Genomic DNA, 72,089 nt, shown 5'->3' with positions numbered 1-72,089 from the left:
AACTACACACTTTAACTATGACTGTGCAACAGAAAGAACTAGTTTTATTTCTGATAATGTATCACCGAACACAATGAGAAGCATGTATGGTTCTAACATTATTAGCAGTACTAGTAAAAAAGCACCGTGTTCTGTATCATAAACATAACAGCCAGAACATAGCATCTAAACAAAAAAACAAGGAAAAATGACATAAAATACTAGTGAAAAAAAATTACTTGTTCGTGCGGAACGTAGGATCAAATGAAACAATGTCGCCGAAAATCTCATAATTAGCTTGGCCTATTGCATCCGTCCAAAACAATCCTGTCAAATGCCCTTCTCGATCCGTCTTGTAGTCATAATAAAATTTATCTTTGGATAACTTCCTTCTTAGTTTAAATTTGTCGATAATCAAACTAGCATCATTTTCTCCAATTCCTAGTTTTACATCTCGTGCAAAATTTTTGAAGTCCGAAACTGTAGCACCAACGTTCTCGTATGAGCCAACCATCTCCTTGGCTAAATTATAAGCTCGTGTTGCACCAATCTTCGCTCGAGAACAATCCATAATAAAATTTTGCTGACTCTTGGATACTTTACGATTACATCTCAAAAACATATTTTCAGCTCCAACTGCTAAAGGATGATTATGATCTTCCACAAAACTCATAATAACAAAACCCCTTAATCCTGCAGCTTTCAAAACGATGTGAGCTTCGCATTCACATCTACGGGACGTGGTTCTTCTAACTTGCGAACTCTCTGCAGCCATGTCATCTTTAAGTTTTGATTTGCCAGGATCAGGAGAACCACCGCAGTTACACATAATTTTCTTGGACACCACATTACCACTTCTATTGGATTTTTGTCCGGACTTACGAACATCAAATCCACCTTGCCGCCCATATTCCCGATAAAATATAAAGGCATCTTCTAGTGTTTGAAAGTGCTGGTTTGTGCGTGGTTTATATACATCGTCGCAAGATGGAATCCAGACTTTATCACCACTAGGAGTGACAACTACTCTAGGGGCGGGAACTTTGGGGTATAGAGATTCCCCTGCAGTACCAAATTCATGTAGGCTGTCCTCATCAGTTTCACCACATTCATCATCAGAATCTATAAATGAATGTTCGGAATCGGAACTCTCAATATGAGGGGCATCCGAATCACCTAGAAACAATACAAATTCAAAATTATTTCCCAAACCAGTGAATGGAACACATGTCTGTTCTTGGTAAACAACAAAAAACGGAATTGAAGTACAAAAAAGTGCAGAACATACGGTTACTCATAGAACAAAACACAAACACCTACAACACGCTGTTGCTAAAGAATACAAAAATTTAGGAACTGAATCCATGTAAGTGAAACACCAAATTATATGCAGTACTTACCGGTTTCCGGATTCTGATTAGACATTATACACTCGTCCTGCAGATGAATTATTTGATCGTAGCATCCAACAACATGGACAACAGGGTGATAATAGATTAGAACGGGATACAACAAATACAGTACACGGTTGCAGTTTGCACTCCAGAAAATGCTCATCTTGTTGTAACTGAAACATGTTTCACGCTGCCATGTCTGTCCACAGAGATCATGTTTTTTTAAAATTTTTATTACAAAAACAAATCAGTTAAAATCCCACCCGTTGGATCCTTTTAAAATGAATGGCCTGGATTTGGACTCCAAGACTCCAAAATATTATGGGATCCCAAATAACTTTTGTCTATATATATATATATATATATATATATATATATATATATATATAGGGTGGTGCTCAAATGAGAACCCCAAATAATTTGAGAGATGAGATCTAATCTCATCCATCCATTTTATATAATAACTTTTAATCTAAGCCACTTATTTCTCCATAATCCCCATCTTCTCTCCCGTGTCTTCATCCCTGCCCCATTTCATTTTTTCATCTCTCTCCCATCCACCTCCATCACCAACCACCATTGCCTACTCTTTCCCCCTCTTTCTCCCCCATTCCCATGGCTGTGATGGCGTCGTCGCCGCCTCGCTCTCCTCAACCAGCGGCTCCATATTTTCGCCGAAAACGCGGCTGCTGCCTCCCTCGATGCAAGCGCGGTTTTAGCCGCTTGTTATTTTCTGGTCGACGACAACGTGGATGCTTGCCTCCCTCCAACAGCCCCGTCCATGTTCCTCCATTTCTCTACCTCTGTTTCTCCACCTCCACCTCCGTTTTCGATACTCTTCATTTGAATCGATCGTAGTTCGTCAACAACAGATCTGGAGATGGTGTTGGTGGTGGTTTGGTGGTAGTATCACTGTGGCGGTGGTGGTATTGGTTTAATACACTGATTTGTAGGTGGCTGAGAAAGTCATGATCGAAAAATATGTGGTGATTATTTTTTTTGCGATGGTGATTTTTGTTTTTTTGGCGTTGATTTTCCTTTGTAGTTGGTGATTTTTCTGGGTTGGGGAGTCTGTAGATGGTGGTGGTGGTCTGTAGATGGTGGTGATGTGGTGATTTTCGTTTTCTGACAGTGATTTTCATTTTCTCATTGGTGATTTTTAGTTTTCCGGTGGTGATTTTCGGTTTGACGGTGGTGATTTTATGTTTGCCGGTGGTGATTTTCCAGTGGTCGCCGGAGGTAGTGGTGGCCGGAACCGGTGGTCGGTGGTGGTTGGAGGTGGCAGGTGGTGGAATTAGAATGAAGATGGTGATAAAATATTTTAATCTTAAAAATTAATGTGTGGTGAGAGATTGATATAATGTATAAAATGTGTGGCTGAGATTAGATCTCATATCTCACACAAAGAGTGGTTCTCATTTGAGCAAGACCCTATATATATATATATATATATATATATATAAGAGGATGCAGGTGTTTCTAGAATTGTTCGATTCAGTCTTCTAATTTTTCTTAAATTTCGGATAAAAAATCTAATTATAATTCAAAAAATTCAAGTTTAGTACAATTCTAAAGATAATACGATTCTTTTTCTTATTGGATTCTAAAGATAATACAATTCTTTTCTTATTTAGAAATCTTAAGAAAAATACAATTTATATTTGAGATTTATAAAATAATACAATTCTTATTTTTGATTTAGAGGGGTGTATTGGATTGGGATTTTAAAGCATTTTTTTGCATTCATGAAATCCGAGGGTATTCGATTGAGATTGTTTGAAATCCATTAAAATCTTAAGGTATTCAATTGGGATTTTAAACTATGCTACAAAATCTAGTGGTATTCAATTGGGATTTTAAATTATGCTTTAAAATCCGATGGTATTCAATTGGGATTGTTTAAAATCCATTAAAATCTGATGGTATTCAAATGCTGATGGATTTTTTTTCATTTCATAAAATGATGGATTTTGTGGCATTCTTCAGTGTATTTTAAGTTTTTTGAAATCCCACCAAATTCAATGGGATTTTGAAGCATTGTACCTAAATCCTATCAACTCTGCGACATTTCATCAAGAATCCGCAAAAAATCAAAATCTCATACAATCTATTAAAATCCATAGACTAAAAACAATGCATTAAAATCCCAATCGAATACACCCCCGTTAGTCTTTATAATTTTCTTAAATTTATTCGGAAACTCATCGGAAGAGATTTATCCAGAAACTTATTAGAAGAGTGCAGGACATGCTCTATGGATTACCTAACAGAATTTCAAGATGTTTAGTTGCAGGTGATTTTTCTTTTAGTTTTATCTTTGATTGTTTTGGCGCACTGTTTTTTCCAGAATTTCTACAAATTCCTGATTTCGACACCGCATGAATCCTACTAAACTGAATCTGCAAATGTCAGCAGCTTAGTGTGTTTGCGTTTATCTGTTCAGTGATTTTTCATAACCCCTCGCCGACTGGCCAAAAGGTTATCAAGATGCTCCTTTTAAAGAAAAAGAAATTACAACTTAGATTTGTCCTGTTAATCAAACAGCTTGCGACCACTATTGTCAATAAATAATCTCAAATCATGGGGTTGATGTGATTTCATTGATCATCAAAGTTCAAACCATGTCTTGAGTTCTTTAACATGTTTTCTTTTTGCAATTAAAAGAATACGTTCATGTCAGGTTCGGTCTTTTTTATATTATTATTTTGGTGAATTTATTGTAAGGAATTATATACTTATATATAATAAGCGTAAAGGAGATAATTTGGTCGCATGGTCATGTGGTCCAAAAACTTATCACCCGTTGGATCGTATATTAAACAAATAAGCACCGTTAGATTGGAACAAAATTAAATTCTGTTCAATAAAGCAACTGATATCTACTTGTATGTTTATAATTCCTTTTCTGAATCCAAAACAAATTCTGTTTTTCACGTGTTTATGATTTTTTTAATCCAAAATAAATATTTCCTACTAGTTTTATTTGTAGAATCATATAAATCACACTGTCACAAATTTTTTTATAATATATTTTAAAATTAATAAGCCGGATTTATGTGAGGAACTAATACAAAAACTTTTTCTTAATCCAGAATAGATTCTACCTTCTTATTGCATGTTTATGATTCTTTTTCTTTATTCAAAACAAATTATGTTTATCAATTTTAATCTAAAATCATATAATTTTTTTGAAAAATATTTAAATCACATTATAATAATTCTAATATAAAATATTTTTATAAATATAATTTAATAGGAGTTGGCGTAACGTATTCTACAAAATATATTAAAATTTGATAGATAGAATTTAATATTTTGACACAATACATACGAGAAAAGAAATGACTTGATTACAATGGTTTATTTGAAGTCATTAACGGCTGTGATGGTGTATTTACAACAGTTCTAATTTACAAACAAATCATAATTTCAAATTTTATTTTATTGAAAATTTTAATTTATTATTTATAAATTAAATTTTTTCACACCATTTAAAATATATTTAAAAAATTTGTAAATAATTAAAAAGCTCCCGTGCCTTGCACGGGCTATAAGCTAGTATAAAGAAGGATGAGAAGGGCGCCTCCTAAATTTGTGAAATTCTAGGTAGTTAACAAATAGGAATCTTATAAGTAAAGATTATAAGTAAAGAAAGATAATTCAAAAAAATTAAAAAATAAAATCTATAAAAATGGATATATTTATCCAATTATAATTTTATCTTAATGTAAATGATTCTTGATAAGATACGCGGGAATTCTGTTAAATTTTTCTAATTTTTTGAGAGAAAATAGGTAAGGTAGCTAAAAAATAGTAATCGTAAGAGAGATATAATTCTAAGTAGATAAGAAATAGGAATTTTAACAAAAATATAATAGCTAAAATCTATGGAAATTCTAAGTAGTTAATAAATAGGAATCTTAAAAGAAAAGAGAGATAATTCTAAACAATTAAAAAATTATGAATCTTAAAGAAAAATATAATAGCTAAAATCTATAAAATTGGATATATTTATCTAATTATAATTATAGTTTTATCATAATGTAAATGATTCTTAATTAGTATTGTGCTTGAGGGGAGGGCGGCCCAAATTAATTTTTATATAAATAATAATAAATTTTCTATTAGTATTAATGTTTGACGGTAAAGCGGCTAAAACAATATTTATCTAAGTTATAATGTATTTTTTATTTAAACGGTACCACGACTTAAAATAATTTTTATCCGAATATAATCTTTAACTTTATCATAATTATAATATTTTTTATTAGTATTGTGTTCGACAGTAGGATGACTCAAACTAATGTCTATATTATAATATTTTGTTATTAGTATTGTGCTTGACAAAAGAGTAGCTCAAACTAATTTTTATCTATATTATTATATTTAATTTTATCATAATTATTGATTAATATTGTCTTTGATGGGAGAGCGGGTCAAACAATTTTTTTTATTAGTATTGTGTTTGACATGAGAGCCACTTAAACAAATTTTTATATTAATTATAATATTTTTTCTTAATGATATGTTTAACAGGAACATGACTTAAAATAATTTTTATGTAAGTTTAATATTAATTCGTATCAAAATTTCCAAAATAATTCTTGATTAGTATTGTGTTTGAGGGGAGGGCGGCCCAAATTGTTGGGTTTCGGATTGAGAAAGCGGACAATCGACGTAAAATCAAAAAATTTCCGAAACCCTAACCCGAGGATCCATCTATAAAGTATGGCTGATCATGGAGATACGAAGTAATACCTTGTTGAAGCTTTACGTTAGCGAAAGATGGAGGTCCGAAACAAGCAATCACCACGCAGCCCTCGGTCTAAGGATCGCGTCTCTAAGCAGTCCACACGAACGTCTGATCGCCAAAGATCACCGGAGCCGGTACTAGCCGAATGCAGCCTCTCTCTCTCTCCCTCTAGCCTCTCTCTGATGTAGAGCTGCTAGGGTTTTAGTAAAAACGAATTTTATATATCTTAACCCTAAAACAACACATCATTATGTATTTATAGGGAAGAGAGAGATAGATGGGCCAAACCCTAATCGGATTTGGGCTTCTCCAAACCTAATCCGATTTTGATTTTAATATTAAATTCGAAATTAATTACTTAATTAAGACCGGCTCAATTAAATAATTTATTTCGAACTTAATCATTTAATTTAAATTCAGAATTTAAATTAAAACTCCTTTAAACGTTCAAAGTGTGTGACCCTTTAGGTTATTATTACGTTGGCAATAATTTTAATATGCAATAATAAAATTATAAACAATGAGCGGCATCTAGTAATACATCATTGCTACCCAAGTAATAATAATAATTGGTGATTCAATTAAACCTTTTGTGAATAATGTACAATGTAATATAATCCCTTTAACCTTATATTATAGATCAGACTAAAGGCATGTATTGTGTCATCCTCTTCATCGTCTAATCTGAATTTCCTTGATCAATGAGTAGACTATTAAACAAATCAATATTTGAGCACGGCCATGCATTTTATAGTCTCACTCAATCAAGAGGCCAATAATATCACTCCTAAAATAGGAGGGTTAAATCCTTTCTAGATCATTCATATTTCTCATACGATTCATAATATACCCAATGTACATTTCATCATCACTCGGTCAAAGGTAACTTTTAGTGCAACCAAAGTATATTAATTCTCATATAGAAATATAATGATATCAAGTCAGAGGATCATTACATCATTATCACAGTGAGAATTTCCAATGACACTTATTAACATGTAAAATCTCATGGTGGGTCATTCCAGTGCCATGTGTCGATACATGCACTTATGTTCTTGACTTTAGCATCACTATACCTATGATCAATGAGATGTGATCATCAGTCAACAAACATACTAGTCTCAATGCATCATTATTGTCCCTTAACAATAATACTCGACTAGGGACATTTAGGAATATTGATATTATTCTCATAATCTCATTTCTAAGTCACGTACTTAGAGATATAGAATTACATATAATATTCCAAGGACATTTATTATGCTTTCAATTTATTACGCAGTAAATAAAGACATAATAAATATTTATTCAATAATCAATATAACATAATCCATAAATGTCTACAATAGAACACAATAGTATTGTCTCTAGGACACCAATACTAACAATCTCCCACTTGTACTAGAGCCAATCTCTGATGTATCTAATACCCATGGAACTAGTATGACCTTCGTGCTTCTGCTGCGACAAAGCCTTGGTTAGTAGATCTGCAATGTTATCATCTGTATGCACTTTACATATATGTATATCCCCTCGAGTATTAATCTCTCGGAGCAGGTGGTATCGTCTGAGTATATGCTTAGTGCGGGAATGAGACCGGGGTTCCTTAGCCTGTGAAATGGCTCCATTATTGTCACAGTACAAATCTATCGGATCTGATACTGAAGGAACCACATCAAGTCCTGCAAGAAATTTCCTGATCCAAACAGCTTCCTTGGCTGCTTCACAAGCAGTTATATACTCAGCCTCCATTGTAGAATCGGCAACCGTCTCTTGCTTTGAACTTTTCCAACTAACAGCACCTCCATTTAGACAAAATACAAAGCCAGACTGAGAGATCGAATCATCTTTGTCTGTTTGGAAACTAGCATCTGTGTAACCTTTTACAACTAGTTTCTCTTCTCCTCCATATACCAAGAATTGATCTTTAGTCCTCTTTAGGTACTTAAGAATATTCTTGACTGCCGTCCAGTGACCTTCACCTGGATTAGACTGGTATCTACTCGTCATGCTCAAGGCATACGAGACATCAGGACGAGTACATATCATTGCATACATTATGGAACCAATTGCCGAAGCATATGGAACTTTGCTCATACGGTCCTTATCATCCAATGATTTCGGACTGTTTTCTTTCGAGATCAATATCCCGTGAGACATTGGGACATATCCTCTTTTTGCCTCTTGCATCCCAAATCGATGCAATACCTTATCAATGTATGTACTCTGACTTAGGCCGATTAGTCTTCTTGGTCTATCTCTATAGATCCTGATCCCTAATATATAGGTCGCATCGCCCAAGTCTTTCATCGAGAAATTTTTGCTCAACCAAGTCTTAACAGCCTGTAAAGAAGGTATGTCATTCCCCATTAGTAATATGTCATCCACATATAGCACTAGGAATGCCACATGGCTCCCACTCACTTTCTTGTAAACACAAGGCTCATCTTCATTTTGAATGAAGCCAAACTCTTTGACTGTTTCATCAAAACGAATATTCCATCTCCTTGAGGCTTGCTTCAATCCGTATATAGATCGTCGCAACTTACAAACCATTTTGGGAAATCTCGGATCGACAAAACCTTCAGGTTGTGTCATATACACATCCTCTTCTAGGCTTCCATTCAAGAAGGCGGTTTTGACATCCATCTGCCAGATTTCGTAGTCATAGTAAGCAGCTATTGCAAGCAAAATCCTGATGGATTTGACCATAGCAACTGGTGAGAAGGTTTCATCATAGTCAATACCATGAATCTATCTGAAACCTTTTGCAACTAGTCGTGCCTTATAGGTCTGAACATTTCCATCCATGTCGGTTTTCTTTTTGAAAACCCATTTACACTCAATAGGTTTAACTCCCTCGGGTAAATCAACCAAAGTCCATACTTGGTTTTCATACATGGAATCCATCTCAGATTTCATGGCATCAAGCCATCTCTTGGAATCTGGAGTGTTCTTAGCATCTTTGTAGGTTAGAGGCTCATCATTATCCATAAGCATCACATCACCAGTTTGAGTCAAGAGAAAACCATAATATCTCTCTGGCTCATGGCAAACCCTACTAGATCTACGAACAACCTGTGTTTCCGGAACATGATTACTCTCAGTATTTTGATGTACATCCTGCTCAGGTTCCTGCTCTGGTTCAATGTTATCATGTGGTTCTCGAACTTCATCGAGATCTATTATCCTCCCACTATTTTTCTTAGAAAGCATCTCTCTTTCAAGGAACACAGCGGTTCGAGCAACAAACACTTTGTTCTCAGAAGGATTATAGAATGAATAACCTCTTGTTTCAATTGGGTATCCCACAAAATTACATTTATCAGACTTAGGTCCTAGCTTGTCAGAATTTTGACGTTTCACAAACGCCTCACATCCCCAAATTTTCATAAATGACATGCTATGACGTTTCTCAGTCCATATCTCATATGGAGTGTTCTGGACCGTTTTAGTAGGAACTCGGTTAAGTGTATAGGCAGCCGTCTCTAGGGCATAGCCCCAAAAACTAATTGGAAGATCTGCATGACTCATCATTGATCGCACCATGTCCAACAAGGTACGATTCCTCCTCTCGGAAACTCCATTCCATTGTGGTGTTCCAGGAGGAGTAAGTTGTGATACAATACCACACTCTTTTAAGAAATTCTTAAATTCTTGGCTTAAGTATTCACCTCCACGATCTGATCGTAGAGTCTTAATACTTTTGGTAGTTTGCTTTTCTACTTCAGCTTTGTACTCTTTGAACTTTTCAAAAGAATCGGATTTATTCTTCATAAGATACACATATCCATATCTACTGAAATCATCAGTAAATGTTATGAAGTAGTAAAAGCCACCTCTTGCCATAGTTCGCATTGGACCACATACATCACTATGTATTAGTTCCAATCTCTCAGTGGCCCTCTCACCTTGTCCTGTGAAAGGTGCTTTAGTCATTTTTCCAATGAGACATGGTTCGCATGCTTCGTATGATTCAAAATCAAACTTATCCAAGTATCCATCCTTATGTAACTTGGAAATGCGCTTCTCATTTATATGGCCTAAACGACAGTGCCAGAGGTATGTTTTATTTGAGTCATCAGTTTTAAGTCGTTTATTATTCACATTATAGATGGGAGCATCCAAGTCAAGAACATATAAACCGTTAAATAAACGTGCAACCCCATAGGTAACATTATTCAAAGAAAAGGAACAACTATTGTTCTGAATTGAAAAAGCAAAACCTTTCTTGTCCAAACAAGAAACTGAAATAATGTTTCTGCAAATTGCAGGCACGTAAAAACAATTCTCAAGTTCTAAAATAAGCCCAGTGGGCAACGATAAATGATAAGTCCCTACAGCTATAGCAGCAACCTTTGCCCATTGCCAAATCGCAGGTCGACTTCTCCCTTTGCCAACGTCCTACTTCCCTGTAGCTCCTGCACATTCATACAAATATGAGAACCACATCCAGTATCTAATACCCAAGATGTTGAAGTAGACAAATTGACTTCTATAACATAAATACCTGAATCAGAAGCGGCAGCAGCCTTCTTCTTCTTCAGATCCTCTAAATAAGCATGACAGTTCCTCTTCCAATGACCTGGTTTCTTGCAATAGTGACAATCACCATCCTTCTGAACACCACCTTTCGGCTTCAAGGCCTTAGTTGGACCAGGTTTCGGATTGGCATTAGAATTAGATCCCATCTTCTTCTTGCCTTTCCATTTACCCTTTCCTTTGGCCTTCCCCTTATTCACCATCAATATGGGAGTAGGGGACGCCTTCTGAATGTTGGTTTCAGCAGTTTTCAACATTGCCAACAATTCGGCGGGGTTCTTGTTTATCTCATTCATATTGTAATTCATTACAAACTGAGAATAGTTATTGTTTAGAGATTGCAAGATTAGATCAATTTGGTGCTCAGGACCAATCGGGGCACCCAATTTTTCAAGATAATCAATATACCCTATCATCTTAAGAACATGCGGTCCTACCGGATCACGTTCACCCTGCTTACAAGCATTCAAAGATTTGAAAGTATCAAACCTCTCCTGACGAGCCTGTCTCTCAAACATACGCTTAAGGTGCTCAATCATATCATAAGAATCCATATTCTCATGTTGTTTCTGAAGTTCAGCACTCATGGTCGCTAACATGAGACATTGAACATCCGTGTCATCATCGATATGCTTCTGATAAGCAGTATGCTGAGCACGGGTTGATCCTTCAGCGAGAGGTGTAGGGCGAGGAATATCTATGACATAGAGCTTGCGCTCTTGTTTGAGGACAATCCTCAAATTCCTTTGCCAGTCAAGGAAGTTGGTTCCTGTCAGCTTGTCCTTCTCAAGGACTGATCGTACAGAGAAGTTGTTTGAATTATTTGCCATTGGATATCTACAATATTTCAAATGAATAAGATAAATTAGTCTACAGATGTTTATTAAATTATGTTCAAGTGATTATAAATATATATTCAAAATATATATCTCCCACTATTTTGTTCAAATCAATAGCCCTAACTATTAATTCGGAAAGCATTTCTGTAAATCTTTCTAGTGAGCCAAGATCCATATTTCATCCATGCTTTAAGTTAGCGTGGGCTAATACTCTCAAAACATGACTATTTAGGTAGACAACATTTGTCAATTATATCAAATATAACTCTTGGATAGTTTGGTGGAGCAACTCTTTGCACATATTTATGTAATAAATCTCTCCAAACTCCATGCCTCTAAACCCACAATCCTATTGTGATGGTTTAGTTAAGTTAAACCCAATAATTCAATAACTAAGTACATTTACTTATCACGTCTTCCCATGATTGATTAAAGCACTCTGCTTTGGCAAACCTACTTCTTTCAATCTAGATCTTGACGAGTATTAATCATTGGAAGGCATCTGATTAACTTAATGTTTTAATTAGGGATTTTATTAAAACGACCATGATCCTGTCATAAAGAGATCCTCAATTTTTCCTTGAATTAAATATTTCAAATCAATACTCTTTGATTGGTTGAAAACCCGACCTGAGGTGTTGGCACAACGGCTATACTTAAAAACCCCAAATCCGACGGAATCTTCCTCTCATTGAATATCGAAAATCCATAATTAATTCCGTGTTTCATAAACACGAGAATCTCATGATCGTTGTATTCCTTTTTAAAATCTTGAGTCGTTACAGATTTTATCTTGTTTAAACAAGCATGGCATGGGTGTCGTATCGAATACATACATCTTAATCTAATTAAGCATGCATCTCTATAACTACGCATACATATCATTATCTCATGCATCATATATGTAAAGTGCAGTATGTAAACGTGCATGGTTATGGCCTTTATCCTATATGATTCTTTCAAGCTAATGAAAGAATCTAGGTCAATCTATGGTGAAGATGTATAACTATTACAAGTCTTCATGCTCCTTGATTGCCCCTCCTTGTGGATCATCCTTCAATCTTCAAGTACATTACAATGAATAATTGAATACAACCTATTCTAATGTACTTACATGAGAAAACTCGAGTTACATTCGAGATTAAAATTACAAGAATAAATATCACGACATGCAAGTCGTATTTATACAACCAAAACCAAAAAACATTAAACTAGGGGTCCTTAAGGCCATAACCAGCACCATGCTCAAGTAAACAAACAAGAACACATAACCATACAAAGCGGGGGTCCGGGGGCGGCAGCCACCGGGCGGGGGTCCGGGGGCGGCAGCCACCGGGCGGGGTCCGGGGGCGGCAGCCCCAGGCTGGGGTCGAGTGCTATACAAAAATCATCAATTTCGGAACAACAGATCATATCTGTTACCTTCTGCCACTACTGCATCATATGCAGTTTCAGAAGCATGTATCATATACATGCTGATCATTCCCCAGTGACCAGATCATGTCCATACACCATCTTGTTGAACAGTTTATATCATTATATAAACAACACATCATATGCAGAACATACAAATCGCATACTAATCAGTCATGGCAAATCATAATCATGCTAGTATCATCATATCACTATATTTAACATAACAGAATCATATATGATCAATGTAGCATGTTACAATCAACATATCTCAAAACCATATCAAGGCAAATTCATAAAACATGCATACATGCATCGAATACTGTAAACACGTAACCAAATCAGCCCCTTATAGACGTAGCTCTGATACCACTGTTGGGTTTCGGATTGACAAACACAGCGGATAATCGACGTAAAATCAAAAATTTCCGAAACCCTAACCCGAGGATCCATCTATAAAGTATGGCTGATCATGGAGATACGAAGTAATACCTTGTTGAAGCTTTACGTTAGCGAAAGATGGAGGTCCGAAACAAGCAATCACCACGCAGCCCTCGGTCTAAGGATCGCGTCTCTAAGCAGTCCACACGATCGTCTGATCGCCAAAGATCACCGGAGCCGGTACTAGCCGAATGCAGCCTCTCTCTCTCTCTCCCCCTCTAGCCTCTCTCTGATGTAGAGCTGCTAGGGTTTTAGTAAAAACGAATTTTATATATCTTAACCCTAAAACAATACATCATTATGTATTTATAGGGAAGAGAGAGATAGATGGGCCAAACCCTAATCGGATTTGGGCTTCTCCAAACCTAATCCGATTTTGATTTTAATATTAAATTCGAAATTCTAATTACTTAATTAAGACCGGCTCAATTAAATAATTTATTTCGAACTTAATCATTTAATTTAAATTCAGAATTTAAATTAAAACTCCTTTAAACGTTCAAAGTGTGTGACCCTTTAGGTTATTATTACGTTGGCAATAATTTTTATCCAAATATAATCTTTAACTTCAGCATATCTTTGATGGGAGGGTGGGTCAAATAATTTTTTTTATTAGTATTGTGCTTGACATGAGGATCACTTAAACAAATTTTTATATTAATTATAATATTTTTTATTAATGATATGTATAACAGGAACATGACTCAAAATAACTTTTATGCAATTATAATATTAATTCGTATCAAAATTTATAAAAAATTATGCAATTATAAGAAATTCATAACGCCGCCGCGAAGCGCGGCTTTATTCACTAGTATACTTATATAAAGGAGAAGCGAGGGGCGTGTAGGTGGCGCCTCTCAGATAGCTCCGTTCTATTTTTTCAATTTTCTGAAATTTTTGGATGAAAAATATCAAAAATAAAAATTACCTTTTTTTAGATTAATTGATATGGTATATATCTTGGCATAAATTAATCTGATTTTGTTTCAGATTATTTATGGAATATAATAGTCTGCAAGTTTTTTTAATCTGATATTGTTTCAGATTATTTAATTATGGAAAAAAGTAGCACACAAGTCTCTCTAGATCTATATATACCCCTATAAGTTGTAGGGTTTTGGATAATATAAACACAACCTACTCTCTTTCTCAATACCACAACCCTACGAGGCGCCACACTATGATAGATGTTTTGAATGACGATATAGATGATTGATTGACAAAGGTAAGAGTTTGTCGGATGTGGGAGTAGACTGTTGTCTCATGAATATAAATTGATGTTTTTGCGGACAACCTGATCGATAGAGATGATTGATTGACAAAAGTAAAAGTTTGTCGGATGTGGGAGTAGACTGCTTTCTCATGAATTTAAATTGATATTTTTGCGGACAACCAATCAAAGAAATTGGAGGAAGGAGTCACTAATATACACCTGCATGGATTGGAATTCATACGTCCCGACATGATTAATGTTCGTATAATTAGAATATAATGTTTATCCCAATTAAAATTAGGGACGGTTTCGGAGTTGCATCTCAATATCCTTTTGACTTTTACGCACTTATGTTCTTGCAAGTTTACTGTCTGTTTTATTGGTCAATCAATTTATATGGTTAGATATCATCAATCAGTTTTGTTAAAGAGCCGTATGCTTTTTACATGTAGGACTTGGTGTATATGTATAAGAAGTAGTGTTTGGAAATTAATGACAATGTCAGTGAAAAACATGATCACTTTAAAAAAAACCATAACTAAAATTAAGATTCGTAATGTTTTAAATCGTTAATTTTATGTAGAAATTTATTTTCATATTTTCACTCATGAATTATAGTCCAATTTTTTAATTTTATATATTCATATTTGTATTGCATCGAGGTATTTATAATATTAAATTTATTTCATTCTACAATTATTAGTTTTGAATCATTAATATATTTTTTATAGACTACTACACATTTATTTTATCTTACAAACATTAATTTTGAATCATTAATATAATTTTTATAGCCCGCCGCAACGCGCGGATTATCAGCTAATTTTATAAGTGAGTCAAGTTTTATAAAGTTCCCACATTTATTCAAGTCTCGGGGTCTAAATTCTGAGATTTTTTATCATCATCTAATCTAATGATTTACAAGTACTTAAATTTTTTATTCATTAATATATATTTATTTAATGCATATGATGTGAAAATATATACATATAATTCTGAACTTTCGATTATTGACTTTTATCAATATATCAAAATCATCAATCATTTACGTTGTTCTAACTTGTTCTGCATATTTGTATATGATTTTAAAATATCGCACTTGTTTAACATCAAATTGTTCTCCAAACAGTTCACTTAAAAGCACAGCACAAACTTCGACGACAAAAATTTCATTCAGTACTTTACTCGTCTTGGGTATGCTTCTATAAAATTTTGAACATAGTAGAATAATTTATATCTTCTTTTTTACTATATAATTTTATATTAAATTACTATAAAACAATCATTATATAGTGTATGGTTTTACCGTAACGACGATCGGAAAAAAAAAAGGCATCAACAAATTGGCGCTAGAAGGAAGGGCAATCAAAATCATCGTCTAAAGAGAAAAGATGTATGATCACGGCGACGCTAACCCAATTCGAACCAGACAAGACAAGACAACAACAACGACAACACCAACAATACCAATACTAGCAATAACACTGAAGCCTGATAGAGATAGGAGACGACGACAATGTTAGACTCCGGCAACCCATAGAGCAACAACCATCAATTATGGTCAGGAAAGAAGACTTATTGGGGAGTTACATGAGATGAGAAGATAGGTTCGGATCCTACGAGATCTTCATGATCAAGTCACGGCGGTCGAGTCGATAATACCAAGAACACATCATTTTGGGACATGGTCCATGGAAGAAGGAAACCCTTCGGGCAATAGAGATCATGGGAGAGGGCACTTGGTCACCATGTAATTTGTTCGGGTCTAGCGAACAACCGCCGTGGGAGGGAATTCAAGATGTTTGGAAAACGTTCGAAACAACGAATGGAATCATCAAGATGAGGAAAATCAACCATTACTTTTGATAGGGAGATCCACAAGAATGATCGACACTCTAGCAGAAAGAGGGGGGGGGGGAGTAAGTAAAGAGTTTTTGCTAGCCATAATTAGAAAGCTTGATGAAGAACCCGAAGGAGTTAATTTAAAATTCTTTTGAATCTCATGGATAAATAAATTGCAGTCGTGTAAAGGATTGGGTTTTATATCAAACTAGCCACCCGTTGCGTCAAAATAACTCATTTGACCCACACATCTCAGCGGGGACTCATTTAAGTCATTATAAACCAAATATATATCATTTTACCCACATCACTATTCATACCTCTTTACTTAATCATTTATTAAAAATCAACCATTTGTTTTTTTTACTACAAAACCATTTCGATTACTTTCATAATTGTCTCTAGTATTTATCAAAATAATTTCAGAATTTCTAAAGCAACATAGCTATGTAGTTAAAAATATATATGGCTATAAATATATATATTTATATGATCACCCTAGCTATGTTGCTTTAGAAATTCCCAAATTATTTTGATAAATACTAGAGACAATTATAAAGTACTCCAAGTGGTTTCGTAGTAAAAAAAACAAACGGTTGATTTTTAATAAATGATTAAGTAAAGAGATATGAATAGAAATGTGGGTAAAATGATATATATTTGGTTTATAGTGGCTTAAATGAGTCTCCGCTGAGATGTGTGGGTCAAGTGAGATATTTTGACACAATCGGTGGCCAGTTTGATATAAAACCCATAAAGGATTTCATGTTCCGGTAAAATTTTGAGTCCGGTTTTTAAGGATATGCAATAATTAAACCAACACACAATATTTTCAAGCTATATCTTTACTGATAAAAACCTCAAAGGGTGCTATAAATCCAAAGCCGTAGGTTGGCAACTGACTATTGATACAAACACTACAACCCCTAGCCTCTAACAATATATCTATTTTGTGTGCTGAGCTAAGGAGACGTGTGGGGAGAGTTTGCACAGTATGTGTCAAGAGATATGTTAAAATTGTGAGAACACACATCGGGTATTTATAGAATTTTCATAAACTAACCATGGTTAAGTAAGTGATTCCTTGTGAGTGGCGCCAAGTGCAGTTAACAATTAAGTGGAGCTCCATGTCTTCAAGTGGCGCCAAAGTTAGTTAAGTGGCGCCAGAGTACTTTAAGTGGCGTCTTATATACAAGTGTCGCTTCCAACACTTGCCTTGGAAAATTTTGCGCTTCATGCGATAGTAATTCAAGTGGCTCTTCAACATGTGGGTGGTACCACTCCTTCACTTAGAACCATTTCACAGCATTTCAAGTTATTGAAAACCTGAGTACATGAATCTGTACTTTGTCATAGACAACAAAAGACATGCCAATGCATGACTTGCATTAACTAATCAGTACATGAACCTGTACTTTGTACCCCTCATGGTCGTAAAGTATTTTGTGACGCCCTCCCAATCCGGGGTCTAGATTGAGGGGTCACAACTCCACTTTAACAAACGCAACCCGGATTTAACAATATAAATACTCAACCCCTTTACACCACAAGGATCTTTAACAGGTGATGGTATGAAACAAGTTACAACTACTAACCAAAATATATTAATATAAACTCATTACAAACCCTTAATAAATAGCATCAACCATAATTCCGACTTGGAATTATATAAAACATTTCATAGGTACTGTTTACAACGGTCCATACTAACATACTTACTCCCCACTGACTATCCAAAGCGTCCTCTATCTGAGCTGGTAAAGCAATCTAATGAAACAGAGAGGGGGATGTAGACAGTCTAACGAACTGAGCACCTAGGACTGGCCATCTTCCTCTTGCTTAGCTGCCAGGGTTAGATAAACAACAGAATGAGCTACAAAAGCTCAGCAAGTAACTATAAAGAACAAATAAATTAAACTATTCAACAAAATAAGATGAAGGGTTTTCGGTTATTGACTAAGGTACAAAGGTCATAATAGAGATTCAAAGTTAAGGATCACTCCATAGAAATCATTTCATAAAAACACTTTTCTTTTCAAAACTCTTGTAAAAATTCCTTTTTCATAACATTTCCTTCAAATCAAACCTTTCACCAAAACTTTATTTTTCATCACAAAACCATCTCATTTTCAAAACAGTCCAACACCTGGACAATTCTTTTCATAAAACATTTTTATACGATTGGAGTGTATAACGCTCTGGATTGCACGGGTGATCAGCCACGTACAATCCCAATACCGGACTTTACGGTCCCTCTGGACGTGAATAGGGTACCCAAAAGGCAACTTATTTGGCCTTTCAAATGCCAGCCCTCACTGGTCTTCATAATGTGCCAGCCCTCACTGATCTTCATAATCAAATAGCTGGACCGGCGTTACTCGGCCACTTACGCCTCCAATCAATAGAGTTCCGTGGAAAACCATTAAATTGGAAAACTCTCTTCTTTAAAAAAATATCTTTCGTTTTAAAAAAAAAAACTTACCAACCTTCCAAATCATTTGGACACTTGCAATCACTTGCAAGATTAAAATCATATGCTGAAAATCCTGAAAATGAGCTTGTAAATTATAAAACTTCTATGAAATTGCTCTGAACAACTCGGACTATATTTTTAAAATATAGAAGATGAAATTACCTTTCTCACCATATTTTTAAAATAATTTTTGAGCGCATAGATTATTTTATATGAATTTTACAAGATAATGCTCGATAATCAAAATAATGATTATAAAATCATTTTAAAATAGTAAATCACTGAAATAAATTCAACGATCATTTTTAAAAAGTCTCTAGGAATATTCTAGAGCAAATTCCATGATTTTATCACATCTCAAATATTTTACAAAAATATGTAAGAGCTCATATACTCATATTCTCACATAATAAAATATTTAAAACCATCTAAAAACACATCAATCACATATTCCAACACGTACAAGTCATATAGCACGTAGTCATACATCCACAATCAAATCTCATACTTTCATTAATTAATGTATCAAAATATATTTACTCACACTTTTCTATTTCCGTCATTTGCGTAAAATCTGATATCCTTTATCGGTCATAAATTCACTTTATCCACTTACCGTATCAACACATACGGGTCACAAAATCATGTACTCATATATTTTCCATGAAATTAATAACCCACTCATTTCTCGTTTAAATCCTCGTAAATAATCACTTTTCGGTTCCTTGACCGTTGACTCAAATTCATAAATCATATACCACCTCATCCAACTGGAATATAATATAATATTTATTTATTTCTAATTCCACATAAAATAGCACATTTGTATATAATATTCGAAATACAAGTCATGAAATCCCCGGATATTACATCCTTCCCCCCTTAAAAGGATTCTGTCCCCAGAATCATACCTAAGTAAATAAATGAGGATACTTGTTAAGCATTTCGCTTAACAATTTCCAATTGTGAAAGACATTATGAATATGTTGCATCTGAGGCGGTAGAGCAAACTCGTAAGCAACATTTCCAATTTTCTTTAATATCTCAAAAGGTCCGATATATCTTGGACTTAGCTTCCCTTTCTTTCCAAATCTGGAGAGTCCTTTCCACGGTGATACTTTTATCAATACTTTCTCTCCAGGCTCGAATTCCATATCTTTTCGACTTTGATCAGCATATTTTTTCTGTCTATCTTGTGCAGCAATCAATCTTTTCCGAATCAATTCCACTTTTTCTTTGGTCTCTTGAATCAACTCTGGACCTGAAAGCTTACGCTCACCAACTTCATCCCAATATAAAGGAGATCTACACTTTTTTCCATACAAAGCCTCATATGGAGGCATTACCAATACTTGCGTGGTAACTGTTGTTGTAAGAAAATTCCACCAAAGGCAAATGATCGTCCCAATTTCCCTTAAAATCCAATGCACAAACTCTTAACATATCTTCAATTGTTTGAATAGTTCTTTCGCTTTGTCCGTCCGTCTGTGGATGATAAGCGGTACTCATATTCAGCTTAGTTCCCAAATGCTCTTGAAATTGTCGCCAAAATCTCAAATTGAATCGGGGATCTCTGTCCGACACAATAGACACCGGTACTCCGTGTCGCATAACAATCTCATCCAAATATAACTTAATCAACTTATCTAATGAAAATCTTTCATTGATAGGTAGAAAATGTGCCGATTTGGTTAATCGATCGATAATCACCCAGATGGTGTCATGGTTAGCTCGGGTTCTTGGTAGTCCTACTACAAAATCCATAGCAAGGTGGTCCCACTTCCATTCAGGGATATCCAATGGCTGAAGCAGTCCACTTGGTCTTTGATGTTCTGCTTTTACTCTTTGACACGTGTAACATTTGCTTACCCACTCTGCGATCTCTTTCTTCCTATTTGGCCACCAAAAGTTTTCCTTTAAATCCCTATACATTTTGGTACTTTCGGGATGGATTGAATATCTTGAATTGTGAGCTTCATGTAAAATTTCATGCTTCAATTCTGTGACATCAGGAATCCAAATACGAGAAGAAAATCTCAATATGCCTTTATCATCCTTTTGACTATTTATCTCTTCGCCGGACAACTTATATTTCTCTTGAAGCATCACCTGCTCTTGACATCGTCGAATCTTTTCGAACAACTCAGGTTGAAAGGTCATTGTATACATCATGTTGTCTTGTGACTCTGGTATTCGTACCTCAAGTTCTAACTTTTCAAATTCTTTCACTAACTCTTTCGATGATGTTAACATATTCAGTCTTTCCTTTCAGCTCAAAGCATCTGCCACCACATTAGCTTTTCCAGGATGGTAGTTTATCGTACAATCATAATCCTTAATCAGTTCCAACCATCGTCTTTGTCTCATATTCAATTCCTTTTGAGTAAAGATGTACTTTAATCTCTTATGATCTGTATAGATTTCACATTTTTCTCCGTATAAATAATGTCTCCAAATTTTAAGTGCAAAAACAATTGCTGCTAACTCCAAGTCATGAGTTGGATATTTCTGCTCGTGAGGCTTCAATTGCCGAGAAGCATAAGCAATCACTTTTCCATGTTGCATTAAAACGCATCCTAGCCCTCTATGAGAAGCATCACTATAGATCACGAAATCCCCTTTTTCATCTGGTAAAACCAACACTGGCGCTGATACCAACCTCTTCTTTAGTTCCTGGAAACTCTCTTCACACTTGTCCGTCCATACAAACTTTTCGTTCTTTCTGGTTAACTTTGTCAATGGAACCGTAATCTTCGAAAAGTCCTGTACAAATCTCCGATAATATCCATCTAGTCCTAGAAAACTCCTAACTTCTGTGGGTGTCTTTGGCCTTTCCCAATTCATTACTGCTTCGATCTTTTCAGGGTCCACTTTGATGCCTTCACTGCTCACTACGTGACCAAGAAACTGAACTTTCTTTAGCCAAAACTCACATTTAGAGAATTTGGCATACAACTTCTCTTTCCTAAATATTCCAAGGACTATCCTCAAATGTTCGCATTGTTCTGCTTCCGTTTTAGAATAAATCAAAATATCGTCCATAAACACGATTACGAACTTGTCCAAATACTCCTTAAAAACTCTGTTCATCAAGTCCATGAATGCGGCAGGTGCATTTGTCAGCCCAAAAGACATCACTAAGAACTCGTAATGTCCATACCTCGTACGAAATGCCGTTTTAGGTATATCTTCCGCTTTGATCTTCAACTGGTGATACCGGATCTCAAATCAATCTTAGAGAAACATGTCGCTCCCTTTAATTGATCAAACAGATCATCGATACGTGGTAATGGATATTTATTCTTAATGGTTAACTTATTAAGTTCACGATAGTCGATACATAACCTCATGCTTCCATCCTTTTTCTTGACAAACAAAACCGGCACTCCCCATGGTGATACGCTTGGTCGAATAAATCGTTTATCCAATAATTCCTGCAATTGCATAACTAACTCTTTCATTTCTACAGGTGCCATTCGATAAGGAGCTTTCGACACAGGTTCAGTTCCAGGTGCCAAATCAATCGTGAATTCTATCTCTCGATCTGGTGGCAATCCAGGTAACTCATCAGGGAAAACATCGGGAAACTCATTAACAATTGGAATTTCTTCAATCTTGGGTGGTTCCTTACTAACATCGACTACATGAGCTAGATAGGCTTCACATCCTTGTCTTAATAATCTTTTTGCTTGAATCATTGTTAGAAACTTCTTCTCTTGCTTTCGTCCTCGAAAGACGACTTCCTTATTATTCTTGGACTTTAATCTCACTTTCTTATTCTTGCACTCAATTTGAGCATCATGGTCTGCTAACCAGTCCATTCCTAAGATGATATCAAATTCTCCTATCTTGAAAGGTATCAAGTTCGCAAAGAAATGACAACCTTCTATCTCTATGTCACAACTAGGACATATACTATCAACCGATACTTTATCCTAATTAGCCACTTCTATAACTAAGTTGGGTTCTAACGGTTGCATAGCATAAGCCAATTTATCAACAAAGTTATTGGATATAAAAGACTTAGTAGCTCCAGAATCGATTAATACTTTTGCATTTAAAGAGTTCACGACAAGCATACCTGCGACCACATCTGAGTCCTGAACAGCATCTTTCATCGTCATATTAAAAGTTCTGGCTCTTGGTTGTACTGGAGGTGTCGGTGGTGGTGATCCAGCTATCCTCAAAACATTTGCTTGTTGGACAGGTTCCTTGCAATCTCTTGCCATATGGCCCAACTTTCCACACTTACAACATGTCACACCCTTCTTGCCCGAAGTACTAGTACATTCTGAAGAATAATGGCCCTTCTTGTTACATTTGAAGCAAGTGATGTTAGGCTTATTACAGATTTCAGAATGCTTCCTCCCACAAGTCTTACAATCTGGGGCTGGAGGTCTATTGCCTTTCTGCTGCTGACTTTGACCGGGGAAACAGTTACTCTGTCCGACATTTCCGGGCTTGGATCCTTGAAATCCTTTATTGGTTGGGTTGTCAGAACCCTTCCTGAATTTTCCTTTAAACTTTCCACTTGTTTGCCCTTGACTTTCTTCCGATCCTTCAAATTTTCTTTTCTTACTATCATTCTCTCTTTTTGACATCTCACTTTCACCTTCCACAATCATAGCCTTCTGAACCACTGCAGCATATGTTTGGAGTTCAAAAACGGCCACTCGACTACGTATCCATGACTTAAGCCCTTGTTGAAACCGTTTTGCCTTTTTGTGTTCCGTATTCACATACTCTGGCACAAACCTTGCCAATTCTGAAAACTTTGCCTCATATTCTGCTACAGTCATACCTTCCTGCTTCAATTCTAAGAACTTGACTTCCAACTGATCTTGTAAGTATTGAGGTAGATACTTTTCCAAAAATAACTCCGTAAACCTTTCCCACGTAATAACACCATTTCCTTCTAAGGTCTTGGTGGACTCCCACCAGAAATTTGCCTCGTCTTTCAAATAGAAACTCGCATATTCTGTTTTCTTATTTTCACCAACCTCCGTCAAAGCAAAAGCTTTTTCCACTTCCTTTATCCAGGACTTCGCTTTAATTGGATCTGTAGTTCCCCTAAATTCAGGTGGGTGGAGGGATTGGAAAGCTTTAAAGCTTCCGACTCGAGGAGCTTGGGGCTGCTGGTTCAAAGCAGCGGTTTGCAGCTGAAGAAGACGAAGAATCTGAGTCATGGTAGGGTCTTCTTGATCCCGACCTTGATTCTGATTATCCTCATCTGGGTTGGTTGGTGTGGTTGACATTTTTCTGATGAATAGACAAGCAACCTATTAGGCAACATGCTAACATGGCAATACATCATAAAACAATCTCTTCTTAACCACCTTTTATATATAATTCCAACATTTTAAAATTTTAGCACATGCAGCTCTATTACCACATAAGTTGTTCGCCATATCATAGAAATCATAGGGTAAGAGTTCAGGGTATTATACTGAAACATAGATATTAAGCATAGGTATTATTTGAAACATATGTGAAAGATATAGTATAGTGCAACAATGTTATGAAAAGAAATGCATAGGTAGTTATAATGATGATCAGGGTTACAAAAACAAGTTTGAAATGAAAGACAACAAACAATGTGGCTACATGATCAAATAAGGGAAAAACTGGGAAATATTCCATAAGTGTAACCAGCTGCAAACCAACTACTACAACCACCAAAACAAATCTAGGATAACATAGTCATCTTGGTGACTCGACACAAACTCAAGTAACTCTAATCCTACTGGTATAGAGATACAACGACCACCAGTCACATATTCCATCAATTGTCTTGACTAGAATAAACTTGACATGATCATTGGTGATCTAAAACCACCCCTAAATTAATTAACATCCACCTTGCCAACTTATACACCTTATAAGCCCGACCTTGGCATCACAAGTCAATGACGCTCATCTAAACGTCTTCGATTCTAACTCAGACACGTTATTCTACTCTTATAAACTTAACTCGTTAGGACTATATCTGATAATCTCAATTGAACCCTATATGGGTTAGGAACCCACACTTAACTTATGTGGTTTTCCTAAGACCCGCCTATTATAACTTGTTTCAGGGACCAAAACCTGTAGCTCTGATACCAACTGTGACGCCCTCCCAATCCGGGGTCTAGATTGAGGGGTCACAACTCCACTTTAACAAGCGCAACCCGGATTTAACAATATAAATACTCAACCCCTTTACACCACAAGGATCTTTAACAGGTGATGGTATGAAACAAGTTACAACTACTAACCAAAATATATTAATATAAACTCATTACAAACCCTTAATAAATAGCATCAACCATAATTCTGACTTGGAATTATATAAAACATTTCATAGGTACTGTTTACAACGGTCCATACTAACATACTTACTCCCCACTGACTATCCAAAGCGTCCTCTATCTGAGCTGGTAAAGTAATCTAACGAAATAGAGAGGGGGATGTAGACAGTCTAACGAACTGAGCACCTAGGACTGGCCATCTTCCTCTTGCTTAGCTGTCAGGGTTAGATAAACAACAGAATGAGCTACAAAAGCTCAGCAAGTAACTATAAAGAACAAATAAATTAAACTATTCAACAAAATAAGATGAAGGGTTTTTGGTTATTGACTAAGGTACAAAGGTCATAATAGAGATTCAAAGTTAAGGATCACTCCATAGAAATCATTTCATAAAAACACTTTTCTTTTCAAAACTCTTGTAAAAATTCCTTTTTCATAACATTTCCTTCAAATCAAACCTTTCATCAAAACTTTATTTTTCATCACAAAACCATCTCGTTTTCAAAACAGTCCAACACCTGGACAATTCTTTTCATAAAACATTTTACTCGATTGGAATGTATAACGCTCTGGATTGCACGGGTGATCAGCCACGTACAATCCCCATACCGGACTTTACGGTCCCTGTGGACGTGAATAGGGTACCCGAAAGGCAACTTATTTGGCCTTTCAAATGCCAGCCCTCACTGGTCTTCATAATGTGCCAGCCCTCACTGGTCTTCATAATCAAATAGCTGGATCGGCGTTACTCGGCCACTTACGCCTCCAATCAATAGAGTTCCGTGGAAAACCATTAAATTGGAAAACTCTCTTCTTTAAAAAAATATCTTTCGTTCTAAAAAAAAAACTTACCAACCTTCCAAATCATTTGGACACTTGCAATCACTCGCAAGTTTAAAATCATTCTTAACTTTATTTACAGAAACAAGTTCCATTTACTTATGGTGGTCAAGTATATGGAAAAGAAATATTATTCGATCAAAAGATAGATATTTCACTATAAGAATGTACTGGATACAAAAGCATGATCTTCATGGAAGAGCTTGTATTCAAAAGTGAGACATTATATTCAATGAGAAAGTAAATCAGGCTTTCATAATTCAAAAGGTAGTCCAAAGGTGATAGTACGTATATCATTCATCAATAAACTGCTTAAAAGAAAGAGGAAAGTTACTTGCCTCAACTTGCTTTCCACTTGATAAAGTAATCCTCTAACTGTCACCTAATGGAGCCTTTCCTTTCTTAAGCTTCACGACCTCGTCTTTCGAATCTACACGCGTAATAACGCTAACTTTAGTATCCCTTTCAATACTGAACATTCACTTAGAACGTCTAAACTAATCTACCCCATCGATTCGCGTATCATTTAATCGTATATAAACTTCATACAAATACACATGACATAATCACATATAACTGTAACACGTAACACATAATCACATTTGTCACATAATATATTATAAACAGGTAAGTTAATAAAATACATAGGTGCGCCTCTAGAAATTATTATTATTATTATTATTATTATTATATAAAAATTCTGGCAGCACCTCCTTTGTTTTATCAACTTCCAGTCGGACTCAAGCCGACACCAACAACCAAAAAACATCATGATCAAGTAAAATTTCTATTACAAAGAATATACATATATATGCATCATTTAAAACCAGCCAACAACTTTATTGTCTCATCTTTCACCATTTAACTAATACCAAAGTTAAAATTTTATAACTCAAACCAAAAATCTAATTATTCCAATAAATCTGGAAGTTCATTTACTTAAATTTTCATATTAAACACTTCTTCAAACTCATTCATATAGCCCTTCAAATAAATTAAATACTGATTTCAATATTCTAGCCAATGACAGCTCGCCACGTCATCATCTTCTTCATCACATCAACCAGAATTTCTCTCTCCTCGAAGTCAACTGCCATGGCCAAACTTTGACCGCCTATAACTCATTCATTTTTAATCCGATTAACATGATTCAAGAGCCTATCCCAGCTATTTTTTGGCAACGAATCCAAATATGCAATTTGTTTTAAGGTCTGAGCTAATATAAGCACTGACCGAGTCAATTTACAGTAGCAACCAAACTTAAAGAAAAACACACAATCACTACTCATTCTAGTCATTAATAAAACCCATATAACTTGAATTGAACAAAGGAAGCCAACATACAGCTAATAGAATACACATGTTCATCTCATCCTTACAAAATCAAACCAAATTTATATCAAACCAAAAACAAGATTCAAATTTATAAACCCATGTCACCGGGTCCGAATTCATCATCACCGGTGACGGTGAGTCGTGGGTGGCCCAATTCGGGTGCCAATTCCCCGAGTTCTCACCCCCATCCTCCACAAACAATTGCACAACACCATCACATAATCAAAACTTTAACAGTTAAAGAAGGGTTTGAAAATAACTCAATTAAAACTTACCCCAAAGCTTGTATATAAAAATCAAGAGAAATAAGAGAGCAAGAGAAAGAGAGAGAATGGAGAGTTGAGAGAGATGGAGAAGTGTCGAGAGTGGTCTGGAGAAGGAGCTGAATTGGGGTTAAAGAACCAGGGGCATTTCTATAATTTTGCATCAAAAACTGGTTTTTTTTACCTTATATTATCATATGCTGAAAATCCTGAAAATGAGCTTGTAAATTATAAAACTTCTATGAAATTGCTCTGAACAACTCGGACTATATTTTTAAAATATAGAAGATGAAATTATCTTTCTCACCATATTTTTAAAATAATTTTTGAGCGCATAGATTATTTTATATGAATTTTACAAGATAATGCTCGATAATCAAAATAATGATTATAAAATCATTTTAAAATAGTAAATCACTGAAATAAATTCAACGATCATTTTTAAAAAGTCTCTAGGAATATTCTAGAGCAAATTCCATGATTTTATCACATCTCAAATATTTTACAAAAATATGTAAGAGCTCATATACTCATATTCTCACATAATAAAATATTTAAAACCATCTAAAAACACATCAATCACATATTCCAACACGTACAAGTCATATAGCACGTAGTCATACATCCACAATCAAATCTCATACTTTCATTAATTAATGTATCAAAATATATTTACTCACACTTTTCAATTTCCGTCATTTGCGTAAAATCCGATATCCTTTATCGGTCATAAATTCACTTTATCCACTTACCGTATCAATACATACGGGTCACAAAATCATGTACTCATATATTTTTCATGAAATTAATAACCCACTCATTTCTCGTTTAAATCCTCGTAAATAATCACTTTTCGGTTCCTTGACTGTTGACTCAAATTCATAAATCATATACCACCTCATCCAACTGGAATATAATATAATATTTATTTATTTCTAATTCCACATAAAATAGCACATTTGTATATAATATTTGAAATACAAGTCGTGAAATCCCCGGATATTACATATTTTATTTTAATTTGGATTATAAACTCATACAATTCAGATAATAAATTTATAAAATTTATATGAAACTTTATAAAATCTAAATAATAAACTTTAAAAGTTTAAAAATAAATTTTACTAAATTTATTTAATAATTTGTTTTTTTGAACGATATTTAATAATTTGTTAACGTTTATAAAATAAATTTATTTAAGTTTATAAAATAAATTTAACAAAGTCACAATAAACTCAACTAAAAGTTTAAATTAAATTTAATTAAATTTATAAAACAGATTTATAAATTTATAAAATAAAATAATTAATTCCTTTAGCATTTCTTGCGCCTGAGTATATTGGAGCAGTGACTATGGCTTTTACTTGGTCAAGCTCAACTTTGGAATAGTTGACTATTCATTGACTAGATCAATCTTCAATCGGTAAATATCTCGATTCTTCATTGACTGGATCAATTCTTCAAAAACTTTAATGAGATTATAATCCATAAGCATTAGCATGTGGCTTTTGGTTTTCTTGTCACACAGCTTCAATGTGTCAAATTCCTTCTTTTTAGCATCAGTAACTTCTTTACCCAATTTTGGTGCAGTTTCTTCAATTGCACTCTCTAAATTATCATGGATTAATCAATATCTAATTTCCGGCTCCACGTATCATAGTTGGTGCCATCGAGCATCTCTGTTTTGGCCAGTTCCGATGCAATCAATTTGCTCGCCATTTCTTTGTATCTATCAAAGAGATACACGTAGATACATGTAAGTATAGTTTTTGTATAAACAGGTTATAACACAAAACGTGTAAACAAACTGATTATAAAACAAAACTTATCAAATAGATAAAAACAGATATTAACATAGAGGTAAGATTGTAAAACATGTGAATAAAAAATTAAATAATTAACAAATAATATACAGAGTTAACATGTATAAAATATGACCAACAAACAAATATAATAAAATCATATAAACAAAAATACCTCAGCCCCATAAAAAAATAAAAGAAGTTAAATAAATCAAATATCAAATATATAATAAAGCATGCTAGATACATAACTACCGGCATAAAAAAATTTATATATATATATATATATATATATATGTATATACAATATATGGACATATATAACCTATCTCACAAAAATATTTACAAGCGGAATAATTAACAAATAACTAAACATGCAAATATTTTATGGTTTAAAAACATAATACATCTTAACGAGCTATGCATACAATAATTATACTCCAGACAATTAAAAAAAATAAATTATAAAAGCTAAATTAACAATTAACATGTCATGTTATACAATTAATTAATCTACTGACACATACAAAGCAATTAAAATGTCAACAACATATATGCATTCGTATCATGTTACACAAATAATAAATCATGCATATTAATTATATAAACCCTAAACATGAAAGATCAGCACATAAACTCAGCTTATCAAGAAAACCGATAAACCCACTTAATCACCGTTGATTCAATAATCATAATATAAAATTATGATTTATCAAAAAATCAATCAAATCTAATTCATAAGGGATATTATAGTAATCTTCTTCATATATTTAATGCATTCAATCAATACATATATTTACATTTAATAATATATGCAATTAATTGATTTCCTATTCTATATTATCCATATCTCAATCAATCAATCAGTATTAAATTTGAATTTTAAATTTTAAATTTTAAATTTGTCGTACGAGATCTCTCAACGGAATCCAACAAAATCAGTATTAAATTTGAATTTCAAATTTCAAATTTCAAAATTTAAATTTGTTGTAGGTACGAGATCTCTCAACGGAATCCAAATCAGTATTAAATTTGAATTTCAAATTTTAAATCTTAAATTTGTCGTAGGTACGAGATCTCTTAACAGATTTCAAATTTAAAAATACAATAATATCTTAATCTACCATACATAGGGGGAAAATCGTAAAGAATCTATTATTGACTAATTAATTATTTTCTTATTTTGGAATCTGCCAAAATCTTCCGGAGATCAGCAAAATTTTTATTATTTTCAAATCTTTTAAATATGGAATCTTGCACTTTTTCGGGGCTGTCAATCAAAATAAGATAATAATGTAAATTATTATAGAATCTGGAATCCAAATCTTGTTATTTTAACATATCTTCAATATTGATGGAAACACCAGCCCTGCTCCATTCTCTAAAAACCCTAATGAGAGTCGTCCGCCATTCATAATTATCATACATCTTCACCGCCCCCTTCTTCCATCAAAACTACATCCATCTCATCCATCCTCTCATCTCGAATCCTCCATTTCTAATCTTTAATTTCTATTATAATAATTTTCAATAAAATCGAGATCTAAATCCTTTTGGGTGTGATCTTGTTACCGTTACCATCTTTTTGGGTTGTTGATTGTCCCTAATTTTTGGGTGTATGTCTTGTTGCGTTTTTGATTCGTTGTCATGTTGCGTGAAGAATGATTTCTACGGTGTATTGGGAGATCTGGGCAACCCGCTTCAAATCTGGAATTGTGGTACTTATCGCGGGAGCTTAACTCGCATAACAAAAGATTGTTCAATATATGGGGCATCTGTATCCCCAACCTCAGTTGGTGTAACTGATGGATATGAACACTGTTCAATCACCGGTTTTTTATGTGCACGGGTCAATTGTGATTCTACTATTTTCAGTGATGTTAGTGTCGACTGGATTGCTCGAGAAACTTTTGTTATCATTTTTATTATCAAGAATATTTATATTCTATCTGTTAAGCAATCTGAAAACAAATCGGCTATTTTTTTTTATATACATTTCTGTGTTGCTTAATTGAGGGATTGTATTTTGAAAAAGGTGTGAACTGATGCATAACTCTGTCACTCATTTACATGAAGTTTGTTGTTGAGAATATGCACAGCAATGTACAAACATTTTGGTGTGTTGTTACGCAATGATCTTGACTGTGATGCTGCAGAGCATATCAGCTTTGGCTGAATGCTTTGCCTTGTTTGAAGAATGCTCAATTATATTGTATGTCCTGCTTTGGTTGTTTTAAATGAGTCTTGCACTGGTTATAATACGATATTTTGCCTCATGTGGTTAGGTCGAAGGAGATGCGGGAGACTAATTGCTAGCCCGTGGTTATACAATTGGACGAAGAAGAAACTAGAATACGTCACTATGGATGATGACGGCTCAAGTGGAAGATATCCCGGGATTGTTTCTGGGGGATCTTTACTGAAGAAAAAAGTACGCGGAAGCGTGATTGGCAAGTCGCCAAGTGAGGTGACAACACCATTGCCTAGGTTGGACATACGTAGGGAAAGGATGGAGGCAGATCAGATGCGGCAGAACGCTTCGGACGAGGAGGAGGACGATTTTATGACGCCTGAAGAGTGTTTTAACAGCTCGGGTAAGAAGTCTGCAGGACAAGCTGGTGGAAAGGCCGGATGTTCAGGCTTGGCTGCAAAATCACGAGTTTCTACGGCATCTATTGTGAAACGATTACGCATCAAGGTAATTTGATTTTGCAGCACGCAGTATTTAGAGATGACGCTCATTGTGAACTATAACTGGACTTTGGTCAAGCAATCATTAATTGTGTGCATATTTGTTTGGTGACGTATAGCATATGCAGAACAGTAGCGATGGGCGGGATGTCTCCGCAGCTTCTAAGCCTGACATGCCGAGAGTTCGATCCACATCATCTAACATTCCTGAGGTATTGTCAGTAATAGGGAAAGTCTATCAGTTTATGGTGTGTTTAGGGTTCTTCATGTTTAAAATATGTGAATACAAACCCATGACCACATGATTCATGTTGTTAAATGAAAATGCAGTTGTGTTGTGTGGTGTGGGAAACATTGTACATGACATTGTCACATGAATTTTTTGTGCAGGCCCGGAGGCGCGCAAGGCGATGTATTGCAAACAGGGCTCAATTAGCAGTTCGTTCGACACCACCAAAACAAGAACAGGAAAAGAAGAAGAGGAACTATGAGGGATATCTTCAGAAGAAATTTACTCCCTCAATTATAACCGAGGTGCTTCTCACACTGTCTAATGCTCAAATAGAGTGGGTGAAGAAGGCCGGTTTCGGGCTGCTATTAGATTTCCGCATGCGAACTTACCAGCATAGGCTTGGCTATAAGATCGTTGACTCGTTCTGCAGTAGGGCATGTGGACTTCGTTTGAAGGCGAGAGATGTCTTGATCACGGATAATCTTGTCCACAAGATTATTGGTCTACCACTAGGTGATATGGATATAGAACTTAAAGAAGGGAAAATAGCGAAGACTGATTGGGACAACCAATATGAAGGCAAGTCTATATCTCCGTTCATGGTCATGAATGCAATAAAGAAAAGCAGACGGGCTGATTACAACTTCAAAATGAACTTTCTAGTTCTTGTGTACAATTTTTTTATCGAGGCGAATCAGAATAGGTGGATATCGCGAAAGATGCTCAGTTTTGGAGGTAATGTAGATGAATGTGGACAGTATAATTGGTGTAAGTTGCTGATAGATAAGCTGCACAAGACGCATGCTTTCTGGGCAGAACACAAGTGGAGGAATTTTGCAGGACCTTTGGCATTTTTAATTGTAAGTTGTTTAAGCGTTGTACATTTAGTGCTCTTTTACATAATTTATATGTGACTAGTGCAATGATTTTTTTTTTGCTGCACCAGTATTGCTATGCTACTTGTCTCCGGAGCAACAATTCAATGCAGAGGAATATTACTTTTCCCGCATATTTGAGTTGGACCGACGACATCCTGCGAGAGAGAGAGAGAAGAACGAGACTGACGAGGATAAATTTGGCGTCGGATCCCTTGTGCTAATAGAAGATGAAGTACAGGTAAGCTGTGTGAGGTTCAAGTGTGTGGTACTGTCTTGCGAAAATTTAAGCTGGCTACTGACTATTGCCTTTATGTTATATTATATAGGATGTTGACAAGCACGTGGGATCACGTGGTACTAGTAATACCGCGACTGAGGTATTTAAAGCTGCGTTATCGTGTACTATATAATTTTAAAAATTCATTTAAAATCATGTCAATGTTTTAAAATTAACACGCAACCTCCCTGGAAATGTCGTGTTATTGTCAGATTATGAGGGATTGCTTAATATATTTACATGGCTGACTGAAGGAAATGTAGTGGTGTACTTTTTATATGTATGTGTTTAGAGTCCTGGGGTATCTTATCAGCAGGATGTATGTTGCTTATGTGTATGAAGATTGATGAAAAATAAACTTTTTTTTTCAACTTTAAATTTTGAACACCCTTTCAGTAATCTAGTATAATTGACGGCAGTTACAATGATGCATGATAATTGAAGGAGCATACCCATTGTCAAAAGCAGTAGTAGTATGCATAATAAATATTTAAGTAAAACATAAACTCACAGGACTTGGTTCCTTTTAAGTTGGTCTTTGACTAGTGCCTTTATGGCATGTTAAATAGGATGTGGAGAAGCACGTGGGACCTCGTGGTACTAGTAATACCGAGACTGAGGTATGTGAAACTCTGTTATTGTGTAACTTATAATTTTTTTTTCAATGGTTCTATGGTTTGAAATTGTCTTCCTTGCCTCTTAATTGGACAGAGTATATCTAGAGAGCTGTCAATGAAAGAGATGGTGGTCCCGGACAGTGTTTCAGGGGACTCTGGGGAGGAGTTTGAAGGGGGATGCCAAGGAATGGATGTTGACAGGGGCTGTTATAATACTGGAAATACGGATACTGAACAGGTGCAACAAGTAGGGTAATACAGTTCTTATATTTCGATACAAGATGCTTAGTCTAGATGCGGGATGTCCATAGTGTCATGTAGTATATGTCCTTCAAATTAGTGTTAATATGCAACATTTTTATATCTCATTTGCCTTGGATTTAGGTGCTGAACCCGACGGAACATGGAAGACATGATAGTCCTAATGGTGGACAGAGAGAACAAGCAAGTGTGGTCATGGATGCAACAGACAACCGTTCGGTGAGGAAGACAGCAGGACACGGGGTTAAAAAAATTAAGGTATACAGCAGTTTGCTTTGTAAGTCTAAATGTGGGGTGTCCTTAGTGACTCTAGGAATGCTGTTGTTAAAAATTTATGTCCTACACATAAGTTCTAGTATGATACCTAATACAGTCTTAATTGGGTTGGATGTAGGTTGTGTGTGCATCGGATCGTGGAGAACATGACAGTCCCAATGTTGGACAGAGCACACAGGCACGTGGGGATATAGAGATCGAGAGGCATTTTAAGGAAGAGGTACTATAAAGTTTCATGTACGCGTAGTGATTTTTTTAAAATGATGTTGTCCTGAGTATGGTAATTTTTCTTGTTGCAGCCATATATAAAGAGATTTGAGGCAAATATGTCGCAAATTGGAGGAAAATTATAATAAGTGCCTCTCTAATTACATCGAGAGCATGGCCTTATATCCCGATAATGAAAAGCTTGCTGAATTGAAAAGAAGGTTTAAGCAATTTTTCCAGATTTTGCAGAGTCTAGCCCTATCACTAAGAGCTTGTCAAAGAGATGTGAAAATCAAGGGCGTAGGACAACGCCAGCTGAAGAGGATACTGACAGTATTCCTAGTTTCTCTCTTGGCTTGACTCAAGTGTTCCCTCAAAATTTGGGAGATTCCATGGACAACTGTGTTGTCACTCCAGCGGCGGTGCTTCCTTCTGCCAAATCAACCAGTGAGCAAAGGGAGACTGAAGACTTACAGGCGCCTTTGAAAGTGAGACCTCGAAGAGACATCATACCAACGGCAATATGCAAATCACCATATGTGACTAGAATTACAGATATAATTAGCCGGCACAACCTGACAGCAGAAGAGAAGGATGTTTGGGAGTGGTTGTGTCAGGATAGCACAAATCAGTCGTGAGTTTCTCGTTCAACTTAGTAACGTTACGCAATCTCATACATCTACCTTAGTACATAACTAATTAAGTGATGCTCTATTGTAGGGACTACATATTTGAGTGGAGGGATAGGAGATGCACGAAAGCACATTTTCAGTCTCTTCGGGAAAATGCACAAGTGGAGTCTACTGTGATTGACACCTGGACACACATGTTGAATGAAAATGAGCTACTCAGAACGGAATCATCCCCAATGCGCTTGTTCCTAACCAGTGAAACAATAGTAAGTGTGTAATTTTATGTCCTCTATGTTGAGCGTGTATGTTGTTGTTCCATTATAATGTAATTTCTTTTGTATTGATCCGTAATTGTGTAATTTTACAGTACGGACCTATGCTGATGAATGTTGCACAAGGAGATGTGGATGCGAGGCTGAACCGTTATGCTGCTTTTGATGATAACATGGATGTGGTCCTGCAACTGGTGTATGATATCCATGGCCGTATAATGGACATTAATGATTTTGAAATGGTAATTTTTTATTCCCGTTGTTTCGTGGGTTTCTAATGCACGGTAGAAAGTAGGATCTGCTACGTGCTGTATAAATTGACTTTAAATCTTGCCATGCAGTTCCTTTTCCCGGTGTATACTGGCATACATCACTACATCATATGTTACAACATTAAAAGGCCACAATGGGAAATTATAGACAACCGAGCGCAGGAGATGTCTATGGAGGATACATACGGCGATCTACCATGGAACCTGGTATGTCGGTTCCTCAAATGAAGTCAATATCTGCACATATATCTGTAGTTGACTATAATTTATTTTTTATGTACTTCTGCTGTGCAAGGATACATTTTGCCGTATATGTATGCTACACAAATTATGCAATGCATTAATAACATAAAGCATAAAATTAATATGATATGTGTAGAGTAGTGGATAAGAGGCCATCCTAACTACATGTTTCGTTGCAGCATGACTGCTTCTGCCAGTTTTTGGAGTGCTACCGAGTTCCTAAGCAGCGTGAAATCGTAAACCTTGAGCCTACTGTCGTGACCATGAGCTGGCAAACATTGGACAATGTAGTGGACTGCGGCGTCTTTGTAATGAGACACTTAGAGTCCTATATGGGCAGCGCAAATGGATGGAGTACAGGACTGCGAGCTGAGAGGGTATGTAGTCTCCCTCTTAAGTAAATCTCTGATGTGCATCGACATGATTGAATTTTTGATTTTAACAACTGCAGGACAATCAAAAAAGTTTGCTGCAGAAGCTCAGAGCTATATATGCTCATCGAATCCTGATGTGGTCTAAAAACAAGAAAAAGCATCTTGTGCTGCACAAAATGGTGAATTACTCCAAGATGAAGTTGTTAGGGGATTAATGTTGTTAGTAATTTATTGATACGTCCCACGATTTGAATATTATGTGTTTGGGTGGCCATTTATTTTTCTAGGAAATTAATCATGATTTTAGCTGGAATGTATCTTCGAAACCTACATTTGCTTCAGTTTTTTTAAGTAATTATTTGAATTATTTGCGTTGTAATGAATTCAAACATATTATATGTTTAGCTACGTGAGGAACTTTGCAATCTGTATTGTACATAATTTAATGTTAAAATATTTTTAGGCTTCAAGTCTCGATGATAGACATGTGCTGCAGCAAAATTAGTCAACTATTAGAACATAACGTGAGGCTAATTAAAATTAACAAGGGCCACTCAACTGATAATGCAGGAATAAATATTGGGAAAATCACCTCAAAGGTAAAAGTAATAGGATCTGTATAAACATGATTACGCTAACTTCAAAAGCAATAACTGATATAAAGAGACAAACAGAAGTGCACCAAATAGTTCTACTAAACAGTCATCAACTTATTTTACACCAAAAACTAGACTAGTTAACATTGTCCTATAGACTAGTGAAGATAATGTACGTTTTAAAATTTAAAAAATGCTGTGCACACTGGAAAATACAAGTGCAACTAACAAGTTACATGCATCAACTCCTGAAACAAGTGAGGGGTGTGCACAGAAGATATTAGACTACCTTTGTTGGACAATTTGAACTATTATCCGAAAAACTCAATAATAGTTTTTGAAGCAGTGCGGCTTCATTAAAAGCCACAAAATTAAAAAAAAGGGGACGGTCTTCCGTCCCAAAACTATTCTTTGCCCTTCTTCCTTTTTAAGTTGCCCTTCTTCCTTTTTAAGTTGCCCTTTAGCTTTTCCCCATTCTGTACCTTTAATACCTGAGAAAGAGAAAAAAACTAAGTAGGCCAAAAAAAATATATATAAGAAAACAGTAAGGGAAATGAAAATGTCAAACACCAATGTTTGGATCTTTTTTATTAGAGGGTTTGCATGGCTGTAACTATTTCAAAATATGGAATTTTCACATGTTTTCCTCCTGATATGAACGAACAGGAGTCTATCGTCTCTTAATTCAATCATACATAATCTTCCAATAGTGAAAAGAACAGCATGGCACCATTAGTCTATGCTAAACAGCAGCAGACCAGTCCATAACAATAGCAGGAGAACGAATTGCATTCAATATTAACAATGGTGTTGCAGAGATATAAAAAACAGTACATTAATATTTAACACCAAGGCCCTATTAGCATTTTGAGATATTTCGAGACTTTTATATAAGTTAAGAATCCTCCAGAGGTAACCATCAGTGTTTTATTGGAGCTGATTTAGCAAAAAAAAAAAGAAGAAAATCACCAAAGTTTTGACGGAACTTACAGTAGTTAGACCATAATAACTAGTAAGTCGTTGCCCTTTGGATTTACGCTAGTATATCTGTCTTCCAACTGAGGAAAATGGACCCAAATAAAGGAAAATTCCAACTGAGGCCATCTATTTTTTAATATTAAAAAGGCAGGAACAAAATAACAATAAAATAACTTACTTGGCGTTCTTGGATCTGAACCAGGGTCTTCCTGCTTACCCTTCTCACTTCCGCCATCGTCCACTGCATTAAGATATCAATAATCATGCACAAAACAACTATATTCTTCAAATGTGAACATCGGAGATTTCATTATTGCTATATGTACTCTATATGAATGTATGTACTTAGAAAGATGCTGCATGTATGTACTTACCCCTGTCCCCTAACTGACTGTTATCATTCTCAATTTCAAAGCTATTGTCATTCGCTCGATCAGCGTCATTCTCACCCCCGCCATCGTTCGCTGCATTAAGATATCAATAATCATGCATTAAGATATACATGCTAGTCTACTTATGTATGTACTCTATATGAATGTATGTACTTAGAAAGATGCTGCATGTATGTACTTACCCCTGTCCCCTAACTGACTGTTATCATTCTCAATTTCAAAGCTATTGTCATTCGCTCGATCAGCGTCTGACAAAGTAACTGGAGGAGGTGAGGGTGAGGGCCTACGCATTGAACTTCGTTCCTCATTCCTCCCACTGCGAGGGTCATTCTCACCCCCGTCATCATTCGCTGTATTAAGTGGAGGAGGTGAGGGTGAGGGCCTGCGCATTGAACTTCGTTCCTCATTCCTCCCACTGCGAGGGTCATTCTCACCCCTGCCATCGTTCGCTGCATTAAGATATCAATAATCATGCATTAAGATATACATGCTACTCTACTTAAAAAGATGCTGCATGTATGTACTTACCCTTGTCCCCTAAATAACTGTTGTCATTCTCAAATTCAATAACATTGTCATTCTCAAATTCAAAGACATTGTCATTCTCAGATTCAAAGACATTATCATTCGCTCGATCAGGGTCTGACGAAGTAACTGGAAGAGGTGAGGGTGAGGGCCTGCGCATTGAACTCCCGCCAACATTCACTGCATTAAGATATCAATAATCATGCATTAAGATATACACGATACTCTACTTAAAAAGATGCTACTCTACTTAAAAAGATGCTGCATGTATGTAAACATCAAGATGTACTTACCATTCGCAATTCCAAAGATATCGTCCTGTCTTAATTTTTTATTCGCAAGAAACAATTTCCATTTACACAAAGACAGCTGAGTAATGCTAAGCTTAGTAATGCTTCTGCTTCTACGTATATCTGATGTATCCTCTGATGCTTTAATAAACCTATAAATATTTGTAAGATTTATATTAAACAGTGAAGAAGAATCTAAAACGCTATCCGAAAAAACGGTCTCTATATTCTTATTTTGAAAAGATCCATACTTAGTTCTCAATACTAATTCGTCGTCATACAGATTATGCTTCTGCTGAAGGCGCGTCATGTACGCCTCGGCCGGCTTTCCGGCATTCTATTCAGCAATCTGCTCCTCGTAAAGATCTTTGTAATCTATGTTATGACCACCTCCAAGCTTCTTAAAGGGTGGAATTACACAAGGCTTCCAAGTGAGGGATCTGAAATTATAATCTTGTAATACCGGAAATTGGTCGCTACAATTATGGGGCATGTGATGCTGCACGCAATTGTATCCAATTAACGGCACCAGATTCCTCACTGATTTCAAGTCTCCCGGGCCGAGGGCACGCCATCTGTTTATATGGTGTCCATATAATATCCTGGTCATAAAAAAACAAGACAGTCATTTCAGCTACACAATTCTCCATGAGTAAACTAATCAAGAATTAATCTTTAACAATTGCATCATTGTAGTTTCCAGCTGTAAGTCATTTCAGAAATCACGTGTTTAACATATAGGTAATAAGAATCTGAGAAAAAAGTTTCACTATACGCTGGATTAAACTCTCGAATGACCTGAATTTCGTGGTACAGAAGTAGAGAAGACGTACCTCGTCAGAAAAAGACGCAATCGTCGGCATATCATGTGTGGCCCAATGGTTGCGTGTTTTTTCTCTTAATTTCACCCACTATCCACGGGAGCAATGGAGCTCCCTTTATAACGTCTGGAGGATAGTTCTTCAAATTGATTCCCAGCATATCTTGGATCTTTGGGATCCGAACCAACAAGAAACCCTGTCAAACATTTAAACAAACACATTTAAACAAACGGAGCTCTCAAATAATTAAGTATAGACAAATAATTATTCAACTTACCAAGACAGTCCAAAGATTGCCATCAATATGCTTTTTCTTGCGTTTTTTGTACTCTAGTCCGTGGTAGAGAAAGGACAATAAGGCTGCTCCCAATGCATAGGAGTCAATCTCATCCACATTCTCTACCAAATGGACTTTCTGTGATATAACTGTATGATGATTATTGGTCGGACAAATGAAGTACTCACACATAATGGGGAGCACCGCTATCTTTCGGACATTAAAAAGTCGACGACCGCGAGCTATATTTTTTACCTCGTCAAATGTCAACGTTTGCCTATCTTTAAATTCCTCTCCAAAAACCCTCATGAATGCATCTTCGTCGAGAGATTTTTCATATATAAGTGGTTTGCCCTGAATGGGTAAACCAGTTAAATATAGCACATCCTCGAGTGTAACACCCAAGACATGGCCAGAAATATCAAAAGTATGCGTATCAGGGTCATAGTATTTATCTAAGACGGTGCCTAGTAAATCAGATAAAAGATCGGCCCCCTTGATATTATTTACGAGAAGGAGGATACTGTTGGGATTTTTCGTTAGTAGATCTTCCTTAAATTGGGCATCCAGAGATTCCCAAAAATCTGAGATACCTTTGAGTCTTCCCGCCCCTCGTGCAAGTTTTCCAACCCCTTGTGCAAGTTTTCCGACCCCTTGTGCAGCTGCCATATCTGCATAAGAGAACAACCCTGTAAGTCGTTAGAACTCATATGATATGTTGTGTGCAGCTAATCAATTAGCATACATTTTGTGACTTCAGTCGGGGTAAGTATTTACATGACTTTATTCTTCTTTTCGCCATTCAGTATTCATATTATAGTTAGTTTTAGAGTGCAGTACTCTGATAAACCAAGATTTTTGAATAGGAAATACGAAACAGCTAGATTTCGTTTTCAATATTATGCAATACTACTGAAATTGGGTGAACTGCCAGCATCTTCAACTCTACACTAAATATAAGCATATTACTCAAATTTCATCCAGTAAATTACCATAACCATATCATGCAGGTACCAGCAAGCACTGTGGGGCAGAAACTCAGCTGCTAAGTCAAGAACACTTGAATTACTAGACACTTTTTAAGGACTTATTAATACTTATGTCCTAGTTACATGTATAGACTTTATTAAATTGCTTCATGAGTTATCTATGAATAAGCATTTTTGTCAGGTTGCTTGTTTGAAAGGACTTCGGAGTTGATGTTTTAGGACGAGAAAAGGTTCTTTTTGTCATACAGTGGTTGTAAATCACTGGAATTATTTGCTTGAATCAATGTTTTGTCAAATTATGAATCACTGGAATTTGGGGTAGTGAATTGGGGATTGAAAAATTGGTGGTTTCGAAATGCAATAAGGACTATGGTTACACAAACCATGTTGAATTAAAAGCATTAAGCAATACACAATTAGCTAACCAAGCCAATACACAATAGAAGCAAAATAGAGTTTGTACATAGGGGTTCAAATTAGGGGTTTTGTACTTACTTTGAGAGAGTTCCGGAGAGAGAGCGATTGAGACAGTGAGAGAGTTCTGGAGAGAGAGAGAGCGCCGGAGATTGTTTGTTGGAGGGAGAAAGAGATGGAACCTAGAGAGAGAGTCTGTGAACCGTCTCCCCAATTGGTAATTAGACCGGGCAATTTTTCACACGACACGAAAACGACACAAAAATTTCGTGTTTGTGTTTGATTTTTGAGTACACGATACTGTAAGTCTAAATGTAAAGACAACCCTATCTGTTACATAGGGATGATAACTCAACAATAGAACAAGACAAGTAAATAACACTACGCCTGCACCGGAATCGGAAGATACGAGACAAAGGTTGAAGAAGCCATCTACAGTCTTGAAGGAATAAGTTCACTGGAAGAAGTTCATTAATATGTTCATGCCTCAGTGAAGAATAAAGATTGAAGTATTCAAGATTGTGGAAGCAATGAAGATGTTGTCCAAGTACTCGAAAGATTTCAGTGCAACCCCTGAAGCAAGATATTTCTATATATCTTGGTTGGTTATTTATAATCAACAAACTGAAGCATGAACTAACCCGGAACCGACTGATCAATGTTTGCTGACAAAGAAGGTACAATGTTTGACTTCAGTGTTAGTCGCTTGTGAACCAGACCAGTGCACTAAGCGTCAGCACGTACGGAGCTTTGCAAAGTATTTATCGATCGAAGAATTGCTCCAGTCATAACAAGTCATTTGTTTCAAAGCCAAGCCAAGTCAAATGTCTAGTCTCCATCAGCTATGCCAAAGTCTCTGCTCAAATGCCATATGTCAAGCTTCCACACAAAGCCATATCAGGAAGTGACCTATCTTTTATATGTGTGCACTTATATAGTTATATATGTATAAATATATTTATATATTTATATATATGTATATTTAATTAAATATAGTATACATACTATATATGTATATATGTTTTTAAACATATGTATATGTATATATATTTCATTAAATATATATGTATATAGTATATGTATTTATATTTTACATAAGCAATTATATAATTAAGTGTATATATATATTATATTATGTGCATAAATATATGTATATTTAGAGAGAGTTATATATATATATATCTTTATATATATAATTATATTTATATTTACACATAGTTATATGTATATTATATATATTTAAATATATGAGAATATATTTAAATATATGTGTATATATATGTTACTATATGTTTATATAAATATTATATATATGTATATATATATATATACTTTTCTTTATATATATTTATGTTTATATTTATATTTATAAATAAATATATATATCTCTATATATATTTATATATATATTTACATTTCTATTTACATATAATTATATATTATATATATTTAAATATATGAGAATATATTTAAATATATGTACATATATTATTTTATGTTCATATAAATAAAATATATATATGTGTGTATATATTTATATATATTTTTATTTATTAATATAATAACAACATAATATATTATATTATATATATTATGCATGCGTGTGATGATGTCAACCTAGGGTTTGCATGTGAGGGAGGAGAGATAACAGTGGAGCTCTCCACTGTAGGAGCGCAACTTTGGTTTTAACTTAGAAAAACTCTAAGTCATTTACCCTGTCAACACAAAGGCGCAAGGTTTGACCTGAATAGTCAAAGGAGAGATATCAGTGAAGTGATTCACTGTAATGGCGCAAACTGTGGTAACTTAGAAATATTTCTAAGTACTGGTAATACAAACTCTACAGGTACATCTCTAAAGTCTTGGCGCGATCTTTGACTTGCACAGTCAAGGCGCGAAGTTTGACTTCTTCACAGTGTACTGTAATGGCGCAAACTCAAATACTTCACATTATTTCCAAGTAAAACTCCACAGTGATGGCTCGGCGCAAGTTTATGTGAGCGCAAGTTTATGTGAGCGCAAGCTTTGACCAAAAAGTCAAAGTTTGCGCCACTAAAACGTTCCAAGCGCAACTTCAGGATTACTTAGAATAATCTAAGTTATTTACACTGTATGGCGCCATGTTTGACCAAAGGAGGCGCAACCTTTGACCTCCTCACTTCACAGGCGCAACTTTGATTTCAATGGAGTTAGATTTATTTTCATAAATCGAATCCGTCCAGGACGAATTCAAGTCGTCCAGGACGAACTCATTAACCATGGTTAGTTTATGAAAAGCCTATAAATACCCATGGATTTTGTTCTCATTTGTAACACTCTCCACCACCTTTATGGTGGAATGGCTTTGTGCCTTGCACACTACTACATACAAATAAATCATAGCTTAGTTTTGTAATATATATATATTTAGAAGCTAGGGTTTGTGAGTGTACGTAGTAGTAGCCATTGTAGCCAACCTTCGGGTTTGGATTTATAGCACCCTTCGAGGTATTTATCAATATACAGATATACCTTGGAAAATATTGTGTGTTGGTTTAATATTTTCATATCCTCAGAAACCGACCTAATAAATATCCGGAACACGAAACCCATTACAGGACTGCAATTTATTTATCCGCAAGATTCGAAAGAATTTTAATTTGTAGTGAGTATCGTATTCAACCCCCCTTCTACGATACTTTGGACCTAACAATTGGTATCAGAGCCAGGCTGATTGATATACAAATCAGGATCCTAATCGTACGGAAAATCAAGAACCTAGCTTTCGATATTTGATTAGGGGAAATGTTCTTCCGGTTTGTGTTGCTGAATTTGTCTGTAGGCCTAAGCAAGAATTATCTGTTGGATACTAAACTTTGGACCAGGACTTATAAATTTATATTTTAAATTTTAATAAGTTTATTTTATAAATTTGATTCAATTTATTTTAAACTTATTAATTGAGTTTATTATGAATTAATTGAATTTATTTTATGAACTTAATTAAATTTATTTTATAAACCTTATCAAATTCATTTAATAAATTTGTTCAAATTTATTTTAGACTTGTAAAGTTTACTCTTAGACTTTATTAAGTTTATCATAAATTTTATAAATTTATTATTTAAATTTTATAGTTTATAATTTATATTTAAGTTAAAATATAAAATATAAATTTAAGAGGATTTAACTGATTATGGATATAAGTTCAAGTTCAACGGTTCAATTTAATTTGTTCTGGAAGCTATGATTTAATTGGAGACGAGACACTTGAATATTTTCAAAAATTAAATTTATTTAATAAATTTTAATATATTTACTAAATGAATTTGAAATAAATTTATTCTAAACTTATTCAGTTTATTATGAATTTATTTGAATTTATTTTTTAAATATAATTAAATTTACTTTATAGATTTAACTAAGTTTATTTTATACTTTATTTTCTTTCATCTTTTAAAACTTATTTTTAAATTTATTTTATTTATAATTTAAACTTAGTTTAAATAATCAAGTGTCCCGTAACCTTTTTGATTATTCTACTCCAAGACAAATCAAATTGACATTTAGTTGAGACAGATCAGGATGACATATTACAAGACAAACACCGGGCTTTCAAATACCAGATTCTCAGAACCGGTACTGGAAGTACATTGATGACCCAATTCAACTGATTACTCAAAGGATTATTAGAAGTAGTTTTTCTATATTCAACAAAGATGATTGTGATTCGAAGAAGATTATATTGAAGACTGATTGGACACTACTGACAGTGGATTTTGAAGAAGGTACTTCAGGCCTTGATCTGAGTAATTACTCCGACTTGATTATCAGATCACCAGATCAGGATGGGAATTTGCTACATCTGCAATGAAGCATCTTTCCAGGGCTCGGAATGTCAACTTTGAATGGTACCACTAGATGTAGGAAAAGAGAAGTTTTTACGAACAAATCTTCAAGGGAATTCAATCTAACTCAGTGATTCAGGGATATACAATTACACAGTGAATTGTATCAATGCTAAATCCAGCCAGAATCAACTGAACCAAAGACAGAGAACTGTGGAGGTTTATGGATATAATTATCGAGTTACTACCGCACCAAATCAGTTTTGTGCATTTATGTCAGAACCTTAGGATTGAACAGAAGAGTTTGTAACTGCTGAATTTGAAGAAGCTCAAGTCGACGAAAGTTAACATTTTTGAAGAATGTGAGGACAGAACTTCAAGGATTAGCATAACACTGTCTGAGAGGTTTAGTCATGTCAGATTCAGATGGAATCTATTGGTTTCAAGTGGAGACTCTTCAGGGTTCAATTCAACAGGCTGTTTGAAAACTGAGTTGGTCAGCGCACACAATATTTTTGGTATCTTTAGCAAAAGAAGGTTGCTATATATATTGAAGCCTCGACAAACAAGGATGATAGGGCTTGTCTGAAATTCAAGTGGATGTTTTGAAAGAAGCATCACAACAAGTTCTTATGCTACATAAGGAAAGGTGTGAGATGGATTAATTGCTAATGAGAAGGATGATTATGGTTATCTGGCTATCCTAGCATTCTCTGAAGATGACTCACCTCGCACTTCTCAGGTACAAATTCTTTCTAACTATGCAATACTTATTTCTTTATATTTAAAGCATGTTATAAATCTCTGAGTAGAATTGTTTAACACACAAGCACAAGCATGATAGCATCACAATAGATAATGTTGAACTAGTATGCTAGATCACTATTCTGGTAACTAGGACTGATGATAATCTTGTGCATGTGTCTTTAGCAGATTCTTAACATGTGTATGAATATTTAGGATTTGATTATTTGCAATGGTGAGATTAGAAGCTTTCCTTTGGAACACGACGCTTAGTTTTAGGGGTTATGATCCTAGCATATATAACTTTGTTAAAACACTTACTTTCAGATTCCCTAGTTTAACTAGATTTGCTTATTTATCTGTATTGTTTGTTAAGGATTTTATTTTGTTCTATGATGGAATGTCTACCTTGTGTCAGTAGAACTTTTAGAACTTCATGTTAGATCTAAAACTGACTTTGGTAATAGAGATAGAATAATGCCATATGACAACAGATTGGGACTAGTATGAATTGATAATGTGATCATTAATTTCTTGTGTCTAATCCATATGCTTTTCAAAGATTATTGAATATATGTAATTCTACTTGCTACCTGTTGCACATGTGTTAATTGGTTTAAGTAACGAGTACTGAATCTTCTGAATTGCATAACTGCCTGTCTTGCTCTTGTCTTATCTTTGATTGTTTGCCATGTGTATACAACATCATGTCTGTTTATTTTCATGTCATGAATGCATGTCTTTGTACTTGCATTGATTTTAGAAAAGCATGTTTGAGAATCACATTAGGGCAATGTCTAGATAAGAATTAGCATGTTAAGGTTACTTCTGTTGTTACCACTGTTAAAGAAAAATCTCTAATCCATCCGGACCCAGTTATGTTTGGGGACCATAGAACTCTTTCCATTTGTGATTGCAGGTTACATATGTTCCATATGATTTTTGGTGCACTCTGTTTGTTGAGTAACTGAAATCATACGGTTCACCAAAAGTACCCTGTTAGCAAATGTGATCGTGCGAGCAGTTCCGTCAATAGTCTTTGAAAGATGACGACAAAGATTCTCTTGCGGGACATGCCTGTTTTATTGAATGTCATCATGGAAGCATATCTTTCTTGCAAGGAGTCAAAAGCACACATTCCTAGTACCAGACGGTTCTCTGACAAAGGACATTATGTCAGTTCATGGAATAGTGTTTTATCTTAAATCAGGAAGGATGTGAATTTTGCTCATAGCTAAGATGGAACTTCAACTGAAGATGGAGTGAGCTGTTTCGATAGTGAAACTTCATTTGATAAGTGTTAGCTATGGCATCTAAAGCTCTCGCACTTGTATGTCAAAACAAGGAGCTCTTTCTATTCGTAAGAAGAGAATTGGTGAGAGGACTACCTCATTTGGAAGTCAATATGGATGAAGCTCATGAGGTATGTCAATAGGGAAGTCGAAGGAGCATCGCACAGAAGCAAAGATATGACTAACATTACTGAGCCTCTTCAGATGATACGTATGGATTTCTACGGATCAGCTAATGTCATGTCTGCAAACAAAGCTAGATATCTTTTTGCGATGATCATTGACTGCTCTAGATTCTTTCGTGTTGTTCGTATGTGTTCGAAGGACGAGACGTCACAAATGAAGGTTGATCAAGATGAACCCTGATCATTGATAAATCCAGAAAGACACCATTTTTGCTAGTGGCCAATCAGAAGCAAACACTAACTCTTGGTATGTGTTTGGAGGAAAATGCCTCTTTACAAGTCTTGCATTTGAAGATCAAAGAATATTTTCCTCGGCTACCCTATGGAGTCTGCAGTCTACAGGGTGATTGTGATTAATCAACAAAAGGTGATTGTAAGTCTGGACAAGAGATTGAACGACACTTTGCTCCAAGCTGTTAAAGGTGATATTATTGGTTTAATAATGATTTAGATCCATGCAGAATCTCTTTGCAAGGATAAGGATTATTAAAGAAATCCCAGCAACAGCTTAGGGGGAGCATTTGGTGGATCTACTAGTCAAACTCAACACCACACAAGATGAACAGGACATATAAAGAACGTATCTGCTTAGACAAAGGGTTTGGAGTCAATATCATTCCCGGGTTCTAGTTCTTAAATGTTCCTAACGGTGAAGTGAAGACTGGGAGAGCTATTGTGAAAGGATGTTATTTCTTTGAGTTTCAATCTGAAGTGAAACTTGAGGAAGATTCAGAAGCTCTTAAATGGATCCAGATTGAGTGATTGCACAGCAAGATGATCTCAATCAGTTTGAAAGCAGATTGTGCGGATTCTAATACCTGACCTAATGACAATTCAGTACTTAGTACTTGTCGGGTATTTAGATTCCAACTGGATGTTTTTGGCTCTGTTACGAGGGACAAGCCAATTTGGTTGCTTAGAGTTACTTCAAAAGAGTAGGTTATGAAGATGATGGAAATAGAATCTTCAAGTTCAGGATTCTACATCTTAGGGGACTCAACGACCTTCATGATTGAACTAAAGCACCATTGACGAGACTCGGGTTCAGGATATTACAGTGAGCTAGAAGATGAATCTTCATGCAACATTTCAAGGACTTTGCAGTTGCAGATCCAACGGAATTTGTATATCTCTTTCTTCACCAGCTCTCTATGAGTTACTCTCCAACACCTGATGATCGTCACGGACATGGTATGACTTCTGACTAGCATATTATTTTAATATCTGTTTGCTAGAGTCATATTTGGTATCCAAATTATTACCTCTCATGATATAAGGCACACACAATACAACTATCTGTGCTGTGATACCATGATTATATTATATGTGGACTAACTTCACTTGTGCAAGATAATTGCTAAGTGAATGCAGATTAGTGATATGATGAGTTTGTTGGAAAGTTGCAATTCTTTATGGTCTACTAGTTAGCCTAAAGAATGATGGCAATAAAAGGAAGTCAAGGATATTTTAAATATGCGCATTTTGGAAGATTTTAGACCTGCCAAGACTTATGCCAACAACCACTGGACTTGATCAGTACAAGAAAGGTACATCAACTGAAATGTCAATTCTCAGAGGCATTCAACTCATCACTTTACTCAACTGCAAGTGGATCACATACTATATTTTTCATAAGGTAATACTTCTTTCATGAGCATGTCTATCGTATTTCTTGAATGAATTCATGAGTATTAAATTGTCTATACATAGGACTTGTGAATTTATTTAAAATCCAGTACCTCGTGCTTTTTGCTATTATATATGATTGCCATGTTTATTGTTTTGCATGCTTTGATGGTGATCATATGTTTTAGCATGAGTATTTGTTATTTCAAATTATTTAAATTATGGTGCATGACAATTAAGTGACTTATTTGTTCATGATTTAAATGATTAGAGATGACATGAAGCATGACTTAATTATGTTATTTTTCTTGATCTATACCTCTTCAACAATTGGTATCTAGTAGAGAACTTTGTCATAATGTGGTCGTGATATATCTGTATTTGTGAACATACTTAGGATTATTTTCTAGGTTGAATTCACTTTTATAGGTATAAAATCTGAAGCATGACTTATTTGTTTCTAGACTTGTGACTTGTATCAGTAATTGGTATGTGGTTAGAATCTAGTTAGAATTTAGTCATGATATACTAGTATTCGTGGAGTTACTTAGATTCTTTCTAGGCTGAATCCATTTATATTAGTGTATATATGTGAAGCATAGCTATTTGTGTTAGATATTTGATGATTTATTAATTGGTATTTTATTTCATGTCTAACTGCATATAGGTGTGATACTTTTAGTGTTAGTGATATTTTGCATGCTTATATGTAGATCACTAATATTAATTGTTAATATTTTCTGCGAGGAGTTGTGTGAGTTTACTTGTACTCAATGCTTACATGTATAGGGCTTGTGAACTTTTCTTCAACTTTCCCTCGGGCTTGCGAATATCATTGTATGATTGTCATGATTTTAGTTGTTATTTGCTTATCTGATAATTATATGATATTTCGTAAGTAATTTTTATTTTATCTTAGTTAAATTGTGATCCATGACAATTATATGATTATTTGTTTCATGATTGACTTTGATAGAATAATAGAAGCATAATTAATTCATTTTTGAAATATTTAATTGGTATCTATTTCTGATGCTTTATTGATGTTTTATTTGTGAATTGATTGTGATGTATTGGCACTGGTGAAATATTGTTGCATATTTCTTAAAACCACTAGTGCTAATATATTTTAGGTGTTTAATATTCTGAGTACAAGGGAGACAACAAAATATTTATTCTGTCTCTTATTTATGTTATGGAGTGGTGAGTTTCTGTAAAGAAATTTCCTTATCAATTGATTTTAACAATTGGTATACACTGCTTAGAATAGTTTGCATCTATACATGTAGCATCATAAGACGAGATATTGATTATCTTGTATTTGTGTACTTGGTGATCTTTGTCACTTGCAGCGTCTGTTTTGACGATGTGCTAGTATGAGGCCTTTTCACTAATTAGTGTGGCGAGTGCTTTATACACTGTAGCGCATAAATTTTCTTGTTTCCTTTTTTAATTGTAGTGAGAAACAAGAGTCTGTGTCTTTTTCAAAGACAAGTTCATTTAAACTTTTTATGCATAGATTCAGACTCTCGTACTCAAACCAGTTTTTAAAGGAAAACTTCGATTCTTTCATCGGTTGTGATTGTCATTCTTTATGAAATTTTTTTTTTTTTACAATCACAACTGATTCACTTTTCCTCAAAAGATAAAATGCAATGCTTTCATTCAAAATCATAGATTTTCTAAAGTGCATTTATATCTCATCCTGTTCTTCGGAACTTAATCAGCCTCTTGGCTTTCCTAGATAGTCATAAGGTTGAAAACCAACAATCTTTATCCCAGACTCTAAAACCAAATTCAGAACACATCCCAACTTTCCCCCTGGAGTGATAAGGAACTTATTAGACTAGAGGTCAATAAGGGAGAAACTGTACTCGTTACAGCAAATAAGGATGTGAGGGATAGTGTACCCACAGCTCTACCTCTCAAGGAGAAAAGGTGTTTTTGAACTTGAGGTAACTGTTGCTCATCTGTATTCTCTCAAAAGAATATAGAGCTGAAAAGGCAATAAAACAGTCTCTGGAATCATTCTCTCAACAGGATGAGTCCATTGAAATTCGCTCGTCAGCCAGAGCATCTTGTATTAAGTCAAGCACATCATCAGTAATCACTCTGATGAAGAGCCTAAACAAAAAATCTTATGGACACAATACAAGAGAGTGCACAGTAAGGTTAAAGGTTTTGTTCTAGAAGCAACTTCTTCATTTACCATTTTACGGTAGATAAGATGGTTGATGCCTTTACAGGTGTAAGGAGGAAACGAGGATCTCAATTGCCAAATCTTCAGGATTCTCGTCTCCCTCCCCAGATTAGAACAGATCTGGATCCAATCGGAATGGATTTCCTATTTATAGGAGATCGGCAACTCTCTGACTATGAGTCAATTTATTGATGAGTCGGTTGAGGATCGGGGATTTACGAAACCCCATTGCACCGCCAGTGACCTCTCTTGAAGGGGCTATGGTGATTTTCTCATGCAGGTACAGAAGACCATACTTTGAGTGCTGAGAGAAACACTGTGAGCAAAACACTGAGATTTAAACACTTGGTGAGATTCTGAGAAAAACCAGTGAGATATCAGAATGAAAAATATGTGAGCATGAGTGAGTGCAAACACATAGGATATTGAGAAGAGTGAAACACTTGTGATGTACATATAATAATAATTGGTATTGAAAGCTCACAAGTTGTTGAAAGAATTGACGGAAGCAACTACGGTTCATTCCATTTCACGTTGTGAACTTATGGTTGATGATTCTCTTGAATCAAGTGTCTTCACAGACATTGAGGAGGACTTAGGTCTTTGCCATAATTAAGCCTTTGTCTAACCTCCCAGAGCAAACAACTCTGGATCCTTAATAGGATAAGCCACTTGGTGGTTGGCAACTTGTGGATCATGATTTGGATTTATCTGATGAGTCTGCAGGGACTGGGAATTACGAACTCCCATTGCACCACCGGTGACCCCCTTTAAGGGTGGCTAAGGTGATTTTCTTGCAGGTACTCAGCATTTTGGAAGCTCAGTATTTGTGTGGAGAGATACACTTACAAAACTCGTGAGTGACACCCTTACCCAAAAACCGAGAGAAAATTGAGTGTTGAGTGATACACTTGCAGAACATTTTAGTGAGACACCTACTAATTACCAAATTTATACCTAAAGACAAAGTGGATGTTGTTACTAGAATGTCAGCTCTTATTCATTACTTTTCCGTTTGGAACCTATTCTTTCAGTATAGGGACCAACCCAATTAAAGTAAACCCTTCTTCTGAACTCTTTCTTCGACCCCAGCTTTAGTGTTGTTTAGTTCTCTATGGGGAGATTATCTTTTGGTACAGGATGTATTGGACACGTTCCTTGACCTATTTGATACCACATATCCTCGGAGGATTCCACAACTAAGGGGGAGAATATATGAAAGGGGGAGAATATATGAAAGGGGGAAGAAAAATTAAGTTAGCTTTCTTTAGCTGTCTACAACTAAGGGGGATTAAACTACTCTTTAGCTGTGTACTACTGAGGGGGAGATTCTTCTTGAGACTAAGGAGGAGGATTGATCTTTCATCTAAGGGGAGACAACTACTTATCACTAAGGGGAACCTGATCAAGGTAACGGGAGGAGAAGTATAAGGTGATACATTTATTCTTCAGTAAGTGGTAGACATGAACTCATTCATTACCACTGAAGAATTCAATGAAGCTGCTGATTGTTCTTTGCATAATGGAATGTTTTGAATTCTCTTCAAGACAGACTATGAGGATTATCTGGCAGGTAAGCAAGAACCAGAGAAATAAAGGTGATATGCACATTTGTTATTTCTATTCATGAAATCTGGAAATGTATTATATGATCCAGAAACTTTGTAGCATTATTTACTAGTCCAGGACTTTACTTTTTCTAGTGTTAGTTGAGTTATCCTCCAGAGGATTTGCTTGTTATGATTAACAAACAAATAGGGGGAGATTGTAAGTCTAAATGTAAAGACAACCCTATCTGTTACATAGGGATGATAACTCAACAATAGAACAAGACAAGTAAATAACACTACGCCTGCACCGGAATCGGAAGATACGAGACAAAGGTTGAAGAAGCCATCTACAGTCTTGAAGGAATAAGTTCACTGGAAGAAGTTCATTAATATGTTCATGCCTCAGTGAAGAATAAAGATTGAAGTATTCAAGATTGTGGAAGCAATGAAGATGTTGTCCAAGTACTCGAAAGATTTCAGTGCAACCCCTGAAGCAAGATATTTCTATATATCTTGGTTGGTTATTTATAATCAACAAACTGAAGCATGAACTAACCCGGAACCGACTGATCAATGTTTGCTGACAAAGAAGGTACAATGTTTGACTTCAGTGTTAGTCGCTTGTGAACCAGACCAGTGCACTAAGCGTCAGCACGTACGGAGCTTTGCAAAGTATTTATCGATCGAAGAATTGATCCAGTCATAACAAATCATTTGTTTCAAAGCCAAGCCAAGTCAAATGTCTAGTCTCCATCAGCTATGCCAAAGTCTCTGCTCAAATGCCATATGTCAAGCTTCCACACAAAGCCATATCAGGAAGTGACCTATCTTTTATATGTGTGCACTTATATAGTTATATATGTATAAATATATTTATATATTTATATATATGTATATTTAATTAAATATAGTATACATACTATATATGTATATATGTTTTTAAACATATGTATATGTATATTTATATGTATATATATTTCATTAAATATATATGTATATAGTATATGTATTTATATTTTACATAAGCAATTATATAATTAAGTGTATATATATATTATATTATGTGCATAAATATATGTATATTTAGAGAGAGTTATATATATATCTTTATATATATAATTATATTTATATTTACATATAGTTATATGTATATTATATATATTTAAATATATGAGAATATATTTAAATATATGTGTATAAATATGTTACTATATGTTTATATAAATATTATATATATGTATATATTTATATATACTTTTCTTTATATATATTTATGTTTATATTTATATTTATAAATAAATATATATATCTCTATATATATTTATATATATATTTACATTTGTATTTACATATAATTATATATTATATATTATATATATTTAAATATATGAGAATATATTTAAATATATGTACATATATTATTTTATGTTCATATAAATAAAATAAATATATGTGTGTATATATTTATATATATTTTTATTTATTAATATAATAACAACATAATATATTATATTATATATATTATGCATGCATGTGATGATGTCAACCTAGGGTTTGCATGTGAGGGAGGAGAGATAACAGTGGAGCTCTCCACTGTAGGAGCGCAACTTTGGTTTTAACTTAGAAAAACTCTAAGTCATTTACCCTGTCAACACAAAGGCGCAAGGTTTGACCTGAATAGTCAAAGGAGAGATATCAGTGAAGTGATTCACTGTAATGGCGCAAACTGTGGTAACTTAGAAATATTTCTAAGTACTGGTAATACAAACTCTACAAGTACATCTCTAAAGTCTTGGCGCGATCTTTGACTTGCACAGTCAAGGCGCGAAGTTTGACTTCTTCACAGTGTACTGTAATGGCGCAAACTCAAATACTTCACATTATTTCCAAGTAAAACTCCACAGTGATGGCTCGGCGCAAGTTTATGTGAGCGCAAGCTTTGACCAAAAAGTCAAAGTTTGCGCCACTAAAACGTTCCAAGCGCAACTTCAGGATTACTTAGAATAATCTAAGTTATTTACACTGTATGGCGCCATGTTTGACCAAAGGAGGCGCAACCTTTGACCTCCTCACTTCACAGGCGCAACTTTGATTTCAATGGAGTTAGATTTATTTTCATAAATCGAATCCGTCCAGGACGAATTCAAGTCGTCCAGGACGAACTCGTTAACCATGGTTAGTTTATGAAAAGCCTATAAATACCCATGGATTTTGTTCTCATTTGTAACACTCTCCACCACCTTTATGGTGGAATGGCTTTGTGCCTTGCACACTACTACATACAAATAAATCATAGCTTAGTTTTGTAATATATATATATATTTAGAAGCTAGGGTTTGTGAGTGTACGTAGTAGTAGCCATTGTAGCCAACCTTCGGGTTTGGATTTATAGCACCCTTCGAGGTATTTATCAATATACAGATATACCTTGGAAAATATTGTGTGTTGGTTTAATATTTTCATATCCTCAGAAACCGACCCAATAAATATCCGGAACACGAAACCCATTACAGGACTGCAATTTATTTATCCGCAAGATTCGAAAGAATTTTAATTTGTAGTGAGTATCGTATTCAACCCCCCTTCTACGATACTTTGGACCTAACAGATACGAAAAGGTACACGACACGAAAGTACACGACGGAATTTCGTTTCGGTTTTATGTTTACCCTTTGGGTACACGACACGACACGAGGTACACGAAAATAAATAAATAAATAAATATTATATTTATATATTTAATTAAGTATTAATATTTAAAATATTAAAATGTAATTTAATATTTTATTTTTTTAGTTTCGTGTACATTTCGTGTACTTTTCGGGTACTTTTCGTGTCGTGTATTTTCGTGCACACAAAAGTTTCGTGTACTTCGTGTCGTGTCGTGTTATTTCGTTTTTTTTGTGTCGTGTTCGTGTTTGGATTTTAGGTACACGAATTCATTTCGTGTCGTGTTCGTGTACAGGTACCAGGTACACGAAACACGAAAGTACACGACACGACGAATTGCCAGGTCTATTGGTAATTGTAACTAATTTAATTACATAATTTCTGAATGCAGGTCTTAATTCCTAAATGCAAGTCATTGTGTAGTTACAATTTTAATCTTATTTTATTGTGTTTTGTGTGCTTATAATATGTTATCCGTGCAAATTGAATGTAGTGAACAAATCTTAGAGGTTTTCAAACAAGTCAAGATTAACATTCCTCTTTTAGATGCCATTCAACAAGTTCCCTCTTATGCTAAGTGTCTAAAAGATTTGTGTACCCATAAGAGAACCACTCATGTTCCAAAGAAAGCCTTTTTGACTTCACAAGTTAGCTCGATTCTCTCGAATCAAATCCCCATGAAATATAAGGACCCCGGTTTTCCTACAATTTCTTGTGTCATAGGCAATACTTTCATAGATAAGGCCTTACTTGATTTAGGAGCGAGTGTGAATCTTCTTCCTTTCTCGGTCTACCAAGCCTTAGGTTTAGGAGATCTCAAGACCACCAATATGACCCTTCAACTTGCCGATCGTTCTATCAAAATGCCTAAGGGAATTATTGAGGATGTGTTGATAAAAATCGGTGATTTTATCTTTCCCGTTGACTTTGTTGTTCTCGAGACTCAACCCGTCTCGAATCCTAAGAACCAAATTCCTATCATTTTAGGACGGCCTTTTCTTGCTACATCCAATGCCTTAATCAATTGTAGGAATGGTTCAATGAAGCTCACATTCGGAAACATGACCACAGACTTAAACATTTTTAATGTAGGAAAAGAACCCAATGAGCTTTATGAACAACCTATAGGGGTCAATGTGGTCAACAAGTTTGTCACATGGTCTAGTTTTGAGGATAGTGAGATTGAGTCTCTTTTGAATGAGGATTTCAAAGTCAACCATGAGAATAATAGGGAATATCATGAGTCTTTGAGAGAGTTGACCTCGGAGGAGTTGTTAGGAGAATTGAACGACATTTGTTCAAAATGGGAGACTCCACCCGAGATTGCTAGTGTTAATCCTAGGCCCGATTTTAAGAGTCACGTAGGTGAACCACCGACATTTGACTCGTTGTTCCATCCTTCACATAGTGCCTTGGGAAGAGATGACACCGTTTCTTACATCGTTCCTAGTGATTTATCCTATGACCATAATTGCATAGTATCGAATTTGCTTGATAATAAAGAAGCGTTAAAGTGGTTTAGGGAGAACATTAGTGATACTTGTCTTATAGGGGTAAACGATGGTCACATGCTCGAGAAAGTCTTTGTGCCTAAAAATTTTCGTACACATTTTGACTCTTTCTCGAAGCTTCCTCCCATATTTCCTTTCGGAATTGGGTGAAGTGGTTCCCTCTTGGAACCTTCCCTCATGAAGTTCAGGTATGGGGAAGGAAATGTGTGAGTGCGTGAGTCGTGTTAATGTTTCGTTCGTTAATAAAAATCCCCTTCATATATATTTCAGGTATTTTTCTCTTTACTCTCTCATTTCAATTCTTTCTTTTGCATACATTGAGGACAATGCATGATTTAGGTATGGGGAGGGTTTTAGTGTAATTCTTAAAAAAATGAAAATCCAAAAAATGAAAAATTAGAAAAATCCAAAAATAGAGATACTTTTAGCTAAGTTGTCTTTCCCTCACTCGAACTTTAGGAGTAGTTGGTGTTTAGGATGTTTTCGAAAAGTATATATATGTAGTGTCTATTAGATAATTTGAACGTAGTTGAGTAAGGTTGTCTTTTTGAAGCTTGTATCGACCGATTTGTACTCGTAATTCCAAGATGGCACACACATTTGCACAAGACCTTTAATGGAGAGATTGTCTAGTGATATTATTCGATACCTGAGAGAGAACCCACATGTTGAAACAATGTCAAATCGAACCTTTGCGAATAAAAAAAAGAGAAAAAAAAAGAAAAAAAAGAAAAGAAAAAGAAAAGAAAAAGATAGAAAAAGAAAAGGAATAACTACTTCAATACCCATTGTTCTTTATAGATAAAATCTTTAGATAAATGGGCAAAAGTAGATTGGCTAGTCTCGTTTTGTGGCCTTTGTTACTCGAGCAATTAAGTCCGTAGGGGGATTTCAAAACCTAGTGCCCTAAGACCGTTTGGTTTGGGAGTCACTGACCTAAAGCTCGCTACATGGGTAACATAGAAAGCCTAAGAAAACGGACAAAATAAAGTCAATGCAAAAAAAAAAACAAAAGAAAAAAAAAGAAGAATAAAAGTTTGTGAAGTTTGGCTAGATATTTGTTTCGATAGAGATTGGGTCAGTTCAAAATTGGTTGAAAAAGAGAAAATATTCTTAGACGATTAGGATCCATCAAAGGCCTTAAAATTCATTACACTCCTTGGATTTCTAGTAAATTTTTGTGTCGAGTCAAGTAGATTAGAGGCAATTGTATCTTGATTATTAGTAAAAGAGTCTTTGAGTCGTATTTTCCTTAAAAACACTTTTTGTTAACACCAGCGAAATTAGAGTAGAGTCGAGTAGACACTTGCTAGAATGTCTCACAGATTTTATGGGTATATCTTCTGTAAACCCTTAGGAGACAAAACTCCTCTTGTAGAGATCGTCTACGAGTTTAATGGGTTGGTGAACCTAAAATCACCCGTCACGCCTACGAAAAGGAGCCTAGGACTTGCATTTAGTTTTCTTAGTTTATTTTCTTTTCTTTTGATTTTTACTCGAGGACGAGCAAAAGATAGGTATGGGGACATTTGATAGGTCCATTATTTTGCACATTTTAACTACCTATTTATTGCTTGTTTTCATATTTTTATTAGTTAATTGTTTTGTTTTCAGGAATTTTTAGAGAAATCGAGAATTCAAGAGAAAAAGGAACAAAAGGTGCAAGAGACATTGTGCGTTCATTTCGTATTATGATTTATGTATGAATGTATGAATAATGATCACTGCATTTTTTTTGATAAATGATCTGAACTATAGTGGAGCAAAATTTTGAAAGTGGATATACATTGCGACGCACAAGTTTGTGATTAGAAGGAAATGAAATTTTCCCACAGGTTTTCAAAGTTTTAAGTTATTGAAACAAAGAATGAAGCTGTTAGGTTAAAAATGAAGCTGTTAGGTTAAAAATGAAGTATGGATAATGTTGACTTGAAACCGGTATAAGTTTTCAACCCCGAATTGATTTGTGTTCACTTACAAAAATACAGAAAGTCAAGAACTATTGACTTGAAATTTTAGTGGAATAAAATTTGAATTTTGAAAAAGTCGGAACTGTCTGTTTAAAATGGAAGGAATGCAAATTAGAGTGATCAAAGAAAAAAGGAAACATAAATTGTGGAGGTTAGTTAAGAAATTAGATGATGATGGAAAATATTTATACACATTACATCTTTTTAAACCGAGGAGACCAAGGAAAAAGACACAAACAAAGCTAAGAGCAGAGAGAAGCCACCAAGCAGAAGCTTTTGAAAGGTGCAGAAAAAAATTATTTAATCTCTAGTTCTAGGTATTGCGGTGCAGTTTGTTGCTAGCTTATCTCGTATATTTGTGTAAATAATTTTATCTCTAGTTTTGTTTTTTTTGAACTTCACATGAGTCTAAAGTCTTCATGCCTATTAGTACAAAGTTTATGTGTTAGAATAAAAATGTGATTTAGCAAGTCTTATGGAGATGTAGCCAAATTCAAATATGTTTTTGATTTGTGTAATTTTTATGATTATTAGCCACTTCAGTGAAAATTTATGTATGTACAACCTTAAATTAGATATGGTTGTTTCGATTTCTAGGTTAGTTTATTAATAAAATGATGTTTGTGTGTGTATTTGTGTGTATTATATTTCCGTTTATTACGTAAGTGAGGTGAGATGAGAAAAGCAACTAACCTCCTTATTTTTTGGCCAAATATTGAATATGGAACACCTCTTTAACATTTATATCCAAAAAACTTATTAAAAAAATCATTTACTAAAAAAAATAGGGCTTATTTTTCAAAAGTTAGAGTACCCAAACGACCCCATTATTTTATTTAAAACCGATTTTTTTATTTTTAAATAAAAAATGATATTAATTAAATTATAATGCAAAAATTCGCAATCAATTTAAATTTTAAAATACAAAATAAGAATCTATTTTAATATAATATATATGAATATTTCAGTCCGGACTTGATCTAATCCGAACTGAAATAATTCGGTCTAGTATTTTCAAATATTTTATTATATATATATATATATATATATATATATATATATATATATATATATTTACTATATATTTGATATTTTTTTTATCTATTTGTGTGATGGCATGTGTATTAACATTGTCAAAAATCTCTCCATGATAAGTATCGTGCAAAGGAAGTTTTATCTATTTGGAATATATTTGATATTTTTTTTATCTATTTGTGTGATGGCATGTGTAAGTATTATGTTGCAATATTTTATAATTAAGTATTACCTTATAAAGTCTAACAAAATTTGTATAAACGATGTGTCTTTACTTTAATACAGAAATATGATAATACGCTTACTATTTTTTATAACGAAAATATCTTCTTTTTTAATAATATCACGGACAATTCAATTTAATAAAACAAAAATTGTAATTATTTTATTTAGCTGATTTTTTTTTCTTTTTTCTCAGAATATCATGAAAAAATCTATTTTAGATTGGGCTATGATGTATTTGTAAAGTACCATTATTTGAATTTAACAAAAGAGATTACTCTTTTATTTACTCTCTCCGGCGCTCTCTCTCTCTCTCCGACACTCTCGCTGTCGCTCTCTGGCACTCTCTCTCTCTCCGGCACTGTCGCTCTCGCTCTCCGGCACTCTCAATTAGGTACGAAATCCCCAATTTTCAATTAGGTACGAAATCCCCAATTTTCATTTCAATTTTCAATTAGGTATTTCAATTGGTTTGGAATTGATTGCCGGAGCAAATGCATATTGATTAGGTATTTCAGTTGTTTGATTATATGAAGGTTGTTGTCGATAAGTTATGATGAGAAATTGATTTTCGGTGATAGCAATTTGATGGATATTGAAAATTTATCTATTGAAGTTTGTATATTCGAATCGGTAAAATAGAAATCTAAAGGAGATGTTGCGTATTGATTTGATGCGATGACAAGTAGCTAAGGAGGTAGTAATCGGTTTGGTTTGAATATTTGTTGGGATGCATTCTTGTGTTTTGTTTAATAAATTAAGTGATATGTATGATGGTATTTAAGTGTAATTGTTAAGAGTGTGCTTGTGTAGCCTGGGCAGGAAGAAGGTGTTGGGTTTCGGGGCAACAAACGCAGCGGATAATCGACGTAAAATAAAAAAAAATCCGAAACCCTAACCCGAGGATCCATCTATAAAGAACGGCTGATCATGGAGATACGAAATAATACCTTGTTGAAGCTTTACGTTAGCGAAAGATGGAGGTCCGGAACAAGCAATCACCACGCAGCCCTCGTCTAAGGATCGCATCTCTAAGCAGTCCACACGAACGTCTGATCGCCAAAGATCACCGGAGCCGGTACTAGCCGAATGCAGCCTCTCTCTCTCTCTCTCTAACCTCTCTTGATGTAGAGCTGCTAGGGTTTTATAATAAAACGAATTTTATGTTACTTAACCCTAAAACAATACATCATTATGTATTTATAGGGAAGAGAGATAGATGGGCCAAACCCTAATCGGATTTGGGCTTCTCCAAACCTAATCCGATTTTGGTTTTAATATTAAATTCGAAATTCTAATTACTTAATTAAGACTGGCTCAATTAAATAATTTATTTCGAACTTAATCATTTAATTTAAATTCAGAATTTAAATTAAAACTCCTTTAAACGTTCAAAGTGTGTGACCCTTTAGGTTATTATTACGCTGGCAATAATTTTAATATCCAATAATAAAATTATAAACAATGAGCGGCATCTAGTAATACATCATTGCTACCCAAGTAATAATAATAATTGGTGATTCAATTAAACCTTTTGTGAATAATGTACAATGTAATATAATCCCTTTAACCTTATATTATAGATCAGACTCAAGGCATGTATTGTGTCATCCTCTTCATCGTCTAATCCGAATTTCCTTGATCAATGAGTAGACTATTAAACAAATCAATATTTGAGCACGGCCATGCATTTTATAGTCTCACTCAATCAAGAGGCCAATAATATCACTCCTAAAATAGGAGGGTTAAATCCTTTCTAGATCATTCATATTTCTCATACGATTCATAATATACCCAATGTACATTTCATCATTACCCGGTCAAAGGTAACTTTTAGTGCAACCAAAGTATATTAATTCTCATATAGAAATATAATGATATCAAGTCAGAGGATCATTACATCATTATCACAGTGAGAATTTCTAATGACACTTATTAACATGTAAAATCTCACGGTGGGTCATTCCAGTGCCATGTGTCGATACATGCACTTATGTTCTTGACTTTAGCATCACTATACCTATGATCAATGAGATGTGATCATCAGTCAACAAACATACTAGTCTTAATGCATCATTATTGTCCCTTAACAATGATACTCGACTAGGGACATTTAGGAATATTGATATTATTCTCATAATCTCATTTCTAAGTCACGTACTTAAAGATATAGAATTACATATAATATTCCAAGGACATTTATTATGCTTTCAATTTATTACGCAGTAAATAAAGACACAATAAATATTTATTCCATAATCAATATAACATAATCCATAAATGTCTACGATAGAACACAATAGTATTGTCTCTAGGACACCAATACTAACAATCTCCCACTTGTACTAGAGCCAATCTCTGATGTATCTAATACCCATGGAACTAGTATGACCTTCGTGCTTCTGCTGCGACAAAGCCTTGGTCAGTGGATCTGCAATGTTATCATTTGTATGCACTTTACATATATGTATATCCCCTCGAGTGTTAATCTCTCGGAGGAGGTGGTATCGTCTGAGTATATGCTTAGTGCGGGAATGAGATCGGGGTTCCTTAGCCTGTGAAATGGCTCCATTATTGTCACAGTACAAATCTATCGGATCTGATACTGAAGGAACCACATCAAGTCCTGTAAGAAATTTCCTGATCCAAACAGCTTCCTTGGCTGCTTCACAAGCAGCTATATACTCAGCCTCCATTGTAGAATCAGCAACCGTCTCTTGCTTTGAACTTTTCCAACTAACAGCACCTCCATTTAGACAAAATACAAAGCCAGACTGAGAGATCGAATCATCTTTGTCTGTTTGGAAACTAGCGTCTGTGTAACCTTTTACAACTAGTTTCTCTTCTCCTCCATATACCAAGAATTGATCTTTAGTCCTCTTTAGGTACTTAAGAATATTCTTGACTGCCGTCCAGTGACCTTCACCTGGATTAGACTGGTATCTACTCGTCATGCTCAAGGCATACGAGACATCAGGACGAGTACATATCATTGCATACATTATGGAACCAATTGCCGAAGCATATGGAACTTTGCTCATACGGTCCTTATCATCCAATGATTTCGGACTGTTTTCTTTCGAGATCAATATCCCGTGAGACATTGGGACATATCCCCTTTTTGCCTCTTGCATCCCAAATCGATGCAATACCTTATCAATGTATGTACTCTGACTTAGGCCGATTAGTCTTCTTGATCTATCTCTATAGATCCTGATCCCTAATATATAGGTCGCATCGCCCAAGTCTTTCATCGAGAAATTTTTGCTCAACCAAGTCTTAACAGCCTGTAAAGAAGGTATGTCATTCCCCATTAGTAATATGTCATCCACATATAGCACTAGGAATGCCACATGGCTCCCACTCACTTTCTTGTAAACACAAGGCTCATCTTCATTTTGAATGAAGCCAAACTCTTTGACTGTTTCATCAAAACGAATATTCCATCTCCTTGAGGCTTGCTTCAATCCGTATATAGATCGTCGCAACTTACAAACCATTTTGGGAAATCTCGGATCGACAAAACCTTCAGGTTGTGTCATATACACATCCTCTTCTAGGCTTCCATTCAAGAAGGCGGTTTTGACATCCATCTGCCAGATTTCGTAGTCATAGTAAGCAGCTATTGCAAGCAAAATCCTGATGGATTTGACCATAGCAACTGGTGAGAAGGTTTCATCATAGTCAATACCATGAATCTGTCTGAAACCTTTTGCAACTAGTCGTGCCTTATAGGTCTGAACATTTCCATCCATGTCGGTTTTCTTTTTGAAAACCCATTTACACTCAATAGGTTTAACTCCCTCGGGTAAATCAACCAAAGTCCATACTTGGTTTTCATACATGGAATCCATCTCAGATTTCATGGCATCAAGCCATCTCTTGGAATCTGGAGTGTTCTTAGCATCTTTGTAGGTTAGAGGCTCATCATTATCCATAAGCATCACATCACCAGTTTGAGTCAAGAGAAAACCATAATATCTCTCTGGCTCATGGCGAACCCTACTAGATCTACGAACAACCTGTGTTTCCGGAACAAGATTACTCTCAATATTTTGATGTACATCCTGCTCAGGTTCCTCCTCTGGTTCAATGTTATCATGTGGTTCTCGAACTTCATCGAGATCTATTATCCTCCCACTGTTTTTCTTAGAAAGCATCTCTCTTTCAAGGAACACAGCGGTTCGAGCAACAAACACTTTGTTCTCAGAAGGATTATAGAATGAATAACCTCTTGTTTCAATTGGGTATCCCACAAAATTACATTTATCAGACTTAGGTCCTAGCTTGTCAGAATTTTGACGTTTCACAAACGCCTCACATCCCCAAATTTTCATAAATGACATGCTATGACGTTTCTCAGTCCATATCTCATATGGAGTGTTCTGGACCGTTTTAGTAGGAACTCGGTTAAGTGTATAGGCAGCCGTCTCTAGGGCATAGCCCCAAAAACTAATTGGAAGATCTGCATGACTCATCATTGATCGCACCATGTCCAACAAGGTACGATTCCTCCTCTCGGAAACTCCATTCCATTGTGGTGTTCCAGGAGGAGTAAGTTGTGATACAATACCACACTCTTTTAAGAAATTCTTAAATTCTTGGCTTAAGTATTCACCTCCACGATCTGATCGTAGAGTCTTAATACTTTTGGTAGTTTGCTTTTCTACTTCAGCTTTGTACTCTTTGAACTTTTCAAAAGAATCGGATTTATTCTTCATAAGATACACATATCCATATCTACTGAAATCATCAGTAAATGTTATGAAGTAGTAAAAGCCACCTCTTGCCATAGTTCGCATTGGACCACATACATCACTATGTATTAGTTCCAATCTCTCAGTGGCCCTCTCACCTTGTCCTGTGAAAGGTGCTTTAGTCATTTTTCCAATGAGACATGGTTCGCATGCTTCGTATGATTCAAAATCAAACTTATCCAAGTATCCATCCTTATGTAACTTGGAAATGCGCTTCTCATTTATATGGCCTAAACGACAGTGCCAGAGGTATGTTTTATTTGAGTCATCAGTTTTAAGTCGTTTATTATTCACATTATAGATGGGAGCATCCAAGTCAAGAACATAAAAACCGTTAAATAAACGTGCAACCCCATAGGTAACATTATTCAAAGAAAAGGAACAACTATTGTTCTGAATTGAAAAAGCAAAACCTTTCTTGTCCAAACAAGAAACTGAAATAATGTTTCTGCAAATTGCAGGCACGTAAAAACAATTCTCAAGTTCTAAAATAAGCCCAGTGGGCAACGATAAATGATAAGTCCCTACAGCTATAGCAGCAACCTTTGCTCCATTGCCAACTCGCAGGTCGACTTCTCCCTTTGCCAACGTCCTACTTCCCTGTAGCTCCTGCACATTCATACAAATGTGAGAACCACATCCAGTATCTAATACCCAAGATGTTGAAGTAGACAAATTGACTTCTATAACATAAATACCTGAATCAGAAGCGGCAGCAGCCTTCTTCTTCTTCAGATCCTCCAAATAAGCATGACAGTTCCTCTTCCAATGACCTGGTTTCTTGCAATAGTGACAATCACCCTCCTTCTGAACACCACCTTTGGGCTTCAAGGCCTTAGTTGGACCAGGTTTCGGATTGGCATTAGAATTAGATCCCATCTTCTTCTTGCCTTTCCATTTACCCTTTCCTTTGGCCTTCCCCTTATTCACCATCAATATGGGAGTAGGGGACGCCTTCTGAATGTTGGTTTCAGCAGTTTTCAACATTGCCAACAATTCGGCGGGGTTCTTGTTTATCTCATTCATATTGTAATTCATTACAAACTGAGAATATTTATTGTTTAGAGATTGCAAGATCAGATCAATTTGGTGCTCAGGACCAATCGGGGCACCCAATTTTTCAAGATAATCAATATACCCTATCATCTTCAGAACATGCGGTCCTACCGGATCACGTTCACCCTGCTTACAAGCATTCAAAGATTTGAAAGTATCAAACCTCTCCTGACGAGCCTGTCCCTCAAACATACGCTTAAGGTGCTAAATCATATCATAAGAATCCATATTCTCATGTTGTTTCTGAAGTTCAGCACTCATGGTCGCTAACATGAGACATTGAACATCCGTGTCATCATCGATATGCTTCTGATAAGCAGTATGCTGAGCACGGGTTGATCCTTCAGCGAGAGGTGTAGGGCGAGGAATATCTATGACATAGAGCTTGCGCTCCTGTTTGAGGACAATCCTCAAATTCCTTTGCCAGTCAAGGAAGTTGGTTCCTGTCAGCTTGTCCTTCTCAAGGACTGATCGTACGGAGAAGTTGTTTGAATTATTTGCCATTGGATATCTACAATATTTTCAAATGCATAAGATAAATTAGTCTACAGATGTTTATTAAATTATGTTCAAGTGATTATAAATATATATTCAAAATATATATCTCCCACTATTTTGTTCAAATCAATAGCCCTAACTATTAATTCGGAAAGCATTTCTGCAAATCTTTCTAGTGAGCCAAGATCCATATTTCATCCATGATTTAAGTTAGCGTGGGCTAATACTCTCAAAACATGACTATTTAGGTAGACAACATTTGTCAATTATATCAAATATAACTCTTGGATAGTTTGGTGGAGCAACCCTTTGCACATATTTATGTAATAAATCTCACCAAACTCCATGCCTCTAAACCCACAATCCTATTGTGATGGTTTAGTTAAGTTAGACCCAATAATTCAATAACTAAGTACATTTACTTATCACGTCTTCCCATGATTGATTAAAGCACTTTGCTTTGGCAAACCTACTTCTTTCAATCTAGATCTTGACGAGTATTAATCATTGGAAGGCATCTGATTAACTTAATATTTTAATTAGGGATTTTATTATAACGACCATGATCCTGTCATAAAGAGATCCTCAATTTTTCCTTGAATCAAATATTTCAAATCAATACTCTTTGATTGGTTGAAAACCCGACCTGAGGTGTTGGCACAACGGCTATACTTAAAAACCCCAAATCCGACGGAATCTTCCTCTCATTGAATATCGAAAATCCATAATTAATTCCGTGTTTCATAAACACGAGAATCTCATGATCGTTGTATTCCTTTTTAAAATCTTGAGTCGTTACAGATTTTATCTTGTTTAAACAAGCATGGCATGTGTGTCGTATCGAATACATACATCTTAATCTAATTAAGCATGCATCTCTATAACTACGCATACATATCATCATCTCATGCATCATATATGTAAAGTGCAGTATGTAAACGTGCATGGTTATGGCCTTTATCCTATATGATTCTTTCAAGCTAATGAAAGAATCTAGGTCAATCTATGGTGAAGATGTATAACTATTACAAGTCTTCATGCTCATTGATTGCCCCTCCTTGTGGATCATCCTTCAATCTTCAAGTACATTACAATGAATAATTGAATACAACCTATTCTAATGTACTTACATGAGAAAACTCGAGTTACATTCGAGATTAAAATTACAGGAATGAATATCACGACATGCAAGTCGTATTTATACAACCAAAACCAAAAAACATTAAACTAGGGGTCCTTAAGGCCATAACCAGCACCATGCTCAAGTAAACAAACAAGAACACATAACCATACAAAGCGGGGGTCCGGGGGCGGCAGCCCCTGGGCGGGGGTCCGGGGGCGGCAGCCACCGGGCGGGGGTCCGGGGGCGGCAGCCACCGGGCGGGGTCAGGGGGCGGCAGCCCCAGGCTGTAGTTATTAAATTAGATTTTGTACAAATTAAGGCAATAATTCAAATAATCGAAAACGTAGGGAAAGTATTGATCGAACGACTATCCTTTTCCATTCGCAGGCATGCATGTAACTTCTTCAGTTGCTATGAGAATCACTACACCTATATATATTATACCTTTGTTGTCACTCTGAATCTATCTTGCAACTCTCCGGAATTCATTCACATTAATTGAACCTCATCTGTAACTGCTCCGCCCATACACTAGTGTGGATTACCTGCACCAAAAGTAGTTCATGTGAAAACCATGGTTTTAAAACATGACATGAGCTCTTCAAGTACTATGTTACAAGATAATGCACATACCTTGAGAGTGCTGCGTTGATATTTACATAATATTACCTTACGGTAATATTCAGTAAAATAGCCAAAACACTTGATTGGACAAAGCTATGTTATCAAGTTACAATATTTTGACTTGGTATACTATTCAATCAATTCCCTTGAAAAAGAGTTGTATATACATAATGTGCACCCAAAGTATATCGGTTCGATAACTGAACAAGTGTCTTTGTTTATCTTAACATGTAATAGGTCTTTGTTTTTTTTATCAAAATATATTAACTCGATATACTCTTTGATCAATTTCTTTGAAAAAGAGTTACAAGGGTATTTTATAAATATTTCCGGGTGGGATTAAGTTTCTGGAAAGAGTTACGAAGGTATTCCCCATGTATTTTACCAAAACACTTGGTTTTTCGAAATATTTTAACTTGATATACTGTTCAATCAATTTTCCTGAGAGAGCTGCGTTGATATTTACATGATATTACCTTACCGGAAACGTGGTGGCTTGTATGTCCTCCAAGGATTAAGCCTTGAACGTTGTAAGTGACGTTCTGAAACATGGTGGATGAGAATGAGGGGTAAGACCCTTTATATAGGCATTGGATGCCTTGGAATCGTAGTAGAATTAGGTGACTTGGTGGGAAAGTCACCCATCAGGTGAAGGATTCTGGATCCTTCCTTGGGTAAGTCGATTCACAATAGGTTTAGGTACCTTGGAGACCAAGTCTCCTTATTTGTGAAGGATCCTGGAATCTTCTAGGTAGGAAGCAGATTCCTATTAGGTTTGTGTGCCTTGGAAAGACGTAGTTCTAGGTGATGCCGTCATGGCTTGTTGCGCCCTCGTGGCGTATGATGTATGGAGATGTGCCCCAAAACATGGAGGTTTGTATGTCCTTCAAGAATTAAGCCTAAGATGTTGTGAGCCAGAAACGTGGTGGCTTGTATGTCCTCCAAGGATTAAGCCTTGAACGTTGTAAGTGACGTTCTGAAACGTGGTGGATGAGAATGAGGGGTAAGACCCTTTATATAGGCATTGGATGCCTTGGAATCGTAGTAGAATTAGGTGACTTGGTGGGCAAGTCACCCATTAGGTGAAGGATTCTGGATCCTTCCTTGGGTAAGTCGATTCACAATAGGTTTAGGTACCTTGGAGACCAAGTCTCCTTAATTGTGAAGGATCCTGGAATCTTCTAGGTAGGAAGCAGATTCCTATTAGGTTTGTGTGCCTTGGAGGCTACTCTTGACAGTTGTTTCCTTGTATTTGGCTTCCTTAACCATGCTGAATATTCACCTTAAATATTAATTACAAAATTAATATTTAATTAGGGTTTTGGGTCTCATTAATTGGGCTAAACCTTTGGACCAAACTAGGTTTAATCAATGCAGCATTTAATTTGTCTCTAGGGTATATTTAAGCCCATATCATTTACTATAAGATGAAAAGTTAAAATTAAAGTTTTGAATTAGTATATAATTGAATTTTATTAATATAATTATGTGAAATTACATTATTCAAAATTTATTATACAAAATTTCCATTTTTCCGGATTGAAAACGAGCACATAAGCAAACACTATGCATAATATCAGGTCGTGAGGCAGTTAAATATAAGAGAGATCCGATCATACCTCGATATTTTGTACCAGCATCGTGGAGATTGTCGAAGTCCATAAACTGATTTTAAGAGCTTGTAGACATAATGAGGATATTTTTCGTGTATAAATCAAGGAGGTTGTTTTACGTAGAATTCTTCTTTAAGATATCCGTTCAAGAATGCGCTTTGTACGTCCATTTGATACAACTTGAACTTTTTATGAGCGGCAAAAGCTTAATAGATTAGATCTGATTCTCTAAACAATCAGAATTTCGTACTTCTGTCGGATCCTCCCTATCTCCTGATCGAGCTTGTGTAGGTAGATGTTGCCTGGTAGGGCCGATAGTAATACACTGTGTGGGACGGAGTAAGGGCCCCTCTTTCCTCCTACGAGTCGTCCGGCGGAAAAGACTTTCTGAATGGGGTAAAAGAACTTGGGATCGTCGATCTCTTCCTTAAAGATTGGGATGAGTCGATGTCGGTCAATGGTGTGAAAACACTTCCTGATGTCGAATCGGTCGATGGTGTGAAAACACTTCCTGATGTCGAATTCCAAAAACCAGCGAGAGGTTCCCCACTCTCCTTTGATCCGTCTTAGGGCCGAGTGGCAGCCTTGACCCGAGCGGAAGTGCGATGTGTCTGGAAACTCGGGATCGTAAATGGATTCGAGTACCATTCTGATCGCCTCTTTCATGATCCTTTCTATAGGTAGAACTACTGTGAGCGGTCTAAACTTCGACCCTTATTTATTTATTCTTATTGTAAAGGGGAGCAAAGCCCGTTTTTTGCTCCCTCTATTGATAAGGGCCCTCCTGCCGTCGTTTCAGTGACTCATAGGGCTTCGGTCTTTTTGGTTCTTGAGAATGGTCGCCATCTCTCCCAGGACCAGAATGATTATCCCCGCCCGATGGGTCTACATCCATCCCTGAATGTCGTCGGGTACTATTAACTTCCCCGCCATTCTTGTTATACGATGCTCCTTCGTAACAATGTCCTATTTAGGAAGAGTTGTGGAAGAGTGTAAACGTATTCTTACATGTATTTCAGACCAAAATGTGGTCCTTAGATTTTTCGAACGGTTTGCCAATAGGGTATCTCACTATTTAGCGCGATACTGCTATTTAGTTGCTGATCGTAGTTGGACGGAGGGAAATGCCCATCCGGAGTTATTATCTGTTTTGTTGGATGATTTAAGTAATCAATAAATTATCCTTTTCTTGGCAAAAAAAAAACAAACTAAAAAGAGAGACTCATAATTTAAATTGATATCTTCAAGTTCCATGCAATACATTGAATCATAAAAAAAAACCAAAATAAACTCAACAATTCAACCTCCACGAACAAGTTTTCTGCATTCTCCATCACTTCGGCACCTGCTGCTCCTCGGCACCTGCTGCTCCTGCTGCAAGTAAGCTGCCAACGCGAGATGCTTGGCCTTGGCTTTAGCTGTTCTTTTGTATGAAGAGGATGAACCTATTCCCTGGGCATGTTGAAGAAGATCTTTTCTTCCGTAGACTTGTTTCTTCTTACCCGGACAAAACGGACACTTTAGGCTGCCATCAGATCTTTTTACCTTCAATATCCCATCTTTTAGTAAACTATACGGTTTTTCCTTATATTCATCGATCTCGGAATCAGTTATATCAGATTCAGAGTTCGAAACCATGTTGAGTATGAA

The 72,089-nt window shown here is 35.4% G+C and overlaps 1 protein-coding gene across 2 annotated transcripts; it reads right to left on the bottom strand.

Annotated features, from left to right (window-relative positions):
* Positions 1–17,932: 17,932 nt before the first annotated feature.
* On the bottom strand, positions 17,933–27,757 carry LOC108212414 (uncharacterized). 2 transcript variants are annotated; one of them, XM_064088663.1, is made up of 4 exons: positions 27,633–27,757; positions 26,361–26,452; positions 22,974–24,151; positions 17,933–18,262 (listed from the first exon to the last, which is right to left on the bottom strand). In XM_064088663.1, exons 3-4 carry the CDS (start codon positions 24,145–24,147, stop codon positions 18,234–18,236), a joined length of 1,203 nt encoding a protein of 400 aa, XP_063944733.1. In that variant the 5' UTR covers positions 24,148–24,151; positions 26,361–26,452; positions 27,633–27,757; the 3' UTR covers positions 17,933–18,233. The 2 variants fall into 2 exon arrangements, 1 of the variants encoding a protein (XP_063944733.1); XR_010289614.1 differs by lacking the exons at positions 17,933–18,262; positions 22,974–24,151 and adding an exon at positions 24,173–25,397.
* Between the last annotated feature and the right edge of the window lie 44,332 nt (positions 27,758–72,089).

The sequence above is a fragment of the Daucus carota genome, chromosome 3, assembly GCF_001625215.2.
Source record: "Daucus carota subsp. sativus chromosome 3, DH1 v3.0, whole genome shotgun sequence".
Classification (NCBI taxonomy): domain Eukaryota; kingdom Viridiplantae; phylum Streptophyta; class Magnoliopsida; order Apiales; family Apiaceae; genus Daucus; species Daucus carota.
This window is presented reverse-complemented; position numbering and strand designations above follow the sequence as displayed.

What these genes read in the sequence shown, in the direction of transcription:
- LOC108212414 (XM_064088663.1), bottom strand. Translation starts at nt 24,147, where the DNA reads ATGTCAACCACACCAACCAACCCAGATGAGGATAATCAGAATCAAGGT. An exon ending in GGACTCAGATGTGGTCGCAG is followed by an intron (nt 18,263 to 22,973) that starts GTATGCTTGTCG and finishes TAACCCTGGCAG; the next exon opens with CTAAGCAAGAGGAAGATGGC.